The sequence below is a fragment of the Macaca fascicularis genome, chromosome X (assembly GCF_037993035.2).
Source record: "Macaca fascicularis isolate 582-1 chromosome X, T2T-MFA8v1.1".
NCBI classification, from domain to species: Eukaryota; Metazoa; Chordata; class Mammalia; order Primates; family Cercopithecidae; genus Macaca; species Macaca fascicularis.
In genome coordinates this window covers 55357922-55430010 of record NC_088395.1, presented here as the reverse complement: position 1 = coordinate 55430010, position 72089 = coordinate 55357922, and the positions used below count along the sequence as shown (strand labels likewise).

The 72089-nt window shown below is 39.2% G+C and overlaps 2 protein-coding genes and 1 pseudogene across 2 annotated transcripts; 2 read left to right on the top strand and 1 right to left on the bottom strand.

The window, feature by feature from the left end:
- Positions 1-34592: 34592 nt before the first annotated feature.
- LOC102145920 (putative G antigen family E member 3) lies at positions 34593-44315 on the bottom strand. Its single transcript, XM_065538406.1, has 5 exons — positions 44251-44315; positions 43248-43339; positions 42809-42917; positions 41938-42063; positions 34593-34712 (listed from the first exon to the last, which is right to left on the bottom strand). The coding sequence occupies exons 1-5, from the start codon at positions 44276-44278 to the stop codon at positions 34696-34698; spliced, it is 372 nt and encodes a 123-aa protein (XP_065394478.1). The 5' UTR covers positions 44279-44315; the 3' UTR covers positions 34593-34695.
- On the top strand, positions 37126-40789 carry LOC123570962 (non-histone chromosomal protein HMG-14 pseudogene; annotated as a pseudogene).
- Positions 44316-55397: 11082 nt separating the features above from the next.
- PAGE3 (PAGE family member 3) lies at positions 55398-65017 on the top strand. Its single transcript, XM_065537906.1, has 4 exons — positions 55398-55484; positions 55946-56054; positions 58642-58761; positions 64842-65017. The coding sequence occupies exons 1-4, from the start codon at positions 55401-55403 to the stop codon at positions 65015-65017; spliced, it is 489 nt and encodes a 162-aa protein (XP_065393978.1). The 5' UTR covers positions 55398-55400.
- The last annotated feature ends 7072 nt before the right edge of the window (positions 65018-72089 follow it).

Below are 72089 nucleotides of genomic sequence, written 5' to 3'. Positions count from 1 at the left end.
AAGTGCTCTAAGTAGTAGCACAGAGAAGGGTGCCTCACCTGGCCAGTCTAGTGAGGGGTTGACAGAAAAGGTTGAGATCCAGATGCTGAGGAAGACTTAGTTAGCAAATGCAGGTGAGGAGGGGGAAGTCTGACAAAAGTTCAGTCTGGAGGAGAGGAAAGTTCTTTGATCTTAGGGAACTGCAATTGCTCTAGTGCGGACAATAGGGATGAGGAAGAGGTAGCCATGAGGGTGGAGAAGCTATCAGAGACCAGGTCATAAAGAGATACATATGTCAAGTCAAGAGCATAGATTTTATTCTGAAGGATTTGGTTACTCATGGAAGCTTTTAAGCAGGAGGCAGTGACATGATTAGTTTGCCTTTTGAGGAGCCTTCTGTATGCAGTGAGGGGATGGAATGAATGGTGAGTTGGATACAAATGGAACTGGAGGCTGTGAGACCATTAGAAGTCTATTGCAGGAGTCAGTGAATGGATGAGAATGGCAGCAATGGAAGATGGCCCTGATTTTTTTCAGTAGAAAAGCTCCAACTTGGCCTATCATCATGGGGTAGAAAAGAGGAGCAAGATTCAGACACTTAGAGGGCAGAACCAATGGCCTGCTATCATCAACTGGATATCAGGAAGGAGACATAGGGAGGAGGCTATGCAGACACATGGTGTCTAGTTTGGGGCAGGCTATCTGGTGGTGCCACTCAAGTGGATAAAAAATACATTACAGAGAGCCAAGAGGAAAGAGGATGAACTCAGACCTTTCTCAATCAATTTCTTTCCTCTCTCCATCTGGCACCCTCGTTCCCTTCATGTTTTTACTCCAACTGCACCAGAATAATAGCTTTTCCCCAGCCATGCTTCTCCACCTTTGCTCATACTGGCCCCTGCCTGCTGTGACCTCTTTTTATCTTCTTGTCTTTTACTGTCCATGCCAAATGTCACTCCCCAATGGTCAGATATAAGAGTTGGATTTCCTCTTTGCCTGCTCCTTGCCTTTATCACTAACCACAGTCATATCAAGAGTAGTTGCCTAAATACACGCTGTTTCCAGCAGGTACTACAGTCATCTCTTTGTGCCTGGACACGGCTGATTTCAAAGTCTGAACATGAATGGGGACTGAATTGACTTTTTCCCTCAGGATAGGGTCCTGTGCACCCATTATCCACATGCCAAATGCCTAAAGTCCCTGAGATATGCTTGTTCCTGCAGAGGAAGTTGTAATAGGTAAGCCTTAATCCCTGTTCTCAGTGAACTATGGGTCTACTCAGAGAGTCTAAGTCAGAGCAAGCTTGGCTGGAGCTAGAAAGACTGTAACTAAATGACAGTAGTGAATTAGAAGTGAAAAACTGGGATTGACTGCAAGGAAAGGAAATTACCTGACACAGTTGGAGGCTACCAGGAGGAAATGTCATTTAGGGACTTGAAGTATGGGTAGTATATTGTATATCTATTGCTACATAACAAATTACCACAAATTTAACAGGTTAAAACAAAATACACTCATTATCTGACCATTTCTGATGGCCAAGAGTCTGAATATTATTTAAATGGTTCCCCAGCTCAGGGTCTCACAAGGCTGCAATGAAGGCATCAGCCGTGACTGTGTTCTTATCTGGAGGCATGGTTGGAAAAGAACTCACTTCCAATCTCACTTAGGTTAGTGGTAAAATTCATTTCCTTACAGGACTGATGGCTCTGGATTCTTGCTGGTAGTCACTGGAGGCTGAAGTTGCTAGAGTCTGGCAGTTCCTTGCCATGTGGACTTCCCCAACATGGTCACCTCAACAAGAGTCTCTAGAACATGTTTTCTGGCAAGATGGAGTCGTATATAATATAATGTAATCATCTAAGTGACACTAATAACCTGTGCTATAGTCTAACAGTGTAAAAAGTTAATTTATGCTTCTGGAAGGAGGAAATAGGCATACTTTCTCCTATTTCTTCCACTGTACAACTAAAAGCCTTAGGCATCAAATAAAACAAACGCAAGACTCTGAAAGGCAGAAAGAAGAAAGTAGACCAATTATGGACCTCAGAATCCTGGGAAAAACCCAGTGGTGTATATCCTGAGTTTTCTTTTTGTTTTATATATCCTGGACTTGAAGCTAAAGAAGACAGTGACCTAGAAACACCAATAAGGCACAGACAAAAAAAAGACTGAACAAAAGTCTGCTCTTTCTAGCCAAAGAACCAGGGGAAGGGCAGCCTAGCAAGACAGAAAACTTTTAGACAGTAACTGCTTCACTCCAACCAAATAACACACACACACACACAAAATTCATAAAACTGCTCCACCACACCCACACTAGCAAAGTCTGAGCAGCAAGCCTAAACTTACTTCCTTGAGAGGATATAATGAGAAATGCAGCAGCCCTATCAGAGTGGTATGGAGGAAAGTTGAGTAGGAAACTAGGCCTTTCATCCCCACCAGCAAGTCATTAGCCTTTTCCTTCCTTAGCGTTATCAGTGGAGATCAGGTGGGAAGCTTGGACTTCCACTCCCATCTGGCAGTAAAAAAGCACCTTTCTCCCCTCTACGGTGGTGTCAGAGGAAGCCTAATAGAGAGTCAGGACTTTCACCACTGCCCAAGCAGTAATGAAGCCATCCCTATTGTAATGGTAGTAAAAGCCACCCAGCTATAATGTGGTATTGGCAGAAACTTCCCAGCAATAATAATGAGCCTGCCATTGGATGTCAGTGAAAGCCAAGTACAGAAATGACTTCCACCTCTACCTGACAATAACAAGACTGTACCCTCTTTTTTACCTGCTAGAGTGTAGTCAGAGAAAGTCATATAAAATAGAAGGTTGTAATAAGATCCAGGGTTTTATAACAGAATATGAAAACGTGCATGTTTCAACAAAATGTAACTTGTCATACTAAGAACCGGAAAGATCTCAAACTGAATTCTAAAAGACAATTAATAGATTCCAATATCAAGATAACAGAGATGTTAGGATTATCTGACAATTATTTTTAAAGCATCCATGATAAAAATGCTTAAATGAGCATTTACTAACATTTTTAAACAAATGATAAAAAAGGAAAGCTTCAGAAAAAAAATATAAAGCTTCAACAACAGCAACAACAAAAAAACCCCCAGAAGATATGAAGAAGAATCAAACGGAAGTTGTTAGAACTAGAAATCCAATTACCAAAATAAGAAGCTGAGTTGACAGGCTCAACAGCAGAATGGGGGAACTGAGGGCAAAAAAATCCCAATGAACTGAAAGATGGAATATAATGAGAAATTACCCAATATGAACAACAAAGAGAAAATACTTCAAAAAAATAAAAGAACAGAGCTTCAGGGACCTGTGGCACTATAATAAAAGATATAACTTCAATGTCATTGGAGTCTCAGGAGAGGAAAAAGGAGAAGGAGCTGAAAAACTACTCAAAGAAATAATGGCTAAAAACTTTCCAAATTTGGCAAGGAACATAAACGTACAAACCCACGAAGGTGAACGAACCCCAAATAGAATAAACTTAAAGAAATCCTTACCAAAGCACATCCTGATTAAACTTTTGAATACTAAATATAAGGTAAAATCTTTTTTTTTTTTTTTTTTTTTGAGACGGAGTCTCACGCTGTTGCCCAGGCTGGAGTGCAGTGGCGCGATCTCGGCTCACTGCAAGCTCCGCCTCCCGGGTTCCCGCCATTCTCCTGCCTCAGCCTCCTGAGTAGCTGGGACTACAGGCGCCCGCCACCGCGCCCGGCTAATTTTTTGTATTTTTAGTAGAGACGGGGTTTCACTGTGGTCTCGATCTCCTGACCTTGTGATCCGCCCGCCTCGGCCTCCCAAAGTGCTGGGATTACAGGCTTGAGCCACCGCGCCCGGCCATAAGGTAAAATCTTGAAAGCAACCAGAGAAAAACAATGCCACGGAAGACTAAAAGAGGTGGCACAATATTTTTTTAATACTGAAAGAAAAGAATTGTCCACCCAGAATCCTATGCCCAGTGAAAATATCCTTCAGGAATGAAGGAAAAATCAAGATATTATCAGACAAAGAATCTTGAAAATTAAGTAAGAAAAAGTAGAGTAAACAAAAAGTGGGTAAACACAGTAGGCTTTTTAAATCCTTTTGATTTTCCTAAATTATGTTGGATGGTTGAAGCAAATATAATATAGTCTAATATTTTTCTAAATGCATATAAGGAAAATATTTAAAAACAATTATACTACAAACACAAAAGTGTAGAGAGACACAAAGAGAAATAAGTTTTCTACATTTTACTTGAACTAGCAAAGTGACAACACCAGTAGACTTGGATTAGTTACTATATACAATGTAATTCCTATAGTAACTACAACAAAAGCCATACAGAGATATACACTAAAAACACTATAGATAAATTAAAATGAAATCTGAGAAATATTTTAAAAACACAGAGAAAGAGGAAATAAAAGAGAAATGTACAACAGAAGAAAAAAGAAAACAAAAAATAAAATGGTAGTTCACTTTAAGCCTTACCAAGTTAACAATTACATTAATTGTGAATGGTCTATACATACCAATTAAAAGACAGAAATTGGCAGAGTAGATTTAAAAAACATGACCCAACTATATACTGTTTACAGGAAACTCACTTCCAATAAAATTATATAGGCAGGTTGAAAATAAAGGATGGAAAAGGATATATAATGAAAACATTAAGCAAAGGAAAGCAGACATAACTATATTATCTGAAAATGTAGACTTCAGAACAAAGAAAATTGCCAGATGTATTAGAGAAAGACGTTTTATATTCCTAAAAGGTCAATCCACCAAAAAGACATAGCAATCCAAAATGGGTATACACCAAGCAATAGAGCTGGAAAACATGTGAAGCCAAAACTAATAGAACTGAAATGAGAAACAGACATATCTACAGTTAGAGTTGTAGACTTCAATACTTTTCTCTCAATGATAAAAGAACAACTAGACAGAAAATCAGCAAGAATAGACAACTCAGTAACACTATCAGACAGCAGGATCCAATGAATATTAATAGAGTCCTCCACTCAACAACAGTACAATACACATTTTCTTCAAGTGTTCAAAAATAATATACCAAGATAAACAATACACTTAGTCATAAAACATGCCTTGACAAATTTACAGCATTGAAATCATACAGAGAATATTCTCTGATCATCATATTGGAATCAAATTAGAAATCAATAACAAAAATAACAGGAAATTTTCAAAACCTAGGGAATCTAGACAACACAGTTCCAAATAATAATGAGTCAAAGAGAAAATATTAAGAGAAAATATAAAATACATTCAACTGAATGAAAGTAAAAAATACAATATATCAAAATATGTGGGACCCAGCTTTAGCAGTTTTAATAGATTTATAGCATACATTAGAAAAGAGAAAAGGTCTCAAATCAGTAATCTAGGCTTTCATTGCAAGAACCTAGAAAAAGAACAGCAAAATAAATCCCAAGCAAGCAGAAGGAAGAAAAAAATAAGAATAAGAGCAGAAATTGATTAAATTAAAAATTTAAAAAATAGAAAAAAAAATCAATGAAAGTGCTGATTCCTTGAAAAGATCAATAAATTGACAAACTTCTAGCAAGACTGACAAAGAAAGAGAAAATACACGAATACCAGGAATAAAATAGGGGATATTAACATAGACCATGAAGACATCTGAAGGATAATTAGGTGTATAAGGTTAACTCTACACAGATCAATTTGACAACTTCAATGAAATGGACCAGTTCCTTGCAAAACACAGACTGCCACAACTCACTCATTATGAAATACAAAATTTGAATAGCCCCATAAGAAAATTACTTTGTGATTAATAAAAACTCCCACAAAAGAAAACTACAGAGGAAGGGTAACATCAACAAGATGGTGAAATAGGACTTTTCAGTGCTCATCTGCCTGCATGAACATCAATTTGAACAACTATCCACACATGAAAATGTCTTCATAAGGGCTAAGGAAACCAGGTGAGAGATTATAGCACCTGAGTATGGCACAGAAATAAGAAAAGACACATTGAAGAGGGTACCAAGGACAGTTCTACATTATCCATATCACCCCTGCCCCAACCACAGGCAGCACAACATGGAGAGAGGTACCCTTTGCTTGAAGGAAGAGGAAGTGAGCACTGTACTTTGCCTCAGACCCCACCACCAGGTCTGTCCCACTAAAACTCAGCAGCAGACAGGCCCCAACACTCCAGACCCTAGACTGGTACATGTAGACTGATCCTCCAGGTCCACCCTGATGACAGACTAAATTCTGCATACCCAGGCTCCATGACTGCCTGGTGGGGTGGACTCCATCACCAAGTCACCCCACTTCCAGGCCAACCCCAGAAGCCCCAGGCCTTGGGCTGGCACCAGCAGCTACAGGAAACAGTTCACCCCCACGACCAGCACATGATGGCCCCAGTGGCACCAGGGTGCAGGCCCACCCCTCTGCCAGGCCAACTGCCACAGCCCCAGTCATCAGGCTGGCCCCTGCAGACACAGACTCCAGGCCCAACCAGCACCAGGCCAGCCCTCTGGCCCCAGATGCCAAGCCAGTACCCATAGGCAGGGATTCCAAGACAGGTGTGATCCCACAGCCCCAGCCTTCAGACCTGCCTCACAGACTCGATCTCTGGGCCTGCCATAGCACTAAACTGACCCCAGTGGGCCCAGGCTCCAGACCTTCCCCAGCATCAGGTCAGCTCCAGTGAACTGGGGTTTCAGGATTGCCCCAGCACCAGGTCAGTCCCCATAGACTCAGGATCCAAGCCTTCCCCAGGACCAACCCAGATCCAGCAGCCCTGTATTCAGGGCTTGCCCAATGTCAGGCTGGTCCCCACAGCTCCACTATCCAAGCTAGCTTCTGCTAGCCTTCCAGAAGACCCAGGGTGTAGGCCCATCCCAAGACCTCACTGCTAAATCAGCCCCCGGGGAGCCAGGCTCCAGGCAAATCCTCATGGCTTCAGGCTCCAGAAAACCCAGCTTCTTAATGGCAAAAGACTGAATTTTCCCCCTAATATTGAGAACAAAGCAAGGATACCCTTATCACTCTTATCCAACATAGTCCTGAAAGTTCTATTTAGTGCAATAATGTGAGAATAGAAAATTAAAGTGATACAGAACAGAAAGGAAGAAATAAAATTGTCCCTATTTGCAGATGTCATAATTAGCTATCTAGAGCATCCCAAGGAATCTATAAAAAATCCCCTACAACTAATAAATGAGTTCAGAAAAGGTGACAGGCTACAAGACCAATATCCAAATATCAATTGTATTTACATATACCAGCAATGAACTTATGGACACATAAATTAAAAATACAATACCATTTGCAATCCCTTCAAACAATCAAACGCTTAGGGGTAAATTTAACAAAACATATATAGAACTCTGTTAAAAATCAAAGAATATCTAAGTAATGGAGAGGCATACCATGTTCATGGATTTAAAATCTTAACATAGTGAAGATGTCAATCCTCCTAAATATAAACACAGTTTTAATGCAATCCCTCTCAATTATCAACAAGATTTTTTGCAGATATAGATAAGATTATTCTAAATTATATATGAGAAAGCAAAAGGTCTAAAATAGGTTAAACAGTTTTGAAGAAACTAGGAGGTTGCACTGAGCCAAGATCACACCTCTGCACTACAGCTTGGGTGACACAGTGAGACTCCATCTCAAAAAAAACAAAACAAACAAAAAACAAAAAACAAAAAAAAAAAGATCACATACTTGAACATAAAATGCAAAACTATAAAACTTTTAGGAGAACCACTACTCTCTTCAAAGCTGTCAGACAGGGATGTTTAAGTTTGCAGAACTTTCTGCCGCCTTTTGTTCAGCTATGCCCTGCCCCCAGACCCAGAATTTCATATCCAGCCAAACTAAGCTTCATAAGTGAAGGAGAAATAAAATCCTTTACAGACAAACAAATGCTGAGAGATTTTGGCACCACCAGGCCTGCCTTACAAGAGCCCCTGAAGGAAGCACTAAACATGGAAAGGAAAAACTGGTACCAGCCACTCCAAAAACATGCCAAATTGTAAAGACTATAGATGCTAGGAAGAAACTGCATCAAGTAACAAGCAAAATAACCACCAAACATCATAATGACAGGATAAAATCCACACATAACAATATTAAACTTAAGTGTAAATGGGCAAAATGCCCCAGTAAAAAGACACAAGACTGGCAAATTGGATAGAGTTAAGACCCATCAGTGTGCTGTATTCAGGAGACCCATCTCACGTGCAGAGACACACAGAGGCTCGAAATAAAGGGATGGAAGAAGATCCACCAAGCAAATGGAAAACAAAAAAAAGCAGGGGTTGCAATGCTAATCTCTGATAAAACAGACTTTAAACCAACAAAGATCAAAAGAGACAAGGCCATTACATAATGGTAAAGGGATCAATTCATCAGGAAGAGCTAACTATCCTAAATATATATGCACCCAATAAAGGAGCACCCAGATTCATGAAGCAAGTCCTTAGAGACCTACAAAGAGACTTAGACTCTCACACAATAATAATGGGAGAATTTAACACCCCACTGTCAATATTAGACAGATCAGTGAGACAAAAAGTTAACAAGGATATCCAGGAATCAAACTCAGCTCTGCACCAAGCAGACCTAATAGACATCTACAGAACTCTCCACCTCAAATCAACAGAATATACATCCTTCTCAGCAACACATCGCACTTATTCCAAAATTGACTACATAATTGAAAGTAAAGCACTCCTCAGCAAATGTAAAAGAACAGAAATTATAACAAACTGTCTCTCTGATCACAGTGCAATCAAACTAGAACTCAGGACTAAAAACTCAATCAAAACCTCTCAACTACATGGAAACCAAACAACCTGCTCCTGAACGTCTACTGGGTACATAATGAAAAGAAGGTAGAAATGAAGATGTTCTTTGAAATCAATGAGAACAAAGATACAACATACCAGAATCTCTGGGACACATTTAAAACAGTGTCTAGAGGGAAATTTAGAGCACTAAATGCCCACAAGAGAAAGCAGGAAAGATCTAAAATTGACACCCTAACATCACAATTAAAAGAACTAGAGAAGTAAGAGCAAACACATTCAAAAGCTAGCAGAAGGCAAGAAATAACTAAGATCAGAGCAAAACTGAAGGAGATAGAGACACAAAAAAGCTCTTCAAAAAATCAATGAATCCAGGAGCTGGTTTTTTGAAAAGATCAACAAAATTGATAGACCACTAGCAAGACTAATAAAGAAGAAAAGAGAGAAGAATCAAATAGATGCAATAAAAAAGATAAAGGGGGTACCACCACTGATCCCACAGAAATACAAACTACCATCAGAGAATACTATAAACACCTCTACGCAAACAAACTAGAAAATTTAGAAGAAATGGATGAACTCCTGGACACATACACCCTCCCAAGACTAACACAGGAAGAAGTTGAATCCCTGAATAGACCAATAACAGGCTCTGAAATTGAGGCAATAATTAATAGCCTAGCAATCAAGAAAAGTAAAGGACCAGACGGATTCACAGCCAAATTTTACCAGAGGTACAAAGAGGAGCTGGTATCATTGCTTCGGAAACTATTCCAATCTCCAGAAAAAGAGAGAATCCTCCCTAACTCATTTTATGAGGCCAGCATCATCCTGATACCAAAGCCTGGCAAAGACAAAACAAAAAAAGAGAATTTTAGACCAATATTACTGATGAACATCAATGCAAAAATCCTCAGCAAAATACTGGCAAACCAAATCCAGCAGTACATCAAAACAGCTTATCCACCACGGTCAAGTTGGCTTCATCCCTGGGATGCAAGGCTGGTTCAACATACACAAATCAATAAACGTAATCCAGCATATACAGAATCAAAGACAAAAACCACATGATTATCTCAATAGATGCAGAAAAGGTCTTTGACAAAATTCAACAGCCCTTCATGTTAAAAACTCTCAATAAACTAGGTATTGATGGAACATATCTCAAAATCATAAGAGCTATTTATGACAAACCCACAGCCAATATCATACTGAATGGGCAAAAACTGGAAAAATTCCCTTTGAAAACTGGCACAAGACATGGATGCCCTCTCTCACCACTCCTATTCAACATAGTGTTGGAAGTTCTGGCTAGGGCAATCAGGCAAGGGAAAGAAATCAAGGGTATTCAGTTAGGAAAAGAAGAAGTCAAATTGTCCCTGTTTGCAGATGACATGATTGTATATTTAGAAAACCCCATTGTCTCAGCCCAAAATCTCCTTAAGCTGATAAGAAACTTCAGCAAAATCTCAGGATACAAAATCAATGTGCAAAAATCACAAGCATTCCTATACATCAATAACAGACAAACAGAGAGCCAAATCATGAATGAAATTCCATTCACAATTGCTTCAAGGAGAATAAAATACCCAGGAATCCAGGGATGTGAACAACCTCTTCAAGAACTACAAACCACTGGTCAACAAAATAAAAGAGAACACAAACAAATGGAAGAACATTCCATGCTCATGGACAGGAAGAATCAATATTGTGAAAATGGCCATACTGCCCAAGGTAATTTATAGATTCCATGCCATCCCCATCAAGCTACCAATGACTTTCTTCACAGAATTGGAAAAAAAAAAATACTTTAAAGTTCATATGGAACGAAAAAAGAGCCCACACTGCCAAGACAATCCTAAGTCAAAAGAACAAAGCTGGAGGCATCATGCTACCTGACTTCAAACTATACTACAAGGCTACAGTAACCAAAACAGCATGGTACTGGTACCAAAACAGAGATATACACCAATGGAACAGAACAGAGCCCTCAGAAATAATACCACATATCTACAACCATCTGATCTTTGACAAACCTGACAAAAACAAGAAATGGGGAAAGGATTTCCTATTTAATAAATGGTGTTGGGAAAACTGGATACCCATGTGTAGAAAGCTGAAACTGGATCCCTTTCACCTTATACAAAAATTAATTCAAGCTGGATTAAACACTTAAATCTTAGACTTGAAACCATAAAAACCCTAGAAGAAAACCTAGGCAATACCATTCAGGACGTAGGTATGGGCAAGGACATCATGACTAAAACACCAAAAGCAATGGCAACAAAAGCCAAAATTGACAAATGGGATCTAATTCAACTAAAGAGTTTCTGCACAGCAAAAGAAACTACCATCAGAGTGAACAGGCAACCTACAGAATGGGAGAAAATTTTTACAATCTACCCATCTGACAAAGGGCTAATATCCAGAATTTACAAAGAACTTAAATAAATTTACAAGCAAAATCAAACAACCCCATCAAAAAGTGGGCAAAGGACATGAACAGACACTTCTCAAAAGAAGACATTTATGCAGCCAACAGACACATGAAAAAATGCTCATCATCACTCGCCATCAGAGAAATGCAAATCAAAACCACAATGAGATACCATCTCACACCAGTTAGAATGGCGATCATTAAAAAGTCAGGAAACAACAGGGGCTGGAGAGGATGTGGAGAAATAGGAATACTTTTACACTGTTGGTGGGACTGTAAACTAGTTCAACCATTGTGGAAGACAATGTGGCAATTCCTCAAGTATCTAGAACTAGAAATATCATTTGAGCCAGCCATCCCATTACTGGGTATATACCCAAAGGATTATAAATCATGCTGCTATAAAGACACATGCACACGTATGTTTAGTGTGGCACTATTCACAATAGCAAATTCTTGGAACCAACCCAAATGTCCATCAATGAGAGACTGGATTAAGAAAATGTGGCACATATACACCATGGAATACTATGCAGCCATAAAAACGGATGAGTTCATGCCCTTTATAGGGACATGGATGCAGCTGGAAACCATCATTCTCAGCAAACTATCGCAGGGACAGAAAACCAAATACCACATGTTCTCACTCATAGGTGGAAACTGAACAATGAGAACACTTGGACACAGGGTGGGGAACATCACACACCAGGGCCTGTCCTGGAGTGGGGGGAGGGGGGAGGGATAGCATTAGGAATATACCTAATGTAAATGATGAGTTAATGGGTGCAGTACACCAACATGGCACATGTATACATATGTAACAAACCTGCACGTTGTGCACATGTACCCTAGAACTTAAAGTATATATAAAAAAAACTTTTAGGAAAAAAATAAGAGGAAACATTTAGGATCTTGAACTAGGAAACAATTTTAGCATAGTAACAAAAAGCATGATCTGTAAAATAAAAAATTGATCAGTTAGGCTTCATCAAAATAGGAACTGCTCTGTGAAAAGTTCTGTTAAGAGGATAAAAAGTCAAGCTATTGACTGGGAGAAAGAAATGTGAAGACCGTATCTGACAAATCACTGATATTTAAAATATAGAAAAACTGTCAAAACTCAACCATAAAAAGCAAACAATCCAATTAGAATACAGGCAAAGGACATAAGCAAGCATCTCACTGAAGAGGATATACTTCATGATGGTAAATAAGCATGCAAAAATACGTTTAACGTCTTTAGCCACTACGGAAATGCACATTAAAACAACAATGAAAGATCACTGTACCTATCAGATTGGCTAAAAAAAACAAAATTGGCAACAACAAATGATGGTGAGATGCAGAGAAACTGGATCACTCAAACATTGCCAAGCAGAACTCTTTAAATAGTTTAGTAGTTCCTTAGAAAACTAAACATGCAACTACCATGTAACCCAGAAATTACACTCCTAGGCATTTGTCCCAGAGAAACAAAGACTTACGTTCTCACAAAAACTCACACACAAATGTTTACAGCAACTTTATTAATAATAGCCCAATACTGGAAACAACCCAGATGTTGTTTCAATGGGTGACTGATTAAAAAAAAAAAAAAAAAAAAAAACTGACACATCCATGCTAGGTAATACAACTCAGCAATAACAAGGGAAAATGTTATTGATAAAAACACAACTGGGATGAATCTCTAGAGGATAATGCTGAGTGAAAATGACTATTTCATGTTGTATAATTCCATTTATATAACACTTATGAAATGACAAAATTGTAGAAATGGAGAATGGACTAGTGGTTTCCAGGATTTAAGGAAGGAGTGAGTGTGGAAGGGAAGTGAGTGTGCCTATAAAAGGAAAGCATTAATAGATCCTTGTGGTGATACAAATGTTTTACATCTTGAATAAATAAATTTGCTAGGCCATTAGCAAGATTAAACAAGAAAAGAAAACAGAATATCCAAATAAGCTCAATTAGAAACAAAACAGGAGATATTACAACCAATACCACAGAAATACAAAAGATCATTCAAGGCTACTATGAACACCTTTATATGCACAAACTAGAAAACCTAGAGGACGTGGATAAACTGCTGGAAATATACAACCTTCCTAGATTGAACAAGGAAGAAATAGAAATTCTGAACAGACTAATAACAAGCAGCGAGACTAAAAAGGTAATTCAAAAATTGCCAACAAAGAAGCCCAGGACTAGACGGATTCACAGCTGAATTCTATCAGACATTCAAAAAAAGAATTGGTACTAATCCTATTGACACTACTCCAAAAGACATAGAAACAGAAAATTCTCCTGAAGTCATTCTATGAAGCCAGTATCACCCTAGTACCAAAACCAGGAAGACATAACAAAAAAATAAAACTACAGACCAATATCCCTGATGAGCATAGGTGCAAAAATCCTCAATAAAATACTGCAAACTGAATCCAAAAGCATATCAAAAAAGATAATCCGCCATGATCAAGTGGGCTTCATACCAAGGATACAGGGATGGTTTAACATCTGCAAGTCAATAAACAGAATTAAAAACAAAACAGAATCAAACAGAATTAAAAACAAAAATCACATAATTATCTCAATAGACGCAGAAAAAGCATTTGACAAAGTCCCGCATCCCTTTATGGTTAAAACGCTCAACAAAAGGGACATACCTTAAGGTAATAAAAGCCATCTATGACAAACCCACAGCCAACATTATACTGAATGGGGAAAAGCTGAAAGCGTTCCCCCTGAGAACTGAAATAAGACAAAGATGCCCACTTTCACCACTTCTATTCAACATACTATTGGAAGTCTTAGCCAGAACAATCAGACAAGAGAAAGAAAGAAAGTGCATCCAAATCAGTGAAGAGGAAGTCAAACTGTCACTGTTTGCCAATGACATGATCATATAACTAAAAACCCTAAAGACTTATACGAAAAGCTCCTAGATTTAATAAATGAATTCAGCAAAGTTTCAGTATACAAAACTAACGTAGACAAGTCAGTAGCTCTGCTACATACCAATGGCAACCAAGCTGAGAATCAAATCAAAGACTCAACACTTCTTACAATAGCTACAAAAAAATAAAATACTTAGGAATATACCTAACCAAGGAGGTGAAACACCTTTACAGGAAAAACTGAAAAACCCTACTGAAAGACATCATATATGACACAAACAATTGAAAACACATCCCATGATCATAGATGGGTAGAATCAATATTGTGAAAATGACCATACTGCCAAAAGTGATCTACAAATTCAATGCAATTCCCATCAAAATACCATTATCATTTTTCCCAGAACTAGAAAAAACAATTCTAACATTCATACAAAACCAAAATAGAGCTCACATAGGCAAAGCAAGACTAAGCAGAAAGAATAAATCTAGAAGCATCACATTACCTGACTTCAAACTATACTATAAGGTCATACTCACCAAAACAGCATGGTTCTGGTATAAAAATAGGCACATAGACCAATGGAACAGAAATGAGAACCCAGAAATAAAGCCAAATACTTACAGCCAACTGATCTTTAGCAAAGCAAACAAGAACACAAAGTGGGGAAAGGACACCCACTTCAACAAATGGTGCTGGGATAATTGGCAAGTCACATATAGAAGAATAAAACTGGATCCTCATCTCTCACCTCATACAAAAATCAACTCAAGATGAATCAAAGACTTAAACCTAAAACCTGAAACCATAATAATTCCAGCAGATAACATCAGAAAAATCCTTCTAGGCATTTGGCTTAGGCAAAGACTTCATGACCAAGAACCCGAAAGCAAATGCAACAAATACAAAGATAAATAGATGGGACTTAATTAAATTAAAAACCTTTTGCACAGCAAAAGAACTAATCAGCAGAGTAAACAGGCAACCCACAGAGTGGAAGAAAATCTTTGCAATCTATACCTCTGACAAAGGACTAACATCTAGAATCTACAAGGAACTCAAACAAATCAGCAAGAAAAAAATCCCATCAAAAAGTGCGCTAAGGACATGAATACACAATTCTCAAAGGAAGATATACAAATGGCCAACAAACATATGAAAAAATGCTCCACATCACTAATTATCAGGGAAATGCAAATCAAAACCACAGTGAGACACAACCTTACTCCTGCAAGAACGGCCATAATCAAAAAAATCAAAAAATAATAGATGTTGGCGTCGACGTAGTGAAAACAGAACACTCTTACACTGCTGGTGGGAATGTACACTGGTATAACCACTATGGAAAACAGTGTGGAGATTTCTTAAAGAACTAAAAGTGATCTACTATTTGATCCAGCAATCCCACTACAGGGTATCTACCTAGAGGAAAAGAAGTCATTATATGAAAAAGATAGTAGCTCATGCATGTTTAGAGCAGCACAGTTCACAATTGCAAAAATATGGAATCAGCCCAAATGCCCATCAACCAAAGAGTGGATAAAGCAAATGTATAAATACACCATGGAATACTACTCAGCCATCAAAAGGAATGAAATAATGGCATTTGCAGTAACCTGAATGGATTGGAGACCATTATTCTAAGTGAGGTAATTCACAAATGGAAAACCAAACATTTGTGTGTTCTCACTCATAAGCGGGAGCTAAGGATGTACAGGCATAAGAATGATACAATGGACTTTGAGGACTCAAGGAAAAGAGTGAAAGGGGGGTTAAGGGATAAAAGACTACACATTGGTTACTGTATATACTGCTCAAGTGATGGGTGCACCAAAATCTCAGAAATCACCACTAAAGAACTTATCCTTGTAACCAGACACCACCTATTCCCCAAAAGTCTATTGAAATAACAAAATACAAACAAAATAAATAAAAATAAAATGTTTTGCATTTTGAATGTATCAATATTAATACCATGACTGTAATAATGTACTACAGTTTTGCAAGATATTACCATTGAGGGAAAATGGGTGAAGAGTATAGGGATCTCTCTGCATGTGAATCTTCAATCATCTCAAAACATAAATTAATTAAAATACTTTTTAAACAAGCAAGTCATATGTCCTGCCCACACCCAAGGGGAGAGGATTATACAAGGTTGTAAATATCAAGAGGCCAAGATCATAGGAGTCACCCTGGAGTCTGTCCACCACAAGAAGGATGTCAATACACAGAGACAGGGTGCTATGGAATAAGTTTGCAGGGAGGGGGTCTCAGATATGGGGAACAGTACCTGAATAAGGGCTTCAATTGGGATGTTGGGGTCCTGTCCACATAACAGGAAGTTGCCTAATTTGGTGACAGGAAATGGATCAGTAAGGGATACAGCAGGGAGAACCGTTTGAGGACAGGCGGTTGCAAGCTGTAACTACCAAAATTTGTGACATGTATGAATGGGCACCAAAAACCTAGTTTAAATGATAAAAGTTATGGCCGTTTATCATGTTGCAGCCACATGATGGCACTGTCCTGTGTTTCTTACGAATTTCTTTGATTCCCATAACATCCCTGCAAAGGAGATGAGGGGAAGCATTGATGGGTGGTAAGGTAGAAGAGGAGGCAGACTGAAAGCCTACAGTTATAGAAGGGAAGAGCTAAAGGAGAGTCTGGCCCTAGTTACAGGGGCAGGGCTCCAAGGCCAAGCCTTGCTGACTCCCTAGTTCTCCAGGGCTTTTCTACCTTGAATAAGCTATTTGTAACTGAGTCCTCAGTATTATTCTATCTCCTAGCCTTATGAGGACCCTGAGCATCATCCTGACCCTCACCCTGGATGAGCACCCTCTTTTCCTCTGTCCAGGCACTATCCTAAAAGGCCCCAGTGACTGCGATACTGCCAGGCTGGATTCTTGGTCTGGACATGACTCAGTATCGTGCAGAGAGCTTACCCCTAGGGCATCTCCCATCTTGGTACATATGGAAGATCATGAATCCTGAAGCAGAGCCATTTTCATTACTTATAAAAATGTTCTGGTTTGGGAAAAAGTGAAGTTTAGACACTACATAAGTGAAGCCCTTATGAAACTCCATAATTATTATCTCATGTGTACTTTGACTAAATAAATCAAGTAAAGGGGAGAGATACATTTCCATTAATAAATCCTCCACACGCGTGATGGCTTCATGAGTGTGTGAATGTGTCTCTCCAAAGGTGTGGGTGAGCATGTCCATGTTTGTTAGCATGTGTGTTTGAGATAATATATTTGTGACAAATGTGTGTGCATTAGTGTATCACATTTTATTCCGTTGCTCATTTGTTCATATGAAAAAAGATGCTCACTTACTCTTTCTTGAGAGGATATATGCTTTTATAAACAAACCTCAGGTTTTTTTCCTCTGGGGAACCCTGACTAATACACATTGAACTCCGATCCAGGCTAGACCCTCACATTTATCCTCACAAAGACTCTGGAGCTAAGTCTACTGTGCCTATTGCCCAAATACAAAAACCAGGTCAGCTTGCGATCACGGAGTGAGAAAGAGACAGGCAGGCCTTGAACTCCAGCTCCAGCCCACAGCGCTACTTGCAGGGAATGCTTGGTGGAGAGAGTGGGAACCATCCAGGGTCATGCTGTTACCTTTACCCCTCCATGGCATATTATGGAGAAACTGTGTGCTATATTCTTTCTCCACCTCACTTCTTTTTGGGCCTTGGAGCTTGAATTTTTTGGAATCTAAGCTATTAACACTGTTGGATGTAGGATTAAAATCTTAGAATGTTGTTTCTGGACATAATTTAGTCTGTCCTTTTTGTTGAATATGTGAGAAAGCTGAAGGCTAGAGAAGGGAAGCTGTGAGAGGCAGACCTGGACCTAGAAGCTATGTGTCAGAAGCCTCCAGCCACACAGACCACTCCTGAAACTCTGTAGCTGTCAGGGCCTCTAATCTGTTCATCAGGCCTCTCTACCAGGTCTAGATTCAGAAAGGAGCCTGGATGTGATGAGACTGATTGTCATGGTTCAGAGAATGCCACTTACCTCTTCTTTAGGGCAGCTATGGTCCCCAGAAGAGAGGGAACTAGCTCCTGCTCCAAGGAGTAGTCCTTTTCCACAGGTTAGTTACCCTTAAGAACTTGGAGCAGACCTCAGCCTTTGTCCCTTCTGGTGACTTCTGGCCCCTTGCAAGGGCAGGCTACTGGATGCTGAGATGACTGGGGCAAAAAATCATTTCTATTTGTGAAGGGTTTTTTTTGTTTGTTTCATCAACTGTTTTGCTAGCCCCAGGGGTGAGGTAAACTTTGTTTTTCTGTTCCCTGTAGAGCTCAAAGTTGAATGATATGTAGGATTAATAAAACTAGTTCTGGCTCTAAGCCAGCTCTGGCTGGACTCATGAAGGGAAGAGCTTGTCTCCTGGAAAATGAAGGGACATTTCACTTGTTTGGCAAAGTAACTCAGATTTTGATGGGATGTTTCAGCTGACTGAAGCAGAATTAAATGAAGTTATTTTCTCCAAGTTTGAGTGGCACTTTTGTCTATGTTCTGAAATGTTCCTCACAATTGCATATGCTGTCTTCAGTGGTCCCCCCTGTCATTACTATTTAATTCAGTGCAGTTGCTGACAACACAGTTTGTCACCATTTGTCAAGCCATTCTCTGACCCAGGTGGCATTTTACCAGGAAGGGACCCTGTGCTCCAAGTCCCATGTTAAAATATGCCAACCCCCAGCAATTAGTGTCATGGAAAGGATCTTTCAAAGGACTGGAGATGGTCCTACACACTATAATCAAGAGACAATTAATTTTGTTTATCATCTTGAGTTTTATTGTATGCAATGCTGGTGGAGGAGGGCAGATAGATAGATGGAGCTCAAGAACACCCAGTCCCTTCATATGCTGCAGGTGAATTAAGTGAGTTGGACTGCCCATGCTGGGGGTCATGACTTCCCTCCTGCCCTCGAGACTATGGGTATGTGTCCCTCTGCATTGGGCCAGAACTTTTGTCAGTAATCTCCAGACTGCCTCCTGTTTACTGCATCTTGATTTTCTGTTCTATTGAACGCTTGGAATTGATGCATCATTTAGACTGTGAATTAAATGGCCAAGGTTCTGCACAGTGGCTTTCTTGCCTCCTAAATGCCTCATTCAGCTCATAGGCATATTCTTCTGGCCTCCAGCATTGGCACATGCTGAGGCCTAAGCTACCACAGGACCCCACTGTTAGGTGTAAGGGATTGATTTACCAGGCAGGTAGTCCTGGTAGAGCCAATCAGAACCCTTTTTGGGGACTGAGATTTAGACATGGGGAGGAAAAAAGTCTCTGCTTTTTGCAGAAATTTCTACAATAAGAGTTGAGCGATGCCTTGTTTCCTGCTTATGAAAAAGTTCTGTACAGATAATGAGGCCAACACAAAAACTAAGGCAGAGATAAGCAGAAATGCGGGGGGCGCGGGAGACAGAGAGAGAGAGAGAACATGCAGAGATGTGCACAAGTCACTGACGCTCCTTTGAATTCCCTACAGGGAAGCCTGCCATGGCAGCTCTTCATAGCCCAGCTTGTGTAAGAACACAGCAAAGCACAGGCTCTAGGAATAGGATTAGATGATTTTGTTTTGTTTTGGTTTTAAATCAAACTTACTCATTCTTTGTAAGATTCTGACTTTCCTGGGCATCAGTCTCTCCAGGTGTAAAATGTGAATAATGAGAGTATCTCAGATTGTTGTGAGGATTAACTGGGGCACTGCATGTTGACTGATACCTAGTCAATACTCAGAAAATCCTAGCTATTAATATTCTCATTGTTAGTGTCATTTTTTCTTTGGCTGTCTTTGTCACATAACCAGGGACCGTGTGAGACATACTGGGCTGGGATTGTGATCTGCACTCTATCTATGAAGACTTCGGGTGAAAAAAATCAAAATGAAGTGGATGTAGGGTTTTCATTTTAATTTAAATGAAAGTTGAAAGGACATTGCAAAAGATCCTGGAGTCCAGGAGGATTAGAATTGGAAGTGATCTCAGGGACACGGGAACAGCTTGCTCAAGTTCTCAAAGCAAGTTGGGGCCACAAGACCAGGAGAAGACCCCAAAGGCACAGATCCTAGGCCTAGCTTCTTTCTTATCCCAGGTTTACCCTTGGATTTTATTTGAGGCTGCCAGGGGGTTAGATGGTTTCAATGTTTCTATTTTATAGATAAGGAGATGGAGGCCTGGGTTGTTGGCAGGGCTGACTCAGGAAGCTAGGCTTTTTGCCTTTGGTGCCCTTCACCTTTCTCCTTTCCAAGAGATCCCACTGCCTCTGTCATGACCATTGATTTCCATATCATGTTGATTGGAAAACCCTCCGCTATTGGCTGATGGTATCATCAGAGGCAAATTGATGTTGACATTCAACAGCCTTGATTGCCACAATAGCTCAGGTGTATTTCACTCTGTTCCTCCTATTACCAGCCCTAGACAGAGCTGGTGGTAACTGCAGGCTCCAGTTGTTTGATTTATGCTGCTTATTTACTTTTCCTCAGAAAGAAACTTAAGGACAGAAACTGTACGACTAGGCCTGTCAGCTCCTGAGTGGCACTGGAAGAAGCTAAATAAAACACTGTTTAACTAAAAAACTGGCACAACAGAATTGAGCATGATCAAGAGAAGGACTGAGCAGATGCAGCGTGGAACCATGGAAAAAGTGCAGACTCGGGATCTGCAGAGAGCTGTTCTCCTATCTCTGCCCAACTACTGACCTCTGCATAATGCCAGTAGGGCAGTCCACTCTCTCTTGGAAAGGAATATAATGCACTGGCTAAGAATAAGTTAGCTGTAGCATTGAGCTATCTGTATTCACATACTTGCAATACCACCCAGCAGTGAGATTTTGGACAATTTCCCTTAGCTGCTTTGTGCCTCAATTTCTCATCTTTAAAACGGGCATAATGATTCTCTCTACATTATGGGGTTGATGGAAGTATTAAATAACATACATAGTCAACATCCAGTGTTACAGTGGTACCTAACACAGAGCAAACTCTCAAGTCAGGAGAGCTACTCTTTAAGAATAATCATTTCAGGGTATACTACAAGTAGAGCATCACTCATGGTGCTCCTGGGAGGTAATAAAAAAGGAGACACCTTTTCCCAGGGAACTCCAAGATCAGTGCAGAGAGCAGTCAAGGTCATAGAAGAAATAGTGCCACACAAGGTAGAGGGTGAAGATAACTTGTGATAACCAAGCTCTTACCACCGGCCAGGTGCTGCATGTACAGCGTCTTGATTCTTACTACATCCTTATGCTTGTTGAGCTGGTTCCATTTTAAAGATGTAAGAAGTAAGGCTCAGGAGGGCCATACAGCTAGAAAGGATGGTGCTTACATTAAAACTGATGATGTTCTAACTCCAAGTTTTTGTATTTTCCACAGTGCTAAGATGGCAGCGGATTATAAACAGTTAGATTAAGGTATTTGTGAAGGCTTCAAGGAGGAGGTAGCCTTTGAACTTTTCTAGAAGAGAGGGAAAAGCTAATCAATGTAGAGGCTCTGGATGGGCATTTTGAAGCAGAAAGGACAGGATTCATATGGCCTGTGAAGGGAATAGAACTGGCCTCCAAGACGTGTGCAAGATCAGGTCTTGAACCATTCCAAAATTGTCAAGAGACTGTGGCCCAACAGATCAGAAGTGTGACCCCAGAAGGGTGCATTTTAACAAGGTCTCCTGAAGGCAGTCAAATACAAGTGGTCTCAGAACCACATTTGGAGAAATCCTGGTGCAGGGATTAGAGAATGATGAAACTGCAAATGTAGGTTGGGGCAGATATTGTGGTAAAGTGAGTGGGTTTGCAGGGGGTATTCCCATAAATTTTACAGATAAATGAATGAAAGCAGCAATTGAAAATAGGAAGCATTCATCTAGTTCAGCAGCCTGAGCCACCCCACCCTTCCTGAATATAGAAGGCTCTCTCTGCTCCACACTCAGGGAGATCTCCAGGCATTCAGAGAGCATCTGCTCACCTGAAGCAGCAGCCTCAGTCGTCCCACCCCTCCTATGCAGAAATCTTGGTGCAGTGTAGGGGGTTCTCCACTACATGCCCAGGTACATCTCCAGGCATCTGGAACACCCACTCCCCTGGACTTAGAGCTTAGGCCACTCCCAATCCCCATGCAGAGAACTTGGGGCCAAAAAGGTTTCCCAGCTCCATGCCTATGCAAGCTTTTGGGTGCTTGATGGCCATTCACTGGATTTTCCCTAGCCACTGGTGCTTGTACTTGCCACTGGGGGACCTGTAGGTGGGCCTGCCTGATCTGGTTCTCCCCTTCATGGCCCCCACTCTCCCGAGGCTAAGCAGAAAGCTCAGACCAACTGGCATTCCACGAATCAACCCACTGCCTGAAGCAACTGAGAGCTCCTCTCCATAAACAAAGAAGTATATACTCAGCCATGTTGGCCACAGTTGGCTCTTACCTATATGTGTCATCTACTGTCTCACAGATTGAACTGCACATGCCAATATAAAATCTGCTGAAACAATTGCATAGAGATATAGAAGCAAAGCCAAAAGACCCTATCGAACATTCTCTATAGTCACATAACTTCGGAAAGGGGGAAAGAGAAAGAAAAATAATAAAACATATTATAGAGCAAGAAAGAAAAAGGAAAAATTCTACCTGCACAAAAATAATTACAAAAATCTGAAGTGTCAGCATCTCCAGATGAGAGGGAACCAGTGTAAGAATTCTGGCACCATAAAAAATCTGAATGTAGTGATACCACCAAAAGATTGCTCTAGCTCTCTGGAAATAGTCCCTAACCCAAATGAAAACTCAGAAATGACACATAAAGAACTCAAAGCATGGATTGCAAGGAAGTTCAATGAGATCCAAGACAAGGTGGAAAATCCACACAAAGAAACTCCTAAAGCAATTGAAAAACTCACCTACGGATTTAAAAAATACAACTGAAAGATTTCCCAATAGACTGGACAAAGCAGAGAAAGAATTCAGACCTTGAAGACTGGTCTTTCAAAGTAACTCAGTCAGATGAAAATAAAGAAAAAATAATTTTAAAAAATGAGCAAAGTCTTCAAGAAATATGGCATTGTGTGAAGCAATGAAACCTATGAATTATTGATGAATTATTGGCATTTCTGAGAGAGAATGAGAAAAAGAAAACAATTTGGAAAGCATACTTGAGGGAATAATTCAAGAAAACTTTCTTATTCTTGCTAGAGATAGACATCCAGATACAAGAAATCCAGAGAACACCTGCAAGATACTACACAACATGGACATCATCAAGGCACGTAGTCACCAGACTGTCAAAAGTCAATGCTAAAAAAAAAGTCCTAAAGGCAGCTACAGAAAAAAGTCAGATCACATACAAAGGAAACCCCATCAGGTTAACAGTGGCTTTCTCAGCAGAAACTTTACAAGCCAGGAGAGACTGGGGCTTTATTTTCAGCATTCTTAAAGAAAAGAAAATTCAACCAAGAATTTCACATGCCACCAAACTAAGCTTCATAAGGAAAGCAGGGGAAAAAAATCATTTCCAGACAAGCAAGTGCAAAGGGAATTCATTACGACTAGACAACCCTGACAAGAGATCCTTAAGGGAGTACTAAATATAAAACTGACGGAGCGGCCAAGATGGCCGAATAGAAACAGCTCCAGTCTGCAGCTCCCAGTGAGACCAACACAGAAGGCGGGGATTTCTGCATTTCCAACTGAGGTACCTGGCTGATCTCATTGGGCCTGGTCAGGCAGTGGGTGCAGCCCGAGATGGGCTAGAAAAAGCAGGGCGGCAAGGGGACATCGCCTCACTTGGGAAGTGCAAGGAGCCAGGGGACCTCCCTCTCCCAGCCAAGGGAAGCCATGAGGGACTGAGCTACTGGATAATATGTTTTTCCCATGATTTTGCAATCCACAGATAAGAAGATTTCCTCGTGTGCCCAAACCACTAGGGACCTGGGTTTCAAGCACAAAACTGGGCAGTTGTTTGAGCAGACACTGAGCTAGCTGTAGGAGATTTTTTCTTACCCCAGTGGCATCTGGAACCCCAGATGAGACGGAACCACTCACTCCCCCGGAAAGGGGGCTGAGGCCAGGGAGCCAAGTGGTCTCGCTCAGTGGGTACCACTCCCACGGAGCGCAGCAAGCTAAGAACCACTGGCTTGAAATTTTCACTGCTAGCACAGCAGTATGAAGTCGACCTGGGATGATCAAGTTTTGTTGGGGAGGGGTATATGCCATTACTGAGGCTTTAGTAGGTGTTTTTCTCTTGATAGTGCTAAGGAGGCTGGGAGGTTTGGACTGGGCAGAATTCACCAGAGCAGAGCAAAGCGGCTATGGCCAGACTGCTTCTCTAGATTCCTCCTCACTGGGCAGGGCATCTCTGAAGGAAATGCAGCAGCCCCAGTCAAGGGCTTACAGATAAAACTACCATATCACTGCAGAGCACTTGGGGGAAGTCGCAGCTGTCGGGGCAGCTTCAGTGGATTCAATCTTTTCTTGCTGGCTCTGAAGAGAGCAGCTGATCTTGACATGAGGAATTCTCCCAGCACAGCGCACCAGCTCTGCTAAGGGAAAGACTACCTCTTCAAGTGGGTCCCTGACCCCCATGCCTCCTGACTAGGAGAGACCTCCCAACAAGGGTCAACAGGCACCTCACACGGGAGAGCTCCAGCTGACATCAGGCCAGTGCCCCTCTGAGATGAAGCTTCTAGAGGAAGGAACAGGCAGCAATCTTTGCTGTTCTGCAGCCTTCACAGGTGATAACAAGGTGAACAGAGTCTGGAGTGGACCTCCAGCAAATTCCAGCAGACATACAGAAGAGGGACTTGACTGTTAGGAGAAAAACTAAAAAACAGAAAGCAACAACATCAACATCAACAAAAAGGACGCCCACACAAAAACCCCATCCAAAAGTCATCAGGCTCAAAGACTAAGGTAGGTAAATTCACGAAGATGAGGAAAAAACAGTGCAAAAATGCTGAAAATTCCAAAAACCAAAGTGCCTCTTCTCCTGCAAATGATTGCAACTCCTCTCCAGCAAAGACACAAAACTAGACAGAATGAGATTGATGAATTGACAGAAGTAGGCTTAAGAAGGTGGGTAATAAAAAACACCTCTGAGCTGAAGGAGCATGTTCTAACCCAATGCAAGGAAGCTAAGAACTTGATAAAAGGTTACAGGAACTGCTAACTAGAATAATCAGCTTAGAGAGGAATATAAAAGACCTGACGCAGCTGAAAAACACAGAATGAAAATGTCGTGAAGCATACACAAGTATCAATAGCCAAATCAATCAAGCAGAAGAAAGGATATCAGAGATTGAAGATCAACTTACTGAAATAAGGCATGAAGACAAGATTAGAGAAAAAAGAATGAAAAGGAATGAACAAAGCTCCCAAGAAATATGAGACCATGTGAAAAGACCAAACCTATGATTGATTGTTGTACCTGAAAGTGACAAGGAGAATGGAAGCAAGTTGGAAAACACACTTCGGGATATTATTCAGGAGAACTTCCCCAACCTAGCAAGACAGGCCAACATTCAAATTCAGGAAATACAGAGAATAACACAAAGATACTCCTCGAGAAGACCAACCCCAAGACACATAATCGTTAGATTCTCCAAGGTGGAAATGAAGGCAAAAATGTTAAGGGCAGTTGGAGAGAAAGGTCAGGCTACCTACAAAGGGAAGCCCATCGGACTAACAGTGAATCTCTCTGCAGAAGCCCTACAAGCCAGAAGAGAGTAGGGGCCAATATTAAACATTCTTAAAGAAAAGAATTTTCAACCCAGAATTTCATAACCAGCCAAACTAAGCTTCATAAGCAAAAGAGAAATAAAATCCATTCCAGACAGGCAAATGCTGAGGGATATTGTTACCACCAGGCTGGCCTTATGGAAAGGAAAAACCGGTACCACCACTGCAAAAACACACCAAAATATAAAGACCAAAGACACTATGAAGAAACTGCATCGACTAATGTGCAAAATAACCAGCTAGCATCATGATGACAGGATCAAATTCACACATAACAATATTAACCTTAAACATAAATGGGCAAAATGCCCCAATTAAAAGACACAGACTGGCAAATTGGATAAAGAGTCAAGACTTATTGGTGTGCTGTACTCAGGAGACTCATCTCATGTGCAAAGACACACATAGCCTCAAAATAAAGGAATGGAGGAATATCCATCAAACAAATAGAAAGCAAAAAAGAGCAGGGGTTGCAATGCTAGTCTCTGATAAAACAGACTTTAAACCAACAAAGATAAAAAAAGACAAAGAAGGGCATTACATAATGGTAAAGGGATCAATGCAACAAGAAGTGCTAACTATCCTAAATATATATGCACCCAAATACAGGAGCAACCAGATTCATAAAACAAGTTCTTATAGACCTACAAGGAGACTTAGACTCCCAAACAATAATAGTGGGAGACTTTTAACACCCCACTGCCAATATTAGACAGATCAATGAGAAAGAAAATTAACAAGGATATTCAGGACTTGAACTCAGCTCTGGATCAAGCCGATCTAACAGACATCTACTGAACTTTCCACCCAAATCAACAGAATATACATTCTTCTCAGCACCACACAGCACTTATTCTAAAATCGACCATATAGTTGGAAGTTAAACACGCCTCAGCAAATGCAAAAGAACGGAAATTGTAACAAACAGTCTCTCAGACCACAGTGCAATCAAATTACAACTCAGGTTTAAGAAACTCCCTCAAAACTGCACAACAACATGGAAACTGACCAACTTGCTCCTGAATGACTACTGTGTAAATAATGAAATCAAGGCAGAAATAAAGACGTTCTTTGAAACCAATGAGAACAAAGAGAAAACATACCAGAATCCCTGGGACGCAGCTAAAGCAGTGTTAAGAGAGAAATTTATAGCACTAAATGCCCACATCAGAAAGCGGTAAAGATCTAAAATTGACACCCTAACATCATAATTAAAAGAACTCAAGAAGCAAGAGCAAACAAATTCAAAAGCCAGCAGAAGACAAGAAATAACTAAGATCAGAGCAGAACTGAAGGAGACAGAGACACGAAAAACCCTTCAAAAAGTAAATGAATCCAGGAGCTGGTTTTTTTGAAATGATTAACAAAATAGACCGCTAGCCAGACTAATAAAGAAGAGAGAAGAATCAAATACACACAATAAAAAATTATAAAGGGGATATCACCACTGATCCCACAAAAATATAAACTACCATCAGAGAATACTATAAATACCTCTATGCAAATAAACTACAAAATCTAGAATGGATAAATTCTTGGACACATACACCCTCCCAAGACTAAACCAGGAAGAAGTTGAATCCCTGAATAGACCAATAACAAGTTCTGAAAATGAGGCAGCAATTAATAGCCTACCAACCAAAAAAAGCCCAGGACTAGATAGATTTACAGCCGAATTCTACAAAGAGGAGCTGGTACCACTCCTTCTGAAACTATTCCAAACAATAGAAAAAGAGGGACTACTCCCTAACTCATTTTGTGAGGCCAACATCATCCTGATACCAAAACCTGGCAGAGACATAGCAAAAAAAGAAAATTTCAGACCAATATCCCTGATGAACACCAATGCAAAAATCCTCAATAAAATACTGGCAAACCGAATCCACCAGCACATCAGAAAGCTTATCCAACATGATCAAGTCCCCTTCATCCCTGGGAAGCAAGGCTGGTTCAACATAAAAAATCAATAAATGTAATCCATCACACAAATAGAACCAATGACAACCACCACGTGATTATCTAAATAGATGCAGTAAAGGCCTACAATAAAATTCAACAGCCCTTCATGCCAAAAACTCTCAATAAACTACGTATTGATGGAACACATCTCAAAATAATAAGAGCTATTTATTTCAAACGCATAGCCAATATCATAGTGAATGGGCAAATGCTGAAAGCATTCCCTTTGAAAACCAGCACAAGGAAGCCCTCTCTCACCACTCCCATTCAACATAGTATTGGAAGTTCTGGCTAGGGCAATCGGGCAAGAAAATGGGTATTCAAATAGGAAGGGAGGAGATCAAATTGTCTCTTGTTGCAGATGACATGATTGTATATTTAGAAAACCCCATCGTCTCACCCCAAAACTCCTCAAGATGATAAGCAACTTCAGCAAAGCCTCAGGATACAACATCCATGTGCTTAAATCACAAGCATTGCTATCCACCAATAATAGACAAGCAGAGAGCCAAATCATGAGTAAACTCCCATTCACAATTGCTACAAAGATAATAAAATCCCTAGGAATACAACTTACAAGGGACATGAAGGACCTCTTAAAGGAGAACTACAAACCACTGCTTAAGGAAATGAGAGAGGACGCAACCAAATGGAAAAACACTCAATGCTAATGGATAGAAAGAAATAATATCGTGAAAATGGCCATCCTGCCCAAAGAAATTTATAGATTCAATGCTATTCCCATCAAGCTACCATTGGCTTTCTTCACAGAACCAGAAAAAAAAACTATTTTAAATTTCACATAGAACCAAAAAAGAGCTCGTAGAGCCAAGACAATCCAAGGCAAAAAGAACAAAGCTGGAGGCATCACACTACTTGACTTGAAACTATACTACAAAGCTACAGAAACCAAAACAGCATGGCACTGGTACCAAAACAGATATATAGACCAACGGAACAGAACAGAGGCCTCAGAAATAACACCACACATCTACAACCATCTGATCTTCAACAAACCTGACAAAAACAAGCAATGAGAGGATTCCCTATTTAATAAATGGTGTTGAGAAAACTGTCTAGCCATATGCAGAAAACAGAAACTGGAATCCTCCCTTATGCCTTATTCAAAAATTAACTCAAGATGGATTAATGACTTAAACATAAAACCAAAAACCCTGGAAGAAAACCTAGGCAATACCATTCAGGGCACAGGCATGGGCAAAGACTTTGTGACTAAAATAACAAGCAATTGCAACAAAAGCCAAAATTGACAAATGGGACCTAACTAAAGAGCTTCTGCATGGCAAAAGAAACTATCATCAGAGTGAACACGCAACCTACAGAATGGGAGAAAATTTTTGCAATGTAGCCATCTGACAAAGATCTAATATTCAGAATCTAAAAGGAACATAAATTTACAAGAAAAAAACAAACAACCCCATCAAAAAGTGGGTGAAGGATATGAACACACGCTTCTCAAAAGAAGACATTTATGCGGCCAACAAACATATGAAAAAAAGCTCATCATCACTGGTCATTAGAGAAATGTAAATCAAAACCACAATGAGATACCATTTCACGCCAATTAAAATGGCAATCATTAAAAAGTCAGGAAACAACAGATGCTGGAGAGGATGTGGAGAAATAGGAATGCTTTTACACTGTTGGTGGGAGTGTAAATTAGTTCAACCATTGTGGAAGACAGTATGGCAATTCCTCAAGGAAGTAGAACCAGAAATACCATTTGACCCAGCCATCCCATTACTGGGTATATACCTAAAGTATTATAAATCATTCTACTATAAAGACTCATGCACACATATGTTTAATGCAGCACTATTTACAATAGAAAAGACTTAGAACCAACCCAAATGCCCATCAATGATAGACTGCATAAAGAAAATGTGGCACATATACACCATGGAATACTATGCAGCCATAAAAAAGAATGAGTTCATGTCTTTTGCAGGAACATGGATGAAGCTGGAAACCATCATTCTCAGCAAACTAACACAGGAATGGAAAACCAAACACCGCATGTTCTCATAAGTGGGAGTTGAACAATGAGAAAACATGGAGACAGGGAGGGGAACATCACACACCCATGCCTGTCAGGAGGTGGGGGGCAAGGGGAGGGAGAGCATTAGGACAAATACCTAGTGTATGCAGGGCTTAAAACCTAGATGACGGGTTGATACATGTAGCAAATCACCATGGCACACGTATTCCTATATAACAAACCTGCAGGTTCTGCACATTTATCCCAGAACTTAAAGTAAAATTTTAAAAAATAAAAGAAAAAAAACTAAAAGAAAAAATTCATATGGAATCAAAAAAGAGCCTGAATAGCCAAGGCAATCCTAAGCAAAATGAACGAAGCCAGAGGCATCATATTACCTCATTTTATATTACACTATAAGGCTACAATAAGCAAAGCCGCATGGTACTGATGGCAAAACAGACACATAGACCAATGAAATAGAATACACAGCCCAGAAATAATGCTGCACACTTCACACCTATTATCATCTGATCTTCAACAAAGTTGACAAAAACAAGCAATGTAGAAAGGACTCCCTATTCAACAAATGGTGCTGGGATAACTGGCTAACTATATGCAAAAGATTGAAACTGGACCACTTCTTATACAAAAATTAATCAAAGATGGATTAAGAACTTAAATGTAAAACCCAAAACTATAAAAATCCTGGAAGATGACCTAGGCAGTATCATTCTGGACACAGGAAAGGACAAAGATTTCATACCAAAGATGCCAAAATCAATTGCAATAAAAGCAAAAATTGACAAATGGGATCTAATAAAACTAAAGAGCTTCTGCACAGCAAAGAAACTATCCAGAGAGTGAACACACAACACATAGAATGGGAGAAAATTATGGCAAACTGTGCATCTGTTTAAAGTCTAGTATCCAGCCTCTATAAGGAACTTAAACAAATTTACAAACAAACAAACAAACAAAAACGACAGGCCAGGCGCAGTGGTTCACACCTGTAATCCCAGCACTTTGGAAGGCCGAGGCGGGCAGATCACTTAAGGCCAGGAGTTCGAGACCAGCCTGGCCAACGTGGCAGAACCTCGTCTCTCCCAAAAACACAAAAATCAGATGGGTGTGGTGGTGCACACCTGTAATCCCAGCTACTAGGGGGGCTGAGGCAGTAGAATCACTTGAACATGGGAGGCAGAGGTTGCAGTGAGTGGAGATCGCACCACTGCACTCCAACCCGGGCAACAGTCTGAGATTCTGTCTCAAAAAACAAAGCAAAAAAAAAAAAACACAAACAAACAATACCTTTAAAAAGTGGGCCAAGGATATGAACAGACACTTTCAAAAGAAGACATGCATGCAGCCAACAAGCATGTGAAATAAAACTCAACATCCCTGATCATTAGAGAAATGCAATTCAAACCACAGTGAGATATCATCTCACATGAGTCAGAATGGCTATCATTAAAAAGTAAAAAAGAAAAAAAAAAATAACAGATGCTGGTGATGTTATGGAGAAAAAGAAACACTTATTCACTGTTGGTGGAAGTGGAATTAGTTCAACCATGGTGGGAAACAGTGTGGTAATTCCCCAAAGACCTGAAAACAGAACTACCATTCGATCCAGCAATCCCATTACTGGGTATATAGCCAAAGGAATATAAATTGTTCTATCATAAAGACACATGCACACGTGTTTTCACTGCAGCACTATTAACAATACCAAAAACATGGAATCAACCTAAAAGCTCATCAATGGTAGACTGGATAAAAAAAAATGTACCACACATATACCACTGAATAGTATGCAGCCATAAAAATGAATGACATTATATCTATTGATGGAACATGGATGGAGTCGGAGGTCATTATACTTAGCAAAGTAATGCAGGAACAGAAGACTAAATATTGCATGTTCTCACTTATAAGTGGGAGCTAAAAATGAGAAAAAATGGACACACAGAGGAGAACGACAGGCACTGAGGCCTACCAAAGAGTGGAGAATGGGAGGAAGGAGAGGATCAGGAAAAAAAGCTCATGAGTGCCAGGCTTAATACCTAGGTGACAAAATAACCTGTACAACAAACCCATGACACAAGTTCACCTGTATAACAAACCTGCATCTGAACTTAATGTATGTATGCCTGAACTTAATATAAAAGATAAAAAAAGAATAAAGAAAAAAATAGATTTCAAAACGAAAACTTTGAGAGGAGGCAAAAGGTCACTATATATAATAATAAAGGAGTCAATTCATCAAAGGAATGTAACAATTTTAAATATATATGCACCCAACACTGGAGCACCCAGATATATAAAACAAATACTATTAGAGCTAAAGAGAGAGATAGGCTGCAATACAATAATAGAGACTTCAGCACCCCACATTCAGCATTGGACAGATCTTCCAGACAGAAACTCAACAACGACAACAAAAAACCAGACTTAATCTGCACTATAGACCACATGGATCTAACAGATATTTACAGAACATTTCATCCAACAGTTACAGAATACACATTCTTTTCCTCAGCACATGGATCATTCTCAGGGACAGACCATATGTTAGGTCACAAAACATTTTAAAAATTGAAATAATATCAAGCTTCTTGTCAGACCACAATGGAATAAAACTAGAAATGAGTAACAAGAGAAATTTTGGAAACTATACAAATACATGAAAACTCAACAGTCTGCTTCTGAATGATTAATGGGTCAATGAAGAAGTTAAGAAGGAAATTTAAAAATTTCTTGAAACAAATGATAATGGAAACACAACATACCAAAACCTATGGGATACAGCAAAAGCAGTACTAAGAAAGAGGTTTATAGGTATAAGTGCCAACATCAAAAAAAGTAAAAACTTCAAATAATCTAATTATGCATCTTAAAGAGCTGCAAAGAAAGAGGAAACCAAACCAAAAATTAGTAGAAGAATAAAGAGCAGAGCAGAAATAAAAGAAATTGAAATGAAAAAAAAAAAAACTAGAAAAGAGCAATAAAACAAAAGTTGTTTTTTAATAACCAAAATTGACAAACCATTAGCCAGACTAAGAAAAAAAGAGAAAATCCAAATAAATAAAATCAGAAATAAAAAAACTATTTGGGAGGCTGAGGCAGGCAGATTACTTGAGGCCAGGAGCTCAAGACCAGGCTGGTCAACATGACAAAATCCCATCTCTACTAAAAATACAAAAATTAGCCAGGCGTGGTGGCAGGTGCATGTAAGCCCAGCTACTAGGGTGGCTGAGGCAAGAAAATTGCTTGATCCCAGGAAATGGAGGTTCTAGTGAGCTTAAGACTGCGCCACTGCACTCCAGCCTAGGTGACAGAGCGCAATTCTGTGAAGAAAAAAAAAAAAAAGAAAAAAGAAATGAACAAGGAGACGTTAAAACTGATGCTGCAGAAAGTCAAAGGATCATTACTGGCTCCTATGAGCAAATATATGCCTATAAATTGAAAAATCTAGACCAAATGGACTAATTCCTAGATACCTACAACCTCTCAAGACTGAAGCAGGAAGAAACCATAACCTGAACAGACCAATAACAAGTAACAACATCAAAGCCATAATAAAAGTCTTCTAGTAAAGAAAAGCCTGGGACTTTTCTTCACTGCTGAATTCACTGGCTTCACTGCTGAATTCTACCCAACATTAAAAGAAAAACCAATACCAATCCTACTCAAACTATTTTGAAAAATAGAGGAAGATGGAATATTTTCAAACTAATTCTATGAGGCCAGTGTTGCCCTCATACCAAAACCAGACAAAGACACATCAAAAAAAGAAAGCTACAGGCCAAAAATCACTGATGAACAATGATGCAGAAATCCTCAACAAAATACCAGCAAATCAAATTCAACAATATATTAGAAAGAATATTCATCATGACCAAGTGAGATTTATCCCTGGGATACAAGGATGAGTCAACATACACAAATTAATGTATGTGATAAATCATATCAACAGAATGAAGAATAAAAAAACATATGATCATTTCAATTGATGCTGAAAAAGCATTTAATAAAACTCAACATTGTCATCATGATATAAACCCTCAAAACACTGGCGATAGAAAGAACATGCTTCACTGTAATAAAAGTCACATACAACAGATCCACAGCTAGCACTGAAATGGCCACATGGTCTGGGGTAACACTGAGAGTTCTTGATCTCACAGACAAGGAAATCAAGGACACGGACACACAAAGAATGAGGTTTAGAGCAGAAATTTAATAGGAGAAAGAAAGAAAACAACTTTCTGCTACAGAGAGGGGTCCCGAAAAAAGGGTTGCCATCCTGCAGTGAAATGCAGGGGTTTTTATAGATAAGCTAGTAGGGAGACAGTATCTGATACATAGGGTACAAACAACCGGATAGGATCAGGTGTACCATCTGCATAGGGCATGAATCTCTGGCAGCCCCCACCCTAAACTTTTATTATACAGGCAGGTCCTCAGCCTGAGTTACTCCATGTTGCTCATTTCTTTCTTACTGTGCATGTGCTAAAAAAAGGGAAGTGGAACCCTCATGGTGGACATGCCTGGCCCCATGTGGCCTTTTCTATCTGTGCAGCTGCTGGCATCCCCCTATGAAGGTTTCCAGCTTCCTATCTATGTATGATAGAAAATCAATGTACCAAAATTTTATCTTTATATACCATCTCAAGCACAGGATTTAAACTTTCATAAAATATACAGTTATCAGGAGTATTAAAAATCTAGAAATAAATTTAACAATAATGTGAAAGAATTATTTGCAGAAAACTGTAAAACTTTATTAAGAGAATGTTAGCAGTCAAATTTCCAGCATAAGAACAACATTCTTGGTTTCAGTCTTCATTTGTCTTGGTTTAAACCTAAGGTTGCCCATCACCTATAATATAAATATAAAATTAGAACACGTTACTCAGCAGATTTTTATTTAGATGACACGAGAGGTATACAAATACTGTAAAATCAGAACCCTAAGGGTGACCCTTTAGCTTACATCCAGTTAGCCTCTGAATAAACTCTGAAGGTAGTTAACATTTTTAATTCACGCCACATTTTCTAGTACAAAAAGGAAAGAAAAAGACCGTTCGAGTTCAGAATGAATGAAATCAAGTGAATCTATTTTATATGTATAAGAGGAAAGCAAAAAACGCATATACCTTCAGTAAAAATTCAACCAAATAAAAACACAGAGACAGATACACTAGATAAAAAGTCAAGACTCATTGGTGTGATAGATGCAGAAGACCCATCTCAGGTACAAAGAACACACAGGCTCAAAATCTCAAAATAAAGGGATGGAGGAATATTGACCAAGAAAATGGAAAGCAAAAAAATAAAAAAGCAGGGGTTGCAATCCTACTCTTGGACAAAACAGACTTTAAACCAACAAAATACAAAATTAGCTTGGTATGGTGGTGCATGCCTGTAATCCCAGATACTAGGGTGGCTGAAGCAGGAGAATCACTTCAAACTGGGAGGCAGAGGTTGCAGTGAGCAGAAACCGTGCAACTGCACTCCAGCCTGGGCAACAGACTAAGACTCTGTCTCAGAAAATAAAACAAAACAAAAAATAATACCATTAAAAAGTGGCCCAAGGACAAGAAGAAACACTTTCAAAAGAGGACATGCATGTGGCCAACAAGCATATGAAATAAAACTCAAAGCCACTGATAATTGGAGAAGTGCAATTCAAACCACAATGAGATATCGCCTCACACCAGTCAGAATGGCTATTATTAAAAAGTAAAAAATAAAATAAAATAAAATAAAATAACAGATGCTGGTGATGTTGTTGAGAAAAAAGAAACACTTATTCACTGTTGGTGGAAGTGTACATTAGTTCAACCATTGTGGGAAACAGTGTGCTGATTCCCCAGAGACCTAAAAACAGAACCACCATTCGATCCAGCAATCCCATTACTGGGTAGACAGCCAAAGGGATATAAACTGTTCTATCATAAAGACACATGTACGCATATGTTCACTACAGCACTATTCACAATACCAAAGACATGGAATTAACCAAAAAGCCCATCAATGGTAGACTGGATAAAGAAAATGTAGTACATATATACCATGGAATAGCATACAGCCATAAAAACGAATAACATTATCTCCGTGGCCAGAACATGGATGGAGCTGGAGGTCATTATACTTAGCAAAGTAATGCAGGAACAGAAAACTAAATATTGCATGTTGTCACTTATAAGTGGGAGCTAAAAATGAGAAAAAAATCAACACACAGAGGAGAACAACAGACACTGGGGCCTACTGAAGAACAGAGGATGGAAGGAGAGAGAGGATCAGGAAAAATAGCTCATGAGTACCAGGTTTAATGCCTGGGTAACAAAATAATCTCTACAACAAACCCCCATAACACAAGTTCACCTGTATAACAAACCTGCACCACATGCATGCCTCAACTTAAAAGATACAAAAATAAGAAAAAAAAGATTTCAAAGCAAAACTTTGAGAAGAGACTAAAAGGTCACTATGTAATAATAAAGCAGTCAATTCATCAAGAGGATATTAACAATTTTAAATATATATGCACCCAACACTTGAGCACCCAGATATATAAAACAAAAGCTATTAGAGCTAAAAAGAGAGATAGGCCCTAATAAAATAATAGATGGAGACTTCAGCATCCCATATTCAGTATTGGACAGATCTGCCAAACAGAAACTCAACAACAACAACAACAACAACAACAACAAAACAGATTTAATCAGCACTACAGACACATGGATCTAATAGATATTTACAGAACATTTCATCCAACGGCCACAGAATACACATTCTTTTCCTCAGCACATGGATCATTCTCAAGGACAAGACCATATGTTAGGTCTCAAAACATTAAAAAAAAACCTGAAATAATATCATGGATCTTGTCAGACCACAATGGCATAAAACTAGAAATTAATAACAAGAGGAATTTTGGAAACTATACAAATACATGAAAACTAAATAATCTGCTCCTGAATGAATAATGGGTCAATGAAGAAGCTAAGAAGGAAATTTAAAAATTTCTTGAAACAAATGATAATGGAAACACAACATACCAAAACCGATGAGATACAGCAAAAGCAGTACTCAGAAAGAGGTTTATAGCTATTAAGTGCTACAACAAAACAGGTTTAAAACTTCAAATAAACAATCTAATGATGCATCTTAAAGAGCGGCAAAGAAAGAGTAAACCAAACCAAAAATTAAAAGAAAAGAAATAATAAAGATCCCAATAGAAATAAACAAAATTGAAATGAAAAAACCCTACAGTCAGCAGCTCGGGTGGTGGGAGGAGTGGCAGCGGCCAGGCAGCCCAGTTTCGCGAAGGCTCTAGGCGCGCCGTGGCCCACAGGCACCTGGCACGTGCCTTCCCCGCCGCCAGGATGCCCAAGAGGAAGGTCAGCTCTGCTGAAGGGGCCGCCAAGGAAGAGCCCAAGAGGAGATCAGCGCGGTTGTCAGCTGATAAATCTTCAGACAAAAAAGTGCAAACAAAAGGGAAAAGGGGAGCAAAGGGAAAACAGGCCAAAGTGGCTAACCAAGAAACTAAAGATTTACCTGCAGAAAACGGGGAAACGAAAACTGAGGAGAGTCCAGCCTCTGACGAAGCAGGAGAGAAAGAAGCCAAGACGTATGTACCATGTCTTACCAGTGGTCCCTGTCTCCCTTCTTGTACAATCCAGAGGAATATTTTTATCAACTATTTTGTAAATGCAAGTCTTTTAGTAGCTGTAGAAACATCTTTTAAGAAGGAGAGAATACCACCTCATCCCATTTTTTTTAAGTGTAAATGCTTTTTTTTAAGAGGTGAAATCATTTGCTGGTTGTTTATTTTTTGGTACAACCAGAAAATAGTGTAGGATATTGAATTATGGGAGGCTTTGACTGTCTCGGGTGTCGGCTTAACATTCCATAGATGGGGGGTTAGTTTTTATGTCCTATAATACAAAGCATATTAAATGGCAATATGGAGTCAGTCCTGCATTTAATGTCTTGAACATTTTATTTTACTTCTATTCTCATGTTTTTTAGTAGAATTGTTTCCTAAAGAAAACCACTCCTTGTTCATGGCGCTCCCTGTCAGAATTGTGTGCACTCTGTAACATCTTTGGTTGTGGTAGTCCTGTTTTTCTAATAACTTTGTTGCTGTGCTGTGAAAGATTACAGATTTGAATATGTAGTGTACATGCTATTCAGTTGTGAACTGGTGGGCCATATGTAACAGCTGACCAACATGTGAAGATACTGGTATTTGATAGCCTCTTAAGGAAAATTTGCTTCCAAATTTTAAGCTGGAAAGTCACTGGAATAACTTTAAAAAAGAATTACAACATGTGGCTTTTTAGAATTTCGTTACATATGTTAAGAATTGTGTACAGATTGAAATGTCTGTACTGATCCTCAACCAATAAAATCTCAATTATGAAAAAAAAGAAAAAACCCTACAAAAGAGCAATAATACAAAAGTTTCCTTTTTTAATAAGTTAACCAAAATTGACAAACCTTTAGCCAAACTAAGAAAAAAAGAGAGAAACCCAAATAAATAAATCAGAAATGAAAAAGGATTTGGGAGGCTGAGGCAGGTGGACCACCTGAGGCCAGGACCTCAAGACCAACCTGGCCAACATGGCAAAACTCCATCTCTACTAAAAATACAAAAATTAACCAGGCGTGGTGGTAGGCACCTGTAATCCCATCTACTAGGGTGGCTGAGGCAAGAGAATTGCTTGAACCCTGGAGGTGGAGGTTCTAGTGAGTTGAGACTGTGCCACTGCACTCCAGCCTGGCGACAAAAGGAGACTCTGTCTCGAGGAAAAAAAAAAAGGAAAAGAAGAGAAAAAAAAGAAATGAAAAAGGAGACATTACAAAACTGATGCTGCAAAAATGCAAAGGATCATAACTGGCTCCTATGAGAAACTCCATGCCTATAAATTGGAAAATCTAGAAAAAAATGGACTAATTCCTAGACACATACAACCTCCCAAGATTGAATCACGAATCCATAACCCGAACAGACCAATAACAAGCAACGACATCAAAGCCATATTAAAAGTCTTCCAGTAAAGAACACCCAGAACTGATGGCTTCACTATTGAATTCTACCCAACATTTAAAAAAGGACTAATACCAATCCTACTCAAACTATTTTGAAAAACAGAGGAGGAGGGAATAGTTTCAAACTCATTCTATGAGGCCAGTATTACCCTGATACCAAAATCAGACAAAGACACATCAAAAAAAGAAAACTACAGGGCAAAACCGCTGATGAATATTGATGCAGAAATTCTCAACAGACTAGTAGCAATCAAATTAAACAATACATTAGAAAGAATCATCATCATGACCAAGTGAGATTTATCTCTGGGATGGAAGGATGGTTCAACATACGCAAATCAACTGATGTGATAAATCATATCAACGGAAAGAAGGTTACAAACCATATAATCATTTCAATTGATGCTGAAAAGCATGTAATAAAACTCAGTATGTCATCATGATACAAACCCTCAAAACACCGGGGAAAGAAGGAACATACTTCAATGTAATAAAAGCCATATACCACAGACCCACAGCTAGTATTGAAGTGGCCTGGTTGTCTGGGGTATCACCTGGAGTTCTTGGTCTCACAGACAAGGAAATCAAGGACATGGGCACAACAAAAGTGAGGTTTAGAGCAGAAAGTTAATAGAAGAAACAAAGAGAACAGCTTTCTACTACAGACAGGGGTCCCAGAAAAAACGTTTGCCATCCTGCAGTGAAATGCAGGGGGTTTTATGGATGAACTAGTGGGGAGGCAGTATCTGATCATCTACATAGGGTACAAACAACCGGTTAGGACCACGTGTACCATCTACATAGGGCGTGAATCTCTCCCAGGCCCCACCCTAATCTTTTATTATGCAGGCAAGTCCTCAGCTTGAGCTACTCCTTTTCTATCTGTGCAGCTGTTGGCATCCCCCTATGAAGCTTCGGTGGCTCAAGCCTGTAATCCCAGCACTTTGGGAGGCCGAGACGGGCGGATCACGAGGTCAGGAGATCAAGACCATCCTGGCTAACATGGTGAAACCCCATCTCTACTAAAAAATACAAAAAACTAGCCAGGCGAAGTGGCAGGCGCCTGTGGTCCCAGCTACTCGGGAGGCTGAGGCAGGAGAATGGCATAAACCCGGGAGGCGGAGCTTGCAGTGAGCTGAGATCCGGCCACTGCACTCCAGCCTGGGCAACAGAGCCAGACTCAGTCTCAAAAAAAAAAAAAAGGCCGGGCGCGGTGGCTCAAGCCTGTAATCCCAGCACTTTGGGAGGCCGAGACGGGCGGATCACGAGGTCAGGAGATCGAGACCATCCTGGCTAATATGGTGAAACCCCGTCTCTACTAAAAATACAAAAAAAAACTAGCCGGGCGAGGTGGTGGGCGCCTGTAGTCCCAGCTACTCGGGAGGCTGAGGCAGGAGAATGGCGTAAACCCGGGAGGCGGAGCTTGCAGTGAGCTGAGATCCGGCCACTGCACTCCAGCCTGGGCGACAAAGCGAGACTCCGTCTCAAAAAAAAAAAAAAAAAAAAAAGAAAGCTTCCAGCTTCCTATCTATCTATGATAGAAAATCAATGTACCAACATTTTATCTCCATGTACCATCTCAAACACAGGATTTAAATTTTCAAAAAAGATAAAATTATCAAGAGTATTAAAGATCCAGAAATAAATTTAACAAAAACGTGCAAGGATTCTTTGCAGAAAACTGTAAAACTTTGTTAAGAGAATGTTATCAGTCAAATTTCCAGATTAAGAATAACATTCTTGGTTTCAGTCTTCATTTGTCTTGGTGTAAACCTATGGTTGCGCATCACCTATAACATAAATATAAAACTAGGGCCCGTTATTCAGGAGATTTTTATTCATATGACACTAGAGGCATACAACTACCGTGTTGATGAACTAATATCAGAACCCTGAGGGTGACCCTTTAGCTTACATCCAGTTAGCCTCTGAATAAACTCTGAAGGTAGACTTCCAGGCATATTAACAATATTTTTAATTCATGCCACTTTTTCTAGTAGACTAAGGAAACAAAGAGACTGTTCAAGTTCAGAATGAATTAAATCAAGTGAGTCTGTTTTGTATATATAAGTGGAAAGCAAAAAAAAAAAAAGCGCATATACTTTCAATGAATATTCAACGAAACAAAATCCTAAGGGAAAAAGATATTTTCAAATTATCATTCAAATATTTTGATATGAAATAACACTCTGAATACAGAACATGCTCAGAACTCCGTAAGTGAAGGAAATAGAATAGTATTACATTTGTTTTGTGTCTCTTATGAAAAAGTGTAAAAACGTTACTTTGGACTAGTTTAGCCATTATGTACTTGCTTTAAGTAGGGCGAACATTTGTCACTATTTTCACCGGTTCTCCTGCCTCTTTACATGCCTAAAAGCAGTTCAGTTTATACAGTAAACTGAACACCCGCGCTAGCTTTAAGTCGTTACCATCACAGTTAACACTGCAATATAAACTGATGCTTATTATAAACATCTTACGTATTTGTTAAAAACAGGCCTCTATAAAAATATCTGAAAATTATTGACTGTTGGTTAAATGACTTACATTCAAAAGTCAGAACACGTTTTCATATCTTTTTTTAAAAATGACACATAAAATCATATATATTTATCATGCATAACATGATGCTTTAAAATATATATACACATTGTGAAATGGCTATATCAAGCTAATTAATATCTGCATTACTTCACATAGCTGTGAAGACACTCGATATCCTCTCTTAGCATGTTTCGTATCTTTCATATCGTAATCCAATTAGCTTTGACCCAATTTTTCTCCATCTCTTGAAGTCCTGGCCTCAAGTGATCCTTCTGCCTTGGCCTTCAAAGTGCTGGAATTAAAAACATGAGCCAGCATACCTGACCCTCTCTCTCTGATAGTGTGTAAGGCAGCCATCTGGGATCTGAACTACCTTCAAAGAATCTTTAGATGTGAAGTATGATATTAAAGTAGCAGTAATTTTACCTCTGTGTCACAAAAATATAATATTGTGAAAACAGACACCCTATAGTTTGCATCTTAATTGAACAACATACCTGCTTCCAGCACTTTAGTGGGATCAAAAGTGGGCAGAGTCCCCTCCCTGACATCAGGACCATCTCCAGGCTCATCCTCTATCTTAAGCAGAGCCAATTCCTGTTGAAAAGCTTCCACGTCAGGCCCTTAAAAGATAAAAAGGTCATCAGTTTACAAATTAAAACATGAACTATGAATGAGGAAATGATAATGTTTATTCCCTCATCATTATGAAATAAAAACCTGTAGGTTAATCATTTAAGGAGTCTGTTGCCAGGAAAACAGGAAAGCAGTGATGTTCAAACATTGCCCTTTCCTTTCCCAAGGCTGGCCCTAGACAACTTGCCCCTTTTATACTCATTTGCTCTTATTCTTATCACATTAAATCAGTGATTTGTTTGAGTTATTCTGACTAGACTATGAGCTTTAGGCAAAAATTTGGCACTGACATCTCCAGCACTTAGTATATTACGCAGCATGAGAAAGCAGTAATAAATCTGCATTAAACAGTTTCTTAAAAAATACATGAGATGTCCGCAGATGGCAGACTAGGAAGCTGCAAGCTGCCATTCTTCCACAGAAACATAAAACAAAACAAAGCTAAACAAAAAACAGAATATGGCTGAACAAACCATACAGGAGCTCCGGAAAACACTCAAAGGTTTACAGCAACCATGCAAATACCCAATCAATAAAAGCCTCTATCAAAATGGTAGGAAAGTTTTGTGACTTTTTATGTGTCCTTGTCCCACCCCTCCCCACAGCAGCAGCAGGAAATGTTTAGGATCCCTTCCTAATGTTTTCTGTCCTCCTGTTACTGGTATGTCATAAAATATAAGGCATAAATATACCTCTACCACCCATAAGCATTATTCTCCACTCTCCCTTCACCTTGAACAGCAGGTGTTCCTTCATTTTCAATCTCCCCACTAGGTGCAATACCCTGATTTTCATTTGGTGGTTCCTCTTCTTGACGTTTTTCCTCAGCGAGCTGCTGGACCTAAGGGTGTAAGTGTGTGTGCGAATAAAAAGTCAATAACATAAATACACAAATGCATATGTGCATCGAATCATAAATCTAAAGGCATATATATATATATATATATATATATAGAGAGAGAGAGAGAGAGAGAGAGAGAGAGAGAGAAATATCCATATCCATACAGGTAACACCAGAATATAATATTCCTGAACCAAAGTTTCCTTCATGAGATGCCATCATCATTTTTTATCAGCATGGAACATCTGTATCAGTGCATGTACACTAGCTCAAAAATATTTTTAAAAATAAATTGTGTTAATAGAAAACATCAAATGTTAAAGGACTCACAATCACAGATTCAACCGGCTGGGAAGACTCTCGGTCATTTCCTCTTTCTGAGGATTGGGATCTTGTTCTTACATGCTCACTCATATTTCCCACTGAGAATAGAATATTGTTATTTGAAAAAAGTGTGTAGCTTAGCTATATATATGAATATTTCATGGCAAAATGGTGATTTGTACTTTTTTAATTTTGAAAATATTTTCAAAATAATTCACAGAGCAATGATAAGTACGCATGTTTTCCAATCAAACTACGGACAGATTTGTTTGTGTCATAGTCGAAGAGGCACAGAAATCACCTTAACGCCATAGCAAAACACAGAGGACTTAGATTCTGAGTTTTGGTTTCACAATGAGACTCTCCATCATGAAGACATTTAGGAAAAAACGGACAGAGAATTCAAACCGAAATGACTACTGCTTTTGTCCCACTTTGATTTACTAGGCGCATTTCCCTCCCTACATACCCCCTACCAAAATCAAGTTTTGTTGGAACGCACAGCCTCACCCATTCCTTCCCATGACGTCCACGGCGGAGGTGAGAAATCGTTAAACAGAGTGAATGTTATGCTCCTCAATGGACACCTCTGCCAGGCACTCTACAGACCTCAGTCCGCAGTCACCAGCCCACAGCGTTCCCAGTTCCCAGGCCCCTTCCTTACGGACCACGCCGTCCTTCCCTCATCCCTACCGAGGAGTCTGGAAACTGTCCTCTCTCCGATGGTTCCAGTTTTGGGGACTCAGATACCTCTAACAGCACCCCCAGCACTCGCCCCACCTTCACGTGATCCCTCCCCTCCGCGGCCCACCTTCATCCCTCGTTCCAGCCCAGCCACTATGTCAAGACCCATAGCAGCATCGCGACTTGGGAGGAACCGGACGACGACCGCGAGGCCCCTTTCACTCAGAAGCCACAGACTGTGCCGCAGGACCTGTTCAAAGCCCGCTGGCTCCTCCTCACATTCACTCACAACTAAATTCCCAGGAAGACCGCTCTGAGGACCTACCTGCTGAGCCCCAGTCAGTGAGAAACATTCAAAATGGCGGAAAGAAAGAAAACACAGCCTCTCCTCGCAAAGCTCTGCGTGGACAGAAGGTAGGCAACAAGGCGCATGCGTAACAACAGTCATGCGTAGCAACAGAAATCCACAGCAACAGATCTGTGTAGCATGTGCACTGAGTGAGGCATTCACCACGTGACTGAAGTTTTCCTGCCTCTGTGGAGAACCTAGACTACAAGCTCTCCTGACACCAAAACTGAACTTACAAAACATTTTTCTTTTTCCCCTTGCCCAACTTTTCTTTCACTTCCAATGGCTTTGGAGAATATGAGCCCCAGGTTACTCTAAGGGAAGAATGTGTTTCAGAAAAATTCACCATCATAGAAATAAATATTAAATATCTTAATACGTATTTTATATCTGCTATCATAAATGATTTTCTTGCCTCCTTCATGAGTCGGCTGTCATGTTTGCAATGAACTTACCCACTCCAATACGATAAGACATTCATAGTTTTTGGTTGCATTATTGTACATTCAAAATCATTGATCCATCTGAACAAAATTAATGTGATAGGGACTCAACATTTTTGTTGAATCCCTGTTTCACTCAGTGTTTTGAAATGGCTCTTTTATCGTCACCTACATCCCCACACAATTTGGTGTGTAACTCTCTACTTTTAATTTTCTTCTATTGAGTTGTTTATAACTGCACCACTACTATATTTTTTAATTGCTGTAGCTTGATTATATTTGAAATGTCAAATAATGCTTGCCCTCCCTCATTCCTTTCTCTTTTTCTATCTATTCTGACACATTTGTCTTTCAGATGAACTTCAGAACCGTTTAATCAGGTGCTAAAATATTCCTGTTGAGATACTAGCTATTATTTTTAAATTACATCTTAGGGACAATAACTATCTTTCTATTTTAGAATCTCTCTATCCAAGAAAAAGCCACTACTCAATTCCTCAAGTCTTTTTACGTATCCCTCGCAATGATTGTTATTTACTTCATATTCATTCTTCACATTCAAATTAAATTTATTCTTGGGCACTTTTATTGTTCCATTCCATTGCTGACAGGTGATTGCTTTCACCCCACTATGTTTTTCACAGAAGTCAAACAATCTCTGTTTGCAAACAATATGATTCTATACCTAGACAATCCTAGACTCTCTGCCCAAAAGCTCCTTGATCTAATAAACAACTTCAAGAAAGTTTCAGGATACAAAATGAATGTACAAAACCCAGGAGTATTTCTATATACCAACAACCTTCTAAGCTCAAAGTCAATTCAGAAACACAATCCCATTCACAAATGCCACAAAAAGAATAAAATACCTATGAATACAGCTAGCTAGGGAGGAGAAAAATCTCTTCTATGAGAACTACAAAACACTACTCAAAGAAATCAGAGATGACACAAACAAATGGAAAAACATTCCATGCTCATGAACAGGAAAAACAATATTGTCAAAATGGCCAAACTGACCAAAGCAATTTATACACTCAATGATATTCCTACTAAACCACCAATGACATTCTTCACAGATTTAGGAAAAAAAAAAAAAAACTATTTTCAAATTTATATGGGATGGTTGGTGGGGATCTGGCAAGATGGCCAAATAGGAACAGCTGCGGTCTGCAGCTCCCAGCGAGACCAACACAGAAGGCGGGGGACTTCTGCATTTCCATCTGAGGTACTGAGTTCATCTCACTGAGACTGGTTAGGCAGTGGGTGCAGCCCCTGGAGGGTGAACAGAAGCAGGGTGGGGCATTGCTCCACCTGGGAAGTGCAAGGAGCGAGGGTTCTCCCTCTCCCAGCCAAGGGAAGCCATGAGGGACTGTGCTGTACTGCCCAGATACTATGCTTCTCCCACAGTTTTTGCAGTCCACAGACCAGGAGTTTCCCTCACGTGCTAACACCATCAGTGCCCTGGGTTTCAAACACGAAACTGAGCAGCTGTTTGGGCAGACACTGAGCTAGCTGCAGGAGTTTTATTTATTTATTCATTTATTTATTTATTTTATTTCATACCCCAGTGGCACCTGGAACCTCAGCGTGACAGAACCCTTCACTCCCCTGGAAAGGAGTCTGAAGCCAGGGAGCCAAGTAGTGTCACTCAGTGGGTCCCACTCCCATGGAGCCCAAGAAGCTATGAAACACTGGCTTGAATGTGTCACTGCCAGCACAGCAGTCTGAAGTCAACCTGGGACGATGGAGCTTGGTGGGGCAAGGGGCATCCACCATTACTGAGGCTTGAGTAGGCAATTTTCCCCTGACAGTGTTAAGGAAGCTGGGAAGTTCAGACTGGGTGTAACTCACTACAGGGCGGCAAAGTGGCTGTGGCCAGACTGCCTCTCTAGATTCTTCCTCACTGGGCAGGGAGGGCAACTGTGAAAGAAAGTTAACAGCCCCAGTCAGGGTCTTATAGATAAAACTCTCATCTCCCTGGGACAGAGCACCTCAGGGAAGGGGCAGCTGTGGGCATGGCTTCAGTGGACTTAAACGTTCTTGCCTGCCAGCTCTGAAGAGAGCAGTGCATACTGAAAAGGTTTTGCAGCACAGCGCTCGAGCTCTGCTAAGGGACAGACTGCCTCCTCAAGTGGATCCCTGACCCCCCTGCCTCCTGACTGGCAGAGACCTCCCAGCAGGGGTCGATCGACATCTCATACAGGAGAGTTCTGGCTGGCATCAGGCCGCTGCTCCTCTGGGACAAAGCTTCCAGAAGAAGGAGCAGGCAGCAATCTTTGCTGTTCTGCAGCCTCTACTGGTGATACCCAGGCAAATAGGGTCTTCAGCGGACCTCCAGAAAACTGCAGCAGATCTACAGAAGAGGGGCCTGACTGTTAGAAGAAAAGGTAACAAAGAGAAAGCAATAACATCAACACCAACATAAAGGACCACTACACAAAAACCACATCCAAGGGGAGGGAGAGCATTAGGACAAATACGTAATGCATGTGGAGCTTAAAGCCGAGATGATGGGTTGATAGGTGCAGCAAACTACCATGGCATATGTATACCCATGTAACAAACCTGCATATTTTGCACATGTATGCCAGAACTTAAAGTACAATAAAAAAGAAAAACAAAAAAGAACAGTGCCCAGTATATCACATTACAAGAAATGTTAAGAGACATCTTTCTTATAGAAGGAAAATAAAAACAGGTAGAAATTTTGATCTAAACAAAGGAATTAAGAGCACCAAAAATGGTAATAATGTTAAGTATGTAAGATTATTTTCTTCTAATTAAGGGTTGTACTCATGTATGGATGTTTCTGCACTTGTTTTTTTTTTTTTTTTTTCCCAAAGTGAAAGCAAGTTGATAAGTTGATTAACAAAGTAAAGGAATAAAAGAATGGCTACTCCATAGATAGCGCAGCCTCAAGGGGTGCTGTTGCCCACTTTTATGGTTATTTCTTGTTGATATGCTAAACAAGGGGTGGATTATTCATGCCCCCCCCTTTTTAGACCATATAGAGTAACTTCCTGACAGTGCCATGGCATTTGTAAACTATCATAGTGCCGATAGGAATGAAGCAGTGAGGATGACCAGAGGTCATTCTCATTGCCATTTTGGTATTGGTGGGTTTTGGCTCGCTCCTTAACAGCAACCTGTTATATCAGCAAGGTCTTTATGACTTGTATTTTGTGCTGACTTCCTATCTCTTCCTGTGACTTAGAATGCCTTAACTGTCTGGGAATGCAGCCTAGTAAGTTTAAGTCTCATTTCACCCAGCTCCTATTTAAAATGGAATTGCTCTGGTTCACACACCGCTGATGAAGATCCATCTTCTGTAACTTCCTCAGACTGAATAGGGCCTATGATATTCCTGCCTAACCGTGAGGGTTTCTTGCATTCAAGGTAGAGAGGAGCTCAGTCAGAAAGCACCAGTATAGTAAGATCCACTCATAACTCTTGAGTTTCAACAAAAGGTGATATCTGGAAGATTAATAGGTGTTTAAGAAAACATTCAGTAAGCTTGTCCTATATTCCTACACAAAGAATATAACAGCAATATATTCCACAAGAGTAAAGCAAAATAAGTACAGTTATTCCAAATAAACTAAATTAGAAGACTTTTCATGAACTGGGCAACTGTTGGAACTAAGCTGGTGTGGGGTTGTTAGCTGATTACAATGTGTAATTAGAATACTGATCCAGTATTCTAATTAGTGATTAGAATACTGATCCAGATTTTTATATTACCCATCCCTCTTGTTTCTGCTGAGCAACAGTCAGAGACCACTGGTTTGGTTCACAAGAATAAGCAGGGCTACCCTAAATTGCAGAAATAAACTTAAAAACAACTGATGAAACTAGAATCTAACAAGTATACCATAGCTTTTGAAACATAATATTTCCTCTCCAGTTTCCCATTTTTACTAAAGACAAATCATGGTAAGACAGATTTGCTTTATTATACTTGGCATGATTATTTGTATAAAGTGCAGCAAAAATAATTATTTTTCACATAAGCTCTTTTTAAATTGGCATTGATGGAACTCTGTTCCATAGAAGGAATTTCAGATAAGACTTTTTTAAAGCCGAGCCCAACCATGGGTTTGTACCCTTAAATACCTATGAGTTGGGTAATTTTGTCCTCTCGAGGTCCCAAGATAACTTGGGGCTTCTGGACCTGTCAGAAAGTGACATTCTTTACTCACTACCGGTCAGAAACCCTGCACAGGGACTGTTGTAGGCAAGGTATGAGGCCAGTTCCCCACAGGGCTTTTATTGGCTCTATAAGTCAAGTTTAATTCCCTAAAGGAAAACACACCATTCTAGTCAAAACCTTGGTAAAATAATCAATTTCTCCAACTGTTTCCTGTTACAAAAGAAAACAGATTCTTACTGCACTTATGCAAATAACAATATTGCCATAAGTTAGGAACACTCATGACTAGTTTCCAAATTCTGGCAAAATCGGGCAGACAGAAACAAATATGCTACAAATTTTGTTCACAGGAGTATATTTTACTCAACTTCTAAAAGCCGTGAATAGTGCAAAAGAAAAGTTTCCTTGACTCTGAAAAACAAAACAAAGGATCAGCAGCATTTTAAGCAAAGTTAAAATATTACTTCAGTTTTTCATTGGTTCAGTGAATTTAGTTAACTCTTGTTTTGGTTTTGCTTGATATTCATGAACATTTTAGCTCTTCATGAGAGTTCTGAAAGTTGTTTCCCGTATTTTAATGCTACAATTTCCAAAGTTATCAGAAAGCTGCATTTAAGAATCCTTGCTAGAGTTCTATAGTGGATTATAAACCACCTTCTAAAGAAAATTAAAACAAGACAACAATTTTCTGTGGATAATAAAGTTTTAGGGCAGCCACTAGTAAAGCCACAATTGATAAGGAAATTTGTTACCTCTGTGGTATACAATTATTTATGTAACAATTATAATTATTAATAACATACATTAAGTCATATTAGAATTATAGGGGTTTCCCATAACTTTGGAACATATACCAATAACATATTTATGCAAATTTAGTCCAAAGAAAGCAAAACACTTTTTCACATTTGATAATGCTTCCTGTATGAATATAAAATAAAAACATTTTTATAAAATAAAAATATAAAATAAAAACATCCCTCCTTTTAAACAACCAGTCATTTTACTTTAGGACAAGAATTTATCATACAAGATCCTTTTGCATATAAAATAACTTTCTTTATAATCTTCTTTGTATAGCTAGAGGGCATGGCTAATTCCACATGTCCTGAGACTTCATCTAGAATCTAATGGCTTTGAGGTAGGTAAATTGAACAATTATTAAATGTTAAAGAAGCAGTTTATGACTTTAAAGCATTTAACAAACTTAATATCTGACCTGCATAATTTAGACCAAATGTTTTTATTTTATCAGTAATTTTTAAAACTGCTTTTATTTCCCAAAGGTTACTAAAGTTACATAAACTAAAAGGCATTACACTTTTTATTTTGCTTTTAAAATATTTGATTTAAATGCTTATTGTTAAGCCAATTAATTAGAGCTCTTTTATATAAATGTTACACGCAACACATATATAGCTACACAGAAAGACAGAAGATGATTACTGCAGTAGTTGTAAGATTTTTCATTTGCCAGTTTTTAAGTTTCTTAATTGGATTACTGGCTTTAGGGTGGAGCCCTTGCAAGAACAGGGCCAGGAAAGGGGTCTCTGGTGCCTCCCAAGGAGTCCCAAGGAGTTTTTCCCAAGGAGTCCTGGCTATTAGAGCTTGAACATCTGCTTTTAGCATGTTTTAATAAAGTCCTTTTAGTATTTCTTATGCCAAACGGCCGATATTTCTGGCTTTTGAACTTTACTCAAGTTAACCTCTCAGGCGCTTAGAGAAAGGAAAATTTAAGACAGTCTGTGGAGAAGAAGATAATTGGCAAAGTTACGCAACACTAAACCAGAAACGACTTACTTCCTAGGTGAGGAATATGAACTCGGACCACCACTGCGAAAGTCCCATACCTTAGCTAGTGAGCTACAGCCCGCAGCAGTCTTCAGCTTCTTTCCCAGAAGGAGTCTAGAGTAGTTAATTTTGAGCTTGCAAAGGCTTTTAACTATTCAGTATGAGTTTTAGAACTAACTATGACATGAACCCTAAAATTCCTGTTCCCTGAAGGCAGAGACCGAAAGAAAGTACGGCCACGTGGTTAAAAGGTCAAGCTCCCAAGGATGTAAAACGATGTGGATACTTAATCCATTTTTGTTTGTTTGTTTGTTTCAGGGACCTGCAGCCAAAGTAGTTACTGACCAGCTTGCTGGGTCGTCTTGAAAAGCGGGCTTACAAGTGTTCTAAGCCCATGTTTTACGCTGAAGTACCCCTCAACACAGAAAAATGAATTCATAGAACAAAATACACCAGCTTAAGACTAGTCTTAAAACTAATTCTTTTTCACATTAATCAAAACTTTACAGAGGAGATAAACACTGATTTTTTTTTCAATTCATTCGATCGTTTACAGAGAGAGAGATAAGCCAGAAATCTGACTGGTAAGAAATTCTTACACTTTTATCAGCATGACAGGCTTTTGGGTTCTCTTTCCTTGAGCAGCCCTAGTGATCTGGTTTGCAGCACCATCACCCTGGGGGCCAAGCTGCATCATAAAGGAAAATTATTTTTTTTGTTGTTCTGGCTGGAGCAAACTACGTGTGATAAAACATAGACATTAGCCACTCTGCTTAGCACCCAATATCAAACTAGCAAGGCTTAAATTTGCCCCCAGATGGACCCTGTCATCTTTAATCCAACCTCCGACTTAGAGTTTCAACACATGGTCTCTGGGCAAGAGGGTCGCCCTGAATAATAGAAAAGATAAGAAAGGGGGCTGGGCGCGGTGGCTCATGCCAGTAATCCCAGCACGTTGGGAGGCTGAGGTGAGCAGATGACAAGGTCAAGAGATGGAGACTGTCTGGCCAACATGGTGAAACCTCCGTCTTTACTAAAAAACAAACAAACAAACAAAAACTTAGCTGGGCGTGGTGGCACACATCTGTAGTCCCAGCTACTAGGGAGGCTGAGGCAGGAGAATCACTTGAACCTGGGAGGTGGAGGTTGCAGTGAGCCAAGATCACGCCACTGTACTCCAGCCTGGCAACAGAGCAAGACTTTGTCAAATAAATAAATTAACTAATAAACAAATTAATAAAATAAAAATAAGAAAGAGAAACAAAAAGTAGAGAAGGAAAGTATTGCCTGTGGCCGGGTGGGGAAAGCAAAATGATCAGGGAGGCCAGAGAAAGACCCACCCATTGCAGCGACATTGAAAAGTTCAGGCGGCTACTGTCGTCTGGCAGGGATCTTTTTCAAGCAGTCCCATCAGCTCTCAAGTTTCCCCTTTTGGAGGAGGAAAATGCTCCCCATGTCCCTCGATCCTGCACGTGCCTAATCCTGTCACCCACAGCCATCAGCAAAGAGTGCAAGCCAGATTAATTCAAAGAGAATAGCAGTTAACATCCCATAGTGCCGAACCTGTTCTTAGCTGAGAGGGACTTTACCGAGAGGGGCCTCTAACCCCCTAAATCTTAGAAGGGACTCTAACACTCCTAAGTTGGGCCTGTAACCCAAGGTCAGTCAAGTGTCCTTGCCTTTTATGAAGAGGGGCCTCTAATCTACTCTCTCTTAGGAGAGACTTTAACTCCCCTAAGTTGGGCCTCTAACCCAATCCCATCCTTTAGCCTGATACCCTGCTACTTACCCAAAGTCGTCCAATCAGTGCTGCAGTCTATTTCCTTTGGGTTGGGGAGGTTTCTTCAGTATTGTCCTGTTGTGGTTCACGAGAAAGATGTTACCAGACCCCACCACTTACCCAAAGTTAGCCTTTTGGTTGGGGGTGTCTGCAGTATAATCACTTCCGTGGTCGCCAGAGAGATGTTACAGGACCCCAACACTTACCCAAAGGTAGCCGTTGGGTCAGGGTTTCTGCACTATAGTCCCTTCTGTGGTCGCCAGAAATATGTTACAGGAAAGGGATCCTGACCTCATGTCCCAAGAGAGGGTTCTTGAATCTCACTCAAGAAAGAATTCAGGGTGAGTCTGCAGTGCAAAGTGAAAGCAAGTTTATTAAGAAAGTAAAGGAATAAAATAATGGCTACTCCACAGACAGAGCAGCTGCACTTGTCTGATTAGTGGTTGTAGTCATGTATATATGTTTCTGCTGTTTCTGCACTTGTCTGATTCTGCCTAAAAACTTTCTCTTTATTTTAGAAGATCAGTTCATCAATTTCTCCGAAAAGAACACCCTCTGGGATTTTGATTGGAATTGCTTTGAATCTATAGCTCAGTTTGGGGAAACTGTATCTTAAGCATATTGACTCTTTTGATTCACGAACAAGATATATCTCTTAATTTTATTTCAGTCTTAAATTTTCTCTCAGCCATCTTTTGTACTTTTCAATGTGTTATAGGTCTTGAACTTCCTTATTCAGATTCTTCCCTTTGCAGTTAATATTCTTCAATACCATAATACATACCATTAAAAATGCCAATCCAAGTTTGTATTGATGATACACAGAAATACAATTAAATTTTTATATCGATTTTTAATTCTGCAACTCACTTATTGTTTCTAGTAACTGTTTTATAGAGTCTATCAGATTTTCTACATGAAAGATTATGTTATCTATGAATCATACAGTTTTACTTCTTCCTTTTCAATCTGAATGCCTTTTATTTCATTTCTTGTCTCATTGCACTAACTAGATTCACCAGGACAGTGCTGAAGAGAAGTGAGTAGGACTGATATCCTGGCCCTTTTCCTTATCCGTGTGTGTGTGTATTTTATATATATATAAAATTGTGTGAAAAATTGATTCACACAATTATGAAGGCTGAGTCCCACAGTCTGCCAGAAGCAAGAAGCAAGAAGGAGACCAGAAACCAGTGATGTACTTCAATCCAGATCCAAAGGCCTGAGAACTAGGGAAGCAGATGGTGTAAATCCCAGTTTGAGGGCAGGAGATGTGGACTGAACATAAATATATGTGGGTAAACATGTATGTTTATACGTGTGTGTGTACGCTATGTGTATATCCTAAATGCAGTTCTGATAGTTTCTATTTTATTTTATTGTGTTTCTTTAAAATGCTGTTCTTGCTCATTACATTAAAGATGTAAATTACATTTCATCAACAACTATGTATTTTGTGGTAACCCTAGTGGCCCATATCAAATATGTCCTTTTTGACTAAAAAACAATGCATCTTTAAAGGTTCACATTAAACTTCAGATAACAGTGTTTGTTTTTCAAAAGGCAAGAGTTAATTAATACAAATTAGACCTTAGGAAAAAGGATCAACAGGTACAGGTGCCCTCTTGGTCATTTGCCATCCTGTGTAAGGCTGTTCTTGGGCTGGGGCTGGGGTGCAGTTAAATGTCATGTATTTATGATCCCTCTTCCCTCTATTTATGAGGGAAGTATGAGAGTTGTATTAGGTATGATAGTTAATTTGACCTCGAGCCTCAAGGACCCTTACTTAAGACGTCAAAAAGTTTAGGAAGGAAAAGTAAAAGAGCTGTGCAAGCCCCTTTCAATACTCAAGAAATCTTGTGGCTCCCAGTCAACAGAGGCAGGAAAGCCTCAGTCTACGTAACACAAGCTGCATCCGTATGCATGTCCGTTGCTGGGTGTGTCCATTATTGCGCAAGTGCCTTGCTGTCTGCTGTCTGCGCTCAGAGCTGTGCCCTGAGAGGTGGTCCTCCTGTCCTCTTCATTCTTTCTCACTGACTGGGACTCAGCTGGTAGGTCCGCAGATCAGTCCTCCTGGGAATTTAGTTGTGAGTGAATGTGAGGGGGCGCCAGCGGGCTTTGGACAGGCCCTGCGGCACAGAAGCCACAGTCCGTGGCTTCTGAGGGAAAAGGGCCTCGCGGTCGACGTCCGGCTCCTCCCAGGTCACTACGCCGCATGGGCCTTTGTCGTCGTGGCTGGGCTAGGAAGAGGGAGGAACGTGGGCCGAAGAGGGGAGGAATCGCGTGAAGATGGGGCGAGTGCTGGGCGTGCTGATGGAGGAATCTGAGTGCCGAAACGCCTGGAACTCTCAGAGGGAGGGCAGATTCCCCAGTTCTCACCTGGGCAGTGGCCTGGCGAAGTGGGCAGTAAGGAAGGGGCCTGGAAACTAGGAACACTGCCGCCTGATAACCGCGGCCCCGAGGTCTGCAGAGTGCCCCACGGCGGTAGAGAGTGAGGAGCACGCCCTTCACTCTGCTTCGCAACTTCACACCTCCGCCAATGACATCTCGGGAAGGAATGGGAGAGGCTGTGCGTTCTAACTTAACTTGATTTTAGGGGGGAAATGGGCCTAGTAAATGAGAGTGGGGCAAAAGGTAGTCATTCCGGTTCCAATTCTCCACCTGTATTTTCCTAGATGTCTTCATGATGGAGAGTCTAATTGTAAAACCAAAACTCACAGAGAAGTCCTCTGTCTTGCCGTGAGCCTTGCCTGCTACCAGAGCCATAACATTAATGACTTCGCAAGCAGCCATATTTGGCTAAATTAGATGATACCTGAAAAAATTTGAAAATATCTTAAAATTAAGTCCCAGGGTAATTGTGAGCTTGCATGCTTTCCAGTTTAGCCATGGAAGTGGTCAAATGATACACTCTTACGTACATTTTCTGAATCACAGTATGCCACTTTCAGAGTGAAACATGAGTGGACATCAAAGAACAAGATCCAGATCTAGAGAAAGAAGAGATGATCAAGACTCTAATCATCCAATAGGGGCTGTGGTTGTGAGTATTTTAACATTTGATATTTTCTATTAGAAACTTATTTTTGTGAAAATGTTGTTGAACTAATATTGATATATTAATAAGGTTTTCCATGCTTATAAATGGTAATAATTGAATCTCGTGAAGTAAACATAGATTTGGATGTTTGCATTCTAATGTTACCTGGATGGTTATGTTTTTATATTCCCCAGAAATATTCTCTATGGCTTCCTTCTCCTGCTTATTCATAACACATTGTATACATCCATTCCAGCGTGGATTAAAATAGCTTCCCAAGTTTTTAAGGGTAACTCTTTTCTTGTAGTAACTATTAAGAATAAGTATATAGAATTGTGTAGGATAAAAAAATGTCTTTAGGCTTATTTATGGTAAGATATATTTGTATACTGAGTATATGTATGTTATTAACATGCATTATTAATAACAGAGCTTTTTATTTGCACATGCACTCATATTCCTAGGCCCAGGAGCCACCCAGTGATGACCAACTTCAACAACAGGAACCACCAATTGAAAGTCAGGATTATACACCTGGTCAAGAGAGAGACGAGGGAGCACTGGAGTTCCAAGGTGAAGGGTGGGAAAGAAAGAATGCCTATGAATGGAGGAGGTGTATGTATATATCATGTATTATGATATGGAAGTAAAAGGAGGGAAAAAAGCAATAGAAAGAGATCTCAAACATTGCCTGAAAATTGGCTGGAAAAGTGAAGAAGGCATAGTTTGCAGCCGGGGGCAGTCCCTTAGTATAATGCATTCAACCTCCAAGACTTACTTGTTATGCTTGCCAGAGTGCTTCATTAGCAAATCCAGGGAAACTGTGTTTAATTTTAGTCAGAATTGTATACTATTTCACTAGTTAAATTTGATCTTAGAATATTGTCTGTCCTTTTTAGTAATTATATTAAAAGTTTAAGCAACTTGTAATAGCATGTGTAGAGTGTTAAGGCATTATATATATATACTATAGATCACATATATGAATATATATATCATATATATATCTCATATCCACACTAATTCACACCTTGGATTAAACTAGCTTGCATCGAGATATAAATCTATACATGATATGTGATATACACATCACATATGTATGTCATATATAACACCTTGGGTTAAACTAGCTTGCATAGAAATATAAATCCCATTTGATAAGTAAGAAAACTGAAACTCAGAGATTGTGTCTTACCAAAGGGCACTTCACTGGTGGAGAAATAATTTGTATTTTATTCCAAAGTATGTATGCTTCTTACCATTTAGGTTGCTGTAAGAAAAAGTGAATGATTTTGCTCAAACTGTTTAATACTAAAATGTCTATTCTGTGAGATAGCTTAGTACTGGCATAGGAATAGACCCAATTCAGTGGAACAGAATGTGATTCCAGAGAATGACTCAATGAATGATAGCCACTGTTTACTTTGATTGAAATTTGTGTATGGAAAGTTTAGTTAATAGCTGAACAATTCAGGATATTAGCATATAGGTAGCTGGTTCAGTATAATTTTTAAGTGGCTTTTAAAAGGTGGTTAAATCCTCTTATGGCTAGAAACATCAAAAGGTTAAGTACCTACAATTATCATGAAACAATTAGTTCTTCCAGGTATGGCATTTTGGAGCAAAATGTTTACATAGCTCAAGCTGTAGATTATTTTAGCAATTCACTGTTGAAAGAGTCCTAGAATTATGATGACAATAGTACCCATTAAATTCTTTCCATTCCACTTCCCATTATTCTTGCTGGAAGTCAATGATTTTGCTGTATTCACAAATAATTTTGCTGTTGTTTTAAGAACTTCGTTGTATATGGAATTCATTTATGGAAAGTAACATATAAGACCTTTGGACCGAAAAGTAACTTTATTTTAACAAAGTAAGTTTCTTGTTACCTCCACAGGTTAGGGTTATGGGTGTCATGACTATAAAATATGCCATATGCTTACAAATCCATTCAGCTAATTCTTCATAAAATTATAATTTAAATGTAATTTAAATCTTATCCATGGTGTAAATTTCTGATTTCCTGGATAATTGATGTTTATTCCCTGATTGCGCTGTGGTAAAATATAAGGACAGCACATTTTGTGCTTTGTTCTTACAATGTCATTTAAAATGGAGGTTTTTGTAATGCAGGAAAACAAATATATGAAATCCAATCCATCCACAGCCATACCACCCTGAATCCACTCAATCTTGTCTGAAGTCCAATCCTAGTTGTTGTTAATGTTGTCAAAACTAACTCTTGTCTTCCTGAACTCCAACACAGTTGTCATTTATTCTTTTTTATTTTTAATTTATGTTTTGAAAAAATATAAAATTTACAGAAAAGTTGCAAGACTATTATAATCAGCTCATATGCTTTTCACCGAGATTAACTAATGTTTACAGCTTTGCCACATTGATTTCATACCCACTATTCTCTTATATAGCCATATTCTCTTGGATAACCCCTGTATTTTTATTACATTTGGGGAATTCAACAATGAAAAATGCAGTTGTTTAATATATAGCTTATATTCAAATTTCCCCAGTTGTCCCAATAATTTCCCTTATAGATTTTTTTTTTCTGATTCCAAGATCATGCATTACATATAGTTGTCAATCCTATTTAATCTCTTTTAATCTGGACCAGTTCTTCACTCTTTCTTCGTCTTTCAGGACCCTGGTATTTTTTAAGAGAATGGATCAGTTGCTTTGCAGAGTGTTCACCAGTATGGGCTGTATTTTTAAATACTTTTTTTTTCACTCAACATTTATTCACAGTGACTCATGCCATGCAATATGTAGGTTTTAGGGATGTAAATATAATGAGAGAGATGATTTCAGCCTTGAGCTCATAATCTAGTTAGACAGACTCAAATGAATCACTAACTTAAAATGATAAGTACAATAACGTATACCTACAGAGGGTTCAACTAAGCTGTCTGGGGCAGTTGTGGGAAAAGAAAAGGGTGATAACATTTGGAAAACTTTGTTTTCTTTTTCTGATAAGACTCCTGAAATAATGTTCTTGAAATTCTTATGCATTGCATGTATTACCACACTAGCCTATAGGCTTTTATTTCATAACATTGAGGGAGTGAATATTATCATTCTTTTATTTATATTTTACGTTTTACAACTTAAATTGGTAACCTTTTTTATTTTTACATGCTAGACCTGGCAGCCTATCTCTGGGAACTGACTCGGTCAAAGACTGGGGGTGAACGTGGAGATGGTCCTAATGTCAAGGGAGAATTTCTGCCAAATCTCGAGCCTGTTAAAATACCAGAAGCAGGTAAGTTATTCATTAAAAATGCAAATTATGGGGTTTCTGTTTTCAAAAATACTATACATTTTATAATACAGAGGTACCACTACTGCTAATATAATTTAACAGAGTTCGTATATAAAGATTCTTTGAAAGATAGTTCAGTCCCCAAAAGCCTGACTTATAAACAAACAGAATCATAGATTCTACCACATTGGGTCAAAGTCACATTCAATTATAAAATGTGAAGGTACTTTCTTACTTTTTAGTGTAAGTTCCTAAACCAACAGCTAATAATATCAGATACTTTTATAAAGGTCTGCTTTTAATAAATACCTAATGAATTTGTAACAGATATTCATTGTATGAAACATGCTGAGGCAATTAAGTAGGCTTTAGTCCAAGCTCTAACAAAATTTCACTGACTTTGGGCAAATTCCTTATCTTCTAAACCCATATTTGCTCTTACAAAAATGGGTCAAAATCAAATATATTAAAATTTGAGTAATAAACTTAAGTATGTTTTATACATTTTTTTCCCAAACTTCTAGGCATTAATTATATGAGCTTCTGAATTTAATATAAACACTTAGTGTTTAGGGAAGAAATTATCTTGCATTAGTCTACTGCTTTTGCTCTACATTCCTGATCCATTCCATTAGAATATTTAGATTAAAAGTATTTTTCGGGCTATGTTCAGGAACCTATTGAACATATACTCATAAGAAGATCATTGCCTTAAATACATATGTTATTAAAAGATAAAAATATAAAATTATATGAGCATTCAATATAAAAAAATAAGAAACAGGCACAAAATAAACATAAGGGAAAAAATATATACTTAATAAAAGATAGGTATAAGTCATTAAGGGAAATAATTCAGCTAGTAAATAAAAGAGATTTTCAACATATCTATGAATAGAGGATCCCCTAGTTTGCATAATCTTGAAGAAAATGGACAAAGCCCAAGTATACACAATAAAAAATAGGAACAAGGCAGGACAGATATTGAATGTGTAATATAATTAAAAGTGGATGCATTCTTGAGCTCTAAACAATTTTCACAATTTGATGCAATGTTTGATATGCTAGCAAAACATAAAATTATTTACTATACCACAGTAGTACTGAATATTTAAACATGATAACATGGATGAACTTTTAAAACTTGCCAGAATTTTCCATCAAAATTATTTATCATTTAAAAACAAAAAAAAAATAAGCTATTGTTTGTTTATTTGTATTTGGCTTTTCTAGATTCCTCAGTCTCTTCTCTTTCTCTCTCTCCTCCTCTCCCTCTCCTTCTGCTCCCCCTTTTGCCAAATTATGAGAATCATTACTATTTCTTTTCAACACTTCATCTATAATGATAATGGTTTGCAACCAGTGTGACGATATAATTTATTGGACAAACTGGAATATTTTTAAATGTGCAAAGAGGCATTATTGATAATTATACTAGAACCACAGGTGAAAACAGGGACAAATGGTTAACCTACTTAAAACAACCATATAAGGAGTAAACTCATCAAAAACATTTTAGCGTTTTCCCACAACAGAAACAAAACAAATATAATACTAGCCTTTCTATTTATGTCACTTAAGCACTTTCAAATGTAGCATTACTGTTTGAGCTATCCTATATTCAAAACATTATTTCAAATTTCTTTTGTTTCCTAAGTTTTATGTTTATGTTTGGCTAGTTGGATTTTTTTTCTAAAATTACACGCAGTTTTTAGTTTCTAGTTAAAACTTTCTTTAAATAGGTTCATTTGATCAAATCATTTTGAACTCAAACTCTTTCTCATACACTAGAAAAATGAGTGGGATTTTAAAATATTGTTAATACACCTGAAAGCCTACCTTCGAAGTCTCTATAGAGGTTTAACTGGATATAAGCCAGAGGGTTACCTTGTTATAGTTCATTTCATAAAACCAAAACTATGTCTTTTTTCAACTCGTAGTGTCATCAAAAAAAGTTCTGCTAAAAAATACTCTCAACTGTTATGTTTATCTTATAGGTGAAGGGCCACCATCGGTTTAAATGAAGACAAGCTGAAACCATACATGCAGTCTTTACGTTGGAAACTTGACCATTGAAATTCTCTCAATAAAGTTTCACAATTGTCTGCAAAGAAGTCTTGTGCAGCTTATATTAAACTAGGAATAATTAGGTGTTTCATGCTTGTTTTTTGAAAATTTATATTCTGTTTGAGCTGGTGTATAGAGATATAATTTTACGTATTGATTTTTCTCTCCAGAAACCTTGCTAAATATGCTTATTAATTCCAAAAGTTTGTCTCTAGGTCTTTTTGATTGTCAACATATACAAGCATACCATCTGTGAGTAATAATACTTTTCAGTCTGCCTTTTAAAGTATTTTACTCTTTATTTCCTTAATTCATTTTATGGCATTGGACAGACCCATCCAGTACAATGTGGAATTGAACTCGTGATAGTGGACACTCTCATCTTATTCCTGATAAGAAATGGAAAATATTCAACATTTTACCATGATTTGGTGTAGATTTTATCTGTAGATGTGCTTTATCAGAAGTTCCTTCTACTTCTAGTTTCCTGATAGTATTCCTCTTGGATATATGTTGACTTTCCCCAAAGAATTGTACTTCATCGACTGTGATTATCATAGGATTTGTTCCTCTATTAATTTATTACTGTGGTGAATACACTAAGTACATTTAACTAACTTTGCATTTGTAGGGTAAACATAATTGGTTCTTGAAATGTTATCCTTTTTCAATAATCTATGTCCTAATATTTTATTTAGGGTATATGTATATATATATTATGAGTGAGATTAACTTACACTGATTTCTTGTACAATCTTTGACTTTGGTATCAAGATTATGCTAGCTTTTTAATGTGAATTGGGATGTAAAACTTCTTTTTCCATTCTCTAGAAATAAAATCGCCACAAATTGTGAGTTATGAAGGGCTAGGCTTTCCTACGCTCATCTGTTTCTGTATGGCTTCTGTCTCTTACAATTTTACATTTTAGGACTTCAAAGGCAGTGACAGAAGGGGCAGCTCCAGGTTCCCATCCCTTCAAACCTTATGAGGAACATCTTCTCTGAATGCTTAGATGCCTTTAATGATGCTATCACTCTGAAAGCCACCTGCTCATGTTTTTATGCTGATACTTTTCTCAAAGTATATGCTTCTGAAAGTGTTGTATAAGGAACTAACACTGTACATGATGACCTTAGCCAGTAATAGGATACTTTCATAAAAATTTAATCAACATGTGAATATAAAATTGTTTGACTTAAAAGACCTTGTTCTGAGTCCTCAGAAATAATACCACACATCTACAGCCATCTGATCTTTGACAAACCTGAGAGAAACAAGAAATGGGGAAAGGATTCCCTATTTAATAAATGGTGCTGGGATAATTGGCTAGCCATAAGTAGAAAGCTGAAACTGGATCCTTTCCTTACTCCTTATACGAAAATTAATTCAAGATGGATTAGAGACTTAAATGTTAGACCTAATACCATAAAAACCCTAGAGGAAAACCTAGGTAGTACCATTCAGGACATAGGCATGGGCAAGGAATTCATGTCTAAAACACCAAAAGCAACGGCAGCAAAAGCCAAAATTGACAAATGGGATCTCATTAAACTAAAGAGCTTCTGCACAGCAAAAGAAACTACCATCAGAGTGAACAGGCAACCTACAGAATGGGAGAAAAGTTTTGCAATCTACTCATCCGACAAAGGGCTAATATCCAGAACCTACAAAGAACTCAAACAAATTTACAAGAAAAAAACAAACAACCCCATCAAAAAGTGGGCAAAGGATATGAACAGACACTTCTCAAAAGAAGACATTCATACAGCCAACAGACACATGAAAAAATGCTCATCATCACTGGCCATCAGAGAAATGCAAATCAAAACCACAATGAGATACCATCTCACACCAGTTACAATGGCAATCATTCAAAAGTCAGGAAACAACAGGTGTTGGAGAGGATGTGGAGAAATAGGAACAGTTTTACACTGTTGGTGGGATTGTAAACTAGTTCAACCATTGTGGAAGACAGAGTGTTGATTCCTCAAGGATCTAGAACTAGAAGTACCATATGACCCAGCCATCCCATTACTGGGTATATACCCAAAGGATTATAAATTATGCTGCTATAAAGACACATGCACACGTATGTTTATTGCGGCACTATTCACAATAGCAAAGACTTGGAATCAACCCAAATGTCCATCAGTGACAGACTGGATTAAGAAAATGTGGCACATATACACCATGGAATACTATGCAGCCATAAACAAGGATGAGTTTGTGTCCTTTGTAGGGACATGGATGCAGCTGGAAACCATCATTCTTAGCAAACTATCACAAGAGCCGAAAACCAAACACCGCATGTTCTCACTCATAGGTGGGAACTGAACAATGAGATCACTCGGACTCAGGAAGGGGAACATCACACACCGGGGCCTATCATGGGGAGGGGGGAGGGGGAGGGATTGCATTGGGAGTTATACCTGATGTAAATGACGAGTTGATGGGTGCTGAAGAGTTGATGGGTGCAGCACAGCAACATGGCACAAGTATACATATGTAACAAACCTGCACGTTAAAAAAAAAAAATTAAATAAATAAATAAAATAAAAGACCTTGTTCTTTCCTTGAAGGAAAGTTTCTCTTTTATGCCCTTCTGTTCTTTCTCAAAGTTAATTTAGAGATTGAGAAGGAGCAGTGACAAATCTCTTTTTTCCTCTATAAAATTCTTTATTGGCCTGATATTCCCCATATCTCGCTAAGAAGCTTCCAAAGCTGCCTAATTCCAGGCTTACACCCTTATTACTGTACACAATGACAGCAGGTTGCATCTCTGAGCCCCATTCATATCCACACACATTTACAGTTATACAAGAAAAGACCCTACCTAAAATCCACCTTGCTTAGGGAAAGACACAGGATTATAAATAGCAACTATTTCTTCTACTTGCAAGTTAAAAATATTTTCTTGATCCAAAAAGACTAATAATCTATGGTTAAAATTTAAAAATGAGAAAAATGCAGGGTATATCAATTTTCACAAAATATGTGAGAGGTTCCTAGATGCTGGAGCTAGCTGCAAAGATTAGAAGTTAGGTAGGAATGAAAGGGGTAGTTGCTGAGGCAAAATGTCTTGGGTCCTACCTACACTGTCTTTTTATAGGCTGTAGCATGAAATAGCCATGGGTTTTCATCCTGGCTGTGACACAAACTGGCTGTGTGATAGTGAGAAAGATACTTACATCCTTTGGAACTGTTTTGCATTACTAAAATATAAATTACAATATTTACATTAAAGTATTACTATGATTAATAAGTGAGATAAAGCCAGGCATGGTGGCTCATGCCTATAACCTCAGCACTTTGGAAGGCCAAGGATTGCTTGAGCCCAGGAGTTTGAGACTAGCCTGGGCAACATAGCAAGACCTCATCACTACTAAAAATAAAATAATAAAAATAAATGAGTGAGATAGCACATATGAAGTAGGCATTACAGTATAAATGGATTTGGTTCACTAGTTATAGCCCATTTTTAAATTGATTTTTTATTTCATTTACTTTTACAATTATATCTCTAGTAAGAGATACTGATTTTGAATTTCAAGTAATTACGTTATATAACCAAATGAATCTGAGCTCAGAAACTAATTTGATTTAAGTAAACATTAACTAAATAGCAGTGTAGTTGGTATCAGACATGGCATTGTATCTAAAGTTGGTTTGTAAATGACAGAGGCCTGGCAAAGGCCACCTTAGGTCATCCTATGTGCTGAAAACTGCTCCTTGCTCTATGTGATGCCATTGAAAAGAAGTCAATGTTCTGGTCATGCAACACCACACAACTCAATATCAGAGTCTGTCTGTCAAGTGGTCAAGCAGTCCCTAAGCAGCCCTGTGGTGGCTAACTAGTGCCATAAGGATCACCACTGCAATTGTTAGATTGGCTTGCTGCACATTGATACAGTCAGCTAGTAAGAAGACAATGAGTTCAAATAGATCCAAATAGTTTACTACTTACAGACAGCACAAGCAAGATAAGCATTGTATCAGCTTTCTGTTTCCCTAGTCCCACAGTTTGACATTGAATCAGAGGTGCTCGGTAACAGTGCAGGTGGTGGGTCCTCTGCCATTGAGAAGTCCATAATCATACTTAAAGTCAGCAAACAATTTTATACCCAAAACTGTACCCTAAGGTGGGGCAACAAGGAACATCTTGTGCTCAACTACTATGAAGATGGATGAGTAATGATCTCATGTCAGCCTCCAGCAAGATAGGAGGCAAGTGAGAAAATTCCCTGTGGCAGGGTCACCAAGGCACCAAGGCTGAGCCATTCCCCTGGTGTCTGGCATAAAACAAAACACTATACGTATAGTGTTTACGAACATAACATTTCCAATACTGGTTCCACAATGGAGGGGATGCTTTCCCTGTCTGGGTCATTACAAAAGATTAATTCAATAAATATGGCTTGCCGCTGGCTATGCTTCAGGAAATTTCTGGAATGCTGGAAATGAAGAGACCAACAAAATGTGGTGCTTGCCATGGGTGATATCACATTCTCGTGGGACAGACATAAATAAACACAAAAGCAGTTGAAACACAAAGAATGAACAGGGGCAAGAGATCCAGCCAAAAATAAAAATAAAAATTTTAAAAGAGACTGGGGGTGGCACACCCAAGGTGGCCGAATAGGAACAGCTCCAGCTTCCAGCTCCCAGCGCGAGTGACAGAGAAGACAGGTGATTTCTGCATTTTCAACTGAGGTACCGGATTCACCTCACTGGGGAGTTCTGGACAATCAGTGCTGGTCAGCTGGTGCAGCCTGACCAGCGAGAGCTGAAGCAGGGTGAGGCATTGCCTCACCTGGGAAGCTCAAGGGGGAAGGGAATCCATTTTCCTAGCCAAGGAAAACTGAGACTCACAACACCTGGAAAATCGGGTAACTCCCACCCTAATACTGTGCTTTACCAAGGGTCTTAGCAAATGGCATACCAGGAGATTATATCCCACACCTGGCCCAGAGGGTCCCACACCCACGGAGCCTCCCTCATTGCTAGCACAGCAGTCTGAGATCTAACTGCAAGGTGGCAGCGAGGATGGGGGAGGGGCACCCGCCATTGCTGAGGCTTAAGTGGGTAAACAAAGCTCGAATTGGGTGGCGCCCACTGCAGCTCAAGGAGGATGGCCTGCCTCTGTAGACTCCTCCTCTGGGGGCAGGGCATAGCTAAACAAAAAGTAGCAGAAACCTCTGCAGAGGTAAATGCCCCTGTCTGACAGCTTTCAAGAGAGCAGTGGATCTCCCAGCATGGAGGTTGACATCTGAGAACGGACAGACTGCCTGCTCAAGTGGGTCCCTGACCCCTGAGTAACCTAACTGGAAGACATCCCCCACTAGGTGCAGACTGACACCTCACACCTCACACCTCACACTGTGGGGTACACCCCTGAGATGAAGCTTCCAGAGCAAAAATCAGACAGCAACACTCACTGTTCAGCAATATCCTATCTTCTTCTGCAGCCTCCACTGCTGATACTCAGGCAAACAGGGTCTGGAGTGGACCTCGAGCAAACTCCAACAGACCTACAGCTGAGGGTCCTGACTGTTGGAAGGAAAACTAACAAACAGAAAGGACACCCACACCAAAACCCCATCAGTACATAACCATCATCAAAGACCAAAGACAGATAAAACCACAAAGATGGGGAAAAAGCAGTGCAGAATGGCTGGAAATTCAAAATATCAGAGTGCATCTCCCCTCCAAAGGAACACAGCTCATCGCCAGCAAAGGAACAAAGCTGGATGGAGAATGACTTTGACGAGCTGAGAGAAAAAGACTTCAATCGATCAAACTTCTCAGAGCTAAATGAGGAACTATGTAACCAGCACAAAGAAACTAAAACCTTGAAAAAATAACAGACGAATGGATAACTAGAATAATCAATGCAGAGAAGACCTTAAAAGAACTGATAGAGATGAAAACCATAACATGAGAAATACATGACAAATGCACAAGCTTCAGTAACCAACTCGATCAACTGGAAGAAAGAGTATCAGCGATTGAACATCAAATGAATGAAATGAAGCAAGAAGAGAAGTGTGGAGAAAAAAGAGTAAAAAGAAATGAACAAAGCCTCCAACAAGTATGGGATTATGTGAAAAGACCAAATCTACGTCTGACTGGTGTGCGAGAAAGTGATGGGGAAAATGGAACCAAGTTAGAAAACACTCTACAGGATATCATCCAGGAGAAATTCCCCAACCTAGTTAGGCAGGCCAACATCCAAATTCAGGAAATACAGAGAACGCAACCAAGATACTCCTCAAGAAGAGCAACTCCAAGACACATAATTGTCAGATTCACCAAAGTTGAAATGAAGGAACAAATGTTAAGGGCAGCCAGAGAGAAAGGTCGGGTGACACACAAAGGGAAGCCCATCAGACTAACAGCAGATCTCTCGGCAGAAACTCTCCAAGCCAGAAGAGAGTGGTGGCCAATATTCAACATTCTTAAAGAAAAGAATTTTCAACCCAGAATTTCATATCCAGCAAAACTATGTTTCATCAGTGAAGGAGAAATAAAATCCTTCACAGACAAACAAATGCTGAGAGATTTTGTCACCACCAGGCCTGCCCTACAAGAGATCCTGAAGGAAGCACTAAACATGGAAAGGAACAACCGGTACCAGCCATTGCAAAAACATGTCAAAATGTAAAGTCCATCAATGCTAGGAAGCAACTGCATCAACTAGTGAGCAAAATAACCAGCTAATATCATAATGACAGGATCAAGTTCACACATAACAATATTAACCTTAAATGTAAATGGACTAAATGGTCCAATTAAAAGACACAGATTGGCAAATTGGATAAAGAGTCAGGACCCATCAGTCTGCTATATTCAGGAGACCCATCTCACATGCAGAGACACACATAGGCTAAAAATAAAGTGATGGAGGATGATCTACCAAGCAAATGGAAAACAAAAAAAGCAGGGGTTGCAATACTAGTCTCTGATAAAAGAGACTTTAAACCATCAAAGATCAAAAGACACAAAGAAGGCCATTACATAATGGTAAAGGGATCAATTCATCAGTAAGAGCTAACTGTCCTAAATATACATGCACCCAATAAAGGAGCACCCAGATTCATAAAGCAAGTCATTAGAGATGTACAAAGAGACTTAGACTCCCATACAATAATAATGGGAGACTTTAACACCCCACTGTCAACATTAGACAGATCAACGAGACAGAAAGTTAACAAGGATATCCAGGAATTGAACTCAACTCTGCACCAAGCGCACCTAATAGACATCTACAGAACTCTCCACCCTAAATTAATAGAATATACATTCTTCTCAGCACCACATCACACTTATTCCAAAATTGGCCACAACGTTGAAAGTAAAGTACTCCTCAGCAAATGTAAAAGAACAGAAATTATAACAAACTGTCTCTCAGACCACAGTGCAAATAAAATAGAACTCAGGACTAAGAAACTCAATCAAAACCACTCAACTACATGGAAACTGAACAACCTGCTCCTGAATGACTACTGGGTATATAAAAAAATGAAGGCAGAAATAAAGATGTTCTTTGAAACCAATGAGAACCAAGATACAACATACCAGAATCTCTGGGACACATTTAAAGCAGTGTCTAGAGGGAAATTTATAGCACTAAATGCCCACAAGAGAAAGCAGGAAAGATCTAAAATTGACTCCCTAACATCACAATTATAAGAACTATAGAAGCAAGAGCAAACACATTCAAAAGCTAGCAGAAGGCAAGAAATAACTAAGATCAGAGCAGAACTGAAGGAGATAGAGACACAAAAACTCTCCAAAAAATCAATGAATCCAGGAGCTGGTTTTTTGAAAAGATTAACAAAATTGATAGACTACTAGCAAGACTAATAAAGAAGAAAAGAGAGAAGAATCAAATAGATGCAATAAAAAATGATAAAGGGGATATCACCACTAACCCCACAAAAATACAAACTATCATCAGAGAATACTATAAACACCGCTATGCAAATAAACTAGAAAACCTACAAGAAATGGATAATTTCCTGGATACTTACACTCTCCCAAGACTAAACCAGGAGGAAGTTGAATCCCTGAATAGACCAATAGCAGGCTCTGAAATTGAGGCAATAATTAATAGCCTACCAACCAAAAAAAGTCCAGGACCAGATGGATTCACAGCTGAATTCTACCAGAGGTACAAGGAGGAGTTGGTACCATTCCTTCTCAAACTATTCCAATCAATAGAGAAAGAGGGAATCCTCCCTAACTCATTTTATGAGGCCAACATCATCCTGATACCAAAGCCTGACAGAGACACAAGAAAGAAACAGAATTTTAGACCAATATCCCTGATGAACATCGATGCAAAAAATCCTCATTAAAATACTGGCAAACCGAATCCAGCAGCGCATCAAAAAGCTTATCCACCATGATCAAGTGGACTTCATCCCAGGGATGCAAGGCTGGTTCAACATACGCAAATCAATAAACATAATCCAGCATATAAACAGAACCAAAGACAAAAACCACATGATTATCTCAATACATGCAGAAAAGACCTTTGGCAAAATTCAACAGTCCTTCATGCTAAAAACTCTCAATAAATTCGGTATTGATGGAACATATCTCAAAATAATAAGAGCTATTTATGACAAACCCACAGCCAATATCATACTAAATGGGCAAAAACTGGAAGCATTCCTTTTGAAAATTGGCACAAGACAGGGATGCCCTCTCTCACCACTCCTATTCAACATAGTGTTGGAAGTTCTGACCAGGGCAATCAGGCAAGAGTAAGAAATCAAGGGTATTCAGTTAGGAAAAGAAGAAATCAAATTGTCCCTGTTTGCAGATGACATGATTGTTTATTTAGAAAACCCCATTGTCTCAGCCCAAAATATCCTTAAGCTGATAAGCAACTTCAGCAAAGTCTCAGGATACAAAATTAATGTGCAAAAATCAGAAGCATTCTTATACACCAGTAACAGACAAACAGAGAGCCAAATCATGAATGAACTCCCATTCACAATAGCTTCAAAGAGAAGAAAATACCTAGGAATCTAACTTACAAGGGATGTCAAGGACCTCTTCAAGGAGAACTACAAACCACTGCTCAGTGAAATAAAAGAGGACACAAACAAATGGAAGAACATACCATGTTCCTGGATAGGAAGAATTAATATGGTGAAAATGGCCATAGTGCCCAAGGTAATTTATAGATTCAATGCCATCCCCATTAAGCTACCAATGAGTTTCTTCACAGAATTGGAAAAAAGTGCTTTAAAGTTCATATGGAACCAAAAAAGAGCCTGCATTGCCAAGACCATCCTAAGCCAAAAGGACAAAACTGGAGGCATCACGCTACCTGACTTCAAACTATACTACAAAGCTGCAGTAACCAAAACAGCATGGTACTGGTACCAAAACAGAGATATAGACCAATGGAACAGAAAAGAGTCCTCAGAAATAATACCACACATCTACAGCCATCTGATCTTTGACAAACCTGACAAAAACAAGAAATGGGGAAAGGATTCCCTATGTAATAAATGGTGCTGGAAAAATTGGCTAGCCATAAGTAGAAAGCTGAAACTGGATCCTTTCCTTACTCCTTATACAAAAATTAATTCAAGATGGATTATAGACCTTAATATTAGACCTAAAACCATAAAAACCCTAGAAGAAAACGTAGGCAATACCATTCAGGACATAGGCATGAGTAAGGACTTCATGTCTAAAACACCAAAAGCAATGGCAACAAAAGCCAAAATTGACAAATGGGATCTAATTAAACTAAAGAGCTTCTGCACAGCAAAAGAAACTACCATCAGAGTGAACAGGCAACCTACAGAATGGGAGAAAATTTTTGCAATCTACTCATCCGACAAAAGGCTAATATCCAGAACCTATAAATAACTCAATCAAATTTACAAGAATAAAACAAACAACCCCATCAAAAAGTGGGCAAAGGATATGAACAGACACTTCTCAAAACAATACATTCATACAGCCAACAGACACATGAAAAAATGCTCACCACCACTCGCCATCAGAGAAATGCAAATCAAAACCACAATGAGATACCATCTCACACCAATTAGAATGGCAATCATTAAAAAGTCAGGAAACAACAGGTGCTGGAGAGGATGTGGAGAAATAGGAACACTTCTACACTGCTGGTGGAACTGTAAACTAGTTCAACCATTATGGAAAACAGTATGGCGATTCCTCAAGGATCTAGAACTAGAAATACCATATGACCCAGCCATCCCATTACTTGGGATATACCCAAAGGATTATAAGTCATGCTGCTATAAAGACACATGCACACGTATGTTTATTGCGGCACTATTCACAATAGCAAAGACTTGGAATCAACCCAAATGTCCATCAGTGACAGACTGGATTAAGAAAATGTGGCACATACACACCATGGAATTCTATGCAGCCATAAAAAAGGATGAGTTCCTGTCTTTGTAGGGACATGGATGCAGCTGGAAACCATCATTCTCAGCAAACTGTCACAAGAACAGAAAACCAAATACTGCATGTTCTCACTCATAGGTGGGAATTGAACAATGAGATCAGTTGGACACAGGAAGGGGAGCATCACACACCGGGTCCTATTGTGGAGAGGGGGTAGGGGGGATGGATAGCATTAGGAGATATACCTAATGTAAATGATGAATTAATGGGTGCAGCACACCAATATGGCGCATGTATACATATGTAACAAACCTGCACGTTGTGCACATGCAACCTAGAACTTAAAGTATAATTAAAAAAAAAAGAGACTGAGGTTCCTTAAAAGCAGGAGAAAAGCACAAAAAGAAGACTCATTGTTAGAGTGAAAGAGATACACTGGACTTCCCATATCCACCGATCACTGGGTTCATATACTTGCTTCTACTAATGTAAGGCTGAATGGCAATTATAAACTAAAATTTACCAGATGGGCAGTGTTATTTTCGTTTTAAAAAGTATTTCTTTTCATTTCAGCTACCGGCATAGGTACATAGTAGTAAAATATTGCATTGATTTGCATTTCCGTAATAATTTACGATGCTGAGCACCTTTTTATATACCTATTAGTCATCCATATCTTCCTTTGTGGTGTCTTGTTCAAATCTTTAGCCAATTTTTTAACTGAGTTATTTTCATTTCTTTATGAGATTTGAGGGTACTTTATACATTCTGGAAATGAGTACTTCATTAGAGATGTGTTTTTCAAAACTTTTCTCCCCATATGTGATGTTTTGCAAACATCTTCTCCCCATGTGTACCT

Bases quoted from the DNA above. Each gene is read 5' to 3' on its own strand.
- LOC102145920 (XM_065538406.1), bottom strand. From the start codon at position 44,278: ATGTTTCTCACTGACTGGGGCTCAGCAG. The intron at 43,340-44,250 runs GTAGGTCCTCAG...TTCTATTCTCAG, and splicing joins CACTGACTGGGGCTCAGCAG to TGGGAAATATGAGTGAGCAT. The intron at 42,064-42,808 runs GTGAAGGGAGAG...TTATCTTTTAAG, and splicing joins AGGAACACCTGCTGTTCAAG to GGCCTGACGTGGAAGCTTTT.
- PAGE3 (XM_065537906.1), top strand. From the start codon at position 55,401: ATGAGTGGACATCAAAGAACAAGATCCAGATCTAGAGAAAGAAGAGAT. The intron at 55,485-55,945 runs GTGAGTATTTTA...TCATATTCCTAG, and splicing joins ATCCAATAGGGGCTGTGGTT to GCCCAGGAGCCACCCAGTGA. The intron at 56,055-58,641 runs GTGAAGGGTGGG...TTTACATGCTAG, and splicing joins GGGAGCACTGGAGTTCCAAG to ACCTGGCAGCCTATCTCTGG.